The 71,320-nt window shown below is 48.7% G+C and overlaps 1 protein-coding gene and 1 pseudogene across 1 annotated transcript; one reads left to right on the top strand and one right to left on the bottom strand.

Moving 5' to 3' along the window:
- Positions 1 to 43,165: 43,165 nt before the first annotated feature.
- LOC141421792 (small nucleolar RNA SNORA51) lies at positions 43,166 to 43,277 on the top strand (annotated as a pseudogene).
- Positions 43,278 to 53,419: 10,142 nt separating this feature from the next.
- Positions 53,420 to 55,435, bottom strand: Gsc (goosecoid homeobox). Its single transcript, XM_020185373.2, has 3 exons — positions 54,887 to 55,435; positions 54,170 to 54,429; positions 53,420 to 53,830 (listed from the first exon to the last, which is right to left on the bottom strand). Exons 1-3 carry the CDS (start codon positions 55,239 to 55,241, stop codon positions 53,675 to 53,677), a joined length of 771 nt encoding a protein of 256 aa, XP_020040962.1. The 5' UTR covers positions 55,242 to 55,435; the 3' UTR covers positions 53,420 to 53,674.
- Positions 55,436 to 71,320: the final 15,885 nt, after the last annotated feature.

The raw sequence follows: 71,320 nt of genomic DNA, 5'->3' as shown, positions 1-71,320 counted from the left end.
AGACCAAGCCACAGAGTGTTTCAGATCTCCGTGGCTCCCCTGACCCTCCCGCCCCAGAGCACAGCTCAGCCCGTTTCTATCCCCACAGGGGACCTGAGGTTCTAGAAGTTCGTGTGACATCATCTTTGCCTTGCTTCTTTCACTCACCATAACAGCTGTGAGACCGTGTCACACTGTCGCCTGGGTTTCTGCTTCTTCATAGCTTTCAGGATTTTACCAGAGGGATATACACCAGTGTTCATCCATTCTACTGCTGATCGGCATTTGAGATTTTTTTTTTTTTTGGTAAGACTAGAGTTTGAACTCAGGACCTCACACTTGCAAAGCAGGCGCTTTACCACCTGAACCACACCTTCAGTCCATTTTGCTCTGGTTATTTTGGAGATGGGGGTCTTGTGAACTATTTGCCCAGGTTGGCCTCAAACCATGATCCTCCCAATCTCAGCCTCCCAAGTAGCTTGAATTACAGGTATGAGCCACTGGTGCCTGACAACATTTGGGATTTTATAGATCAGAGCCACTATGAATGAAGCTGATATGAAATTGTTGTCTGTTGGTGGATTTCCTACAATTAACACATTTTAATCATATGCTGTGGACTGTATACTTTATATTGTATATTTTATAATTAGTAAATATGTTAAGCTATATTGATAAAATATATCACTAAAAGCTAATACAATTAGCTTCTCTGGACTCTTCCCTGGACTCTTTTCTCTCATTCAAGAGCTTCAGTGTGAGAAGAAAGTAGCACAAAAAGGAAGTGACAATAAGGCAGCCAACACAAAGGAGGGCACTTCTGATGCCACAGTAGAAGAGGGAGTTTGGGGAAGATGAAGAGCGTTTGCCTGATTGGCTTCCAAAAACCCAAAGCAGAAAGGACGCAGGGGGCACCACTAGGTGGCGCCAGAGCAGCGCCCACGCATGGCCAGAAGGGCTGGAGCAGCAGAAGACCTGGAGACAAACCAGGCCTCTGCGCAAGATTTGTGCAAAGACCAGGTAGGAGCAGCTCTGGCAGGGGATTAGAAGCTTTCAGAAGACACACTCCACTCTGCCTCTGCTCCCAAACATCCTAAGTTACCTAAGCTCCCTGGGGGTCCCTGACCTCATTTGCCGGCCAGGAAGAAGGATGGGTGAGAGGGTGGACCATGCTGAAGCCCCAGCTCAGGAAAGGGGCGCTTCCTCCCTGCTTCACAGACACTCCACATTTTGGGGCAGCTGATGAATTTTCCAGCTGCTGCACATGGAGCCCGGGCCTTCAGCTTTACAGTGAGTTTAGAAAGGCCAGGGATCCAGCCTGAGGTCACACGGCCATCCCAGGCCTGCTGTCTTTGCCCAGCACCTTTGGGTCTTCCTGGCTCCAGGGGGCCAGGCAGAGAGGTAGCCAGATCCCAGGTCCCGCACTTGTGCCTGCCTGCCCACCCCTCTGACCAGGAACACTTCAGAGTCACTAGAGTCCCCTGGGAAATGAACCACACAGCTTGCTCTTCTAGACACATTCATGCCTTGCTCACAAGACCCTGAAAGAGCGAAAGGGAACGCTGGGGCCACCTGGTCATGCAAATCAGTCCACCCACTGGAGACCAGCCCAATCGCAAGGGCCACATGGCAAATGTGACACTACCTCCAACTGCCTGAAACCCTCACCTTGGGGGGCCTCACAGCCGGCTCTGGACTCTGGGGGTGACAGAAATGTTCTTAGCCACCACCCTTCATGGGCAGGAAGTCCACAGGACAAGATGGTGGCCAGTGGAAGGAGGGCAGCAATGAAGAAAGAGTCTCACCCCCATGCCAGGGAGGCCACGCTGTGGAAGGTGGGCCCCTTCTCACGTGGGGACCTTGAACTGGCAGCCACACAAACGCACATGTGTGTGGAACACTGATGACACAATAATAATATCACTCAGTATGAACTCTCTTAGCACCCGACTCCTGTTGGATGTTGGACACTTGTCACTTCTGGTGTCACAGTACTTCTGCAGAAGTGCATAGTGTCAGCACCTCCATGCTGTGGACGAGGGAGCAGGTGGGGAGACAGTGGCTTGCACGGGCCAGCACAGCTAAAAGCAGAGGGGCCACTTCACCCCCTGCAGCCCTGGGTTTCCTCCTGCTCTATTCTGCCACAGGCCCCGAGTAAGGGACAGTCTGGGAAATGCAGCCGTTGCCTCAAGGAAGCTTCAGGTGAGGTGGGTGAGGGCAGCTGCGCACACACATGCGGCATGAGCACACATGCAGTGCAAGCTATGGTGAAATACCACTTGTCTGAATTCTGGTCTCAGTGTCCACTCAGCCTCGCTGAAGTGTGAGGACACCTTAGTTGAAGAAGAGGAGAACCTGCCTCTGCTTGGGGACCGGTTCCTCTCCCACTCCCTGTGTGGGTTCTGCGTGTGCCGTCTATGCTTGAGCAGATGCACCTTGAATGACCGGAAATCTTCCCCTTGCCTATCCTAGTGTGTCAAGGCATGGGGACATAGCCTCTGGGCTGGCCTCCTTTCTGTGGTATGACTGTGACCCGCTGCCTTATCCATCTCCTGATGTCTGTCCTGTGTTTATCCCAGGCTCAGCACAAGCCAGCTCTGGGAACTCCAGCTCAGGGGACCCGTATTTCCATTGCTATTGGCAGGAAGAGTCAGCCTTGGATGGTAGCCTTCTTGGGTTTTTCTCAGACTCTTAGTGCCACCAATTGCTCAACATGGAGCCTGGGGGTTCTTAATTGAGGGGACTGAATCACAGCCAACTCAGCCGGTGCCTATTCTTTCTAGAAACGGCCAGGAGATGGTCTCAGATTCACCGTGCTTACTCTTAGCATGTGCATGCATGTGTGATCCTGCAGATGAGTGTGCAGGTACACAAAGAGCCTCTGAATGAATACACACGGAGCATGACATCCTAGATGCCCGCCCAATACACTTTTCTTCCTGATGACGTTATACTTCTTCATCTGCAGGCCTCTTCATAAGACTAGTTTGCGTTTGTTTGCTTATTCACTGCTTGTAACCCTGATTCACAAAACCCCCTGAGGACATGGATGCAGTGATTGATGGAGTATTTAATAGATGGCATGAAAGAACTTGATAGCCACCAAGGAAAAAACTAAGGGGGTAACTCCACCTCATCCTATACATCAAAATAAATTCCAAATGGATCAAATGTCTATACACTAAAAAAAAAAAAAAAAAAGAAAGAAAAAGAAAAAATCCTCCAGGTTGGATGGGATGTCTCACGCCTGTAATCCCAGCTGCTCAAGAGGCAGAGATCAGGAAGATCACAGTTAGAGGTGAAAAGTTAGCAAGATCCCATCTCAAGCAATAATAGGCATAGTGGTCACACCCAGCTACACACAAGGCTGTCAGGCTGTTAGGTGAGAGGATGGTGGTCTGAGGCCAGCCCAGCACAAAAACACAAGACACTACTTGAAAAATAATTAAAACAACAAAAAACAGGGTAGGGGGAAGCTGGAGGTGTGGCTCAAGTGGTAGAGTGCTTGCCTAGCAATCAGGAGGCCTTGAGTTCAAACCCTAGTACTACCAAAACAAAGAAAACTATGAAACTTTTTAAAAAAGTGTTTGTATATAATCTCAGAATAGGGAATTCCTTTTGCTAAGTATTAAACAAAACTCAAGCAACATAAAAGATTATTAAATTTTCCTGAATAATTTTTAAAACTACATGGGGAAAAAAATAAAGCCAAAAGTCAAGCAAGAAATGGGATATATTAACAACTCCTATTAGCAATAAAGAGACATTTCCTTAATATTGAAGACCTCCTACAAATCGTAGGACCAAAAACCCAGTGAAAAAAAACGGACTCAGGACATAAACTGGCTGGGTTCAAATCCTAGTTCTCCCAGTTACTACCTGTGTGTCCTTAACCAAGTTACTTGACCACTCAGGACCTAGGTTTATTAAGAGGGTCCTGGCCTCCCTGGAGTAGTAAAGATGAAATACATACCACTGACCCAGAGTGGACACCGCTGGTTTCCCTGCCACCCTCCCCAAGTACAGCGAGGTCCTTGGGCACAAGAGCAGTTCCAGTGAGGACCCTCCTCCAGGTGGGCAGCTGAGATTGGTGGAGTCCAACGTGGATCAGAAATGGTCAGGTAGGCCAGGGTGAAGGATCCAGTTCCAGCTCTAAGGCCTCACGTGAGTCGCTGGTGATCCCTGCAGAGTCCCCCCTCTGCCTGCAGGTGAGAAGGAAACAGAAAAAACACCAAGGACCTCATATGGCAAATGCAGGCCTAAGCTGGCCCTGGGTGAAAGTTAAAATTCATAGACTGTTAATTAGCATGTGGTCCAGGAGGTTTCTAAATAGCTTCGCAGCGAGGCAATGGCAGGCCAACGGCCAGCACTTAAAAGCCTGGTTTAAAAGAGAGGGAGCCGAAAGGGAAACAAAACAGCCAAGATGTTTCTGGTTCTTTTTACATCACAGCAGCCTGTGCGCTCACTTCTGCTGGAGCCTGGGTGGAAATCAAGCCATCTGCCCTCCCTTCGTGGTGGGCTTCAGGAGAGAACGTAGGAGGGTAGAGAGAGAGGGTGGCCACCTTAACAGGCCATGAGTGCTTTGCCCCACCAGTTTGTAAGGCCGTGCTTCTTCTTGGTTGGTAGGTACGTGGTGTACAATAAGGGGATGACCTTGGCCTTGATTTTGTATGCCTTTGGTCTTTGGCATGAAATTAACACTTCTGCAGACCTTTAAGACCTCCTGTGCTCCCTGGGATTCAGTCCCCTCATCCTTCCATAGAGGGAGACCAGGCTCCACGACCAACCAAGGCCCTATTGCTTCCCAACCCTGACCTCCAAATATCCCACCATCCAAGGCAGGGAGAGGTCCAAGGGGCTCTCTCTGAGGAATGTGCCAGCTGCTGCTCCCCAGGTGCTCCAGTCACAGTCACAGCCTGCTTGTGCATAAACAGGCCATCCCACTGCCCAGTGCCTGCCTCAAGGACCGTCCGTGATGGGGATAGGCAACAAAGCTCACCCTGCTTGGAGACCCAGCCAGGCATCTCAGTGCCAAGTGCGTTCGGAGTGTCCTGTGTTCCAGTCCCATTGGTTCACCTGAGCATTTGCTGTTGAATGAGAAATCTCTTAATTTTCATGCCAGCAGCTTTTTGAGAGAAAAGTTACCGTGTCAAGGGTCAAGTAAAAACTACACGTGGGTAGATGAGAAGCCTGCCTGCATTGTCAGTTGTACATGGTGGAGGGAGGACCCTGTCACTCTTGTTCACTGCTCTGTTCCCAGAGCCCCGAACTATTTAGTGAAGGAAAGAATGAATGGGTCAGGCATGTTTCAGAAGGGAGATGACAAAAACTAACATGACTGAGTGCCAGCTATGTCACAGGGATCGTGCTAGGGACTTAATGAGCCTTGTCACAGGTATAGATAATGCCTCATGATGGAGGTATTATCTCTGCTTTACCCTGTTACACAGGTAGAGAAACAGGGCTCAGAGGGGTTGGCATCATTGCCCAGGATCACACAGCAGGTAAGTGGCAGAACCTGGGCTAATTTCTAAGACTTTTAGACTTCAGGGACTAAATCCCCTACTCCATCCTGCCTTGGAATGGATGGATGTATGGACGGGTAGATGAAAAGACAATGAATGCGTCATGGGAGGTTGGATGGATGGATGAATAAGTAGGTGAATACATGGTATGGATGCATCATAGGGAGTGGGTGGGTGGGAGGAAGGGTGGATGGATGGACAGATGGCGGGTGGGTGAATGGATGATATATATGAATGGATGGATGGTTGAATGATGGATGGGTGAATGGATGATGGATGGATGGATGAGCGGATGGTGGATGCATGATGGCTATTTGGATGGATGGATGAAATATGAATAGATTTGAAGAGTCCTTCCAGAGTAAACTTTCTTCCCTTTCCCCTGCCATTGCTGCAGAAGCCCCAGCAATTTCCATAAGCATCTGAGAGCCCCCAAGAGGGCTACTTTAACAGCACAAAACCAGTTTAACTGGTGGATTCCTTGTGTGTCTCCTTCACACCTTGGCCAGGTGTAAACAATCTAATTAGGTTCCTCATTGCACCCTCCTCAATCCAACTGTAGAATCCACATTCCCTACACCCCAGGGAGGATCAGGAAGAGCTGCCTCCTCCCTCCTCCCTCACTTTCTCAGGACAATGGGAGTCTTGGGGGGAAGGGAGCTCACTCATGTGAGTCCCTCTCCTCCCTGACATCCTAGGCCAAGGAGTGATGCTAACTGAGCCTGTGTCCCCAGGTGTACAAAGGGCTGTCTACTTTACTGACCACAGAAAGAAACAGTTGTGCAGGTAGCGTGCCTCCTATGCCCAGGGTGGACACTGGCTCGGCTGTAGTGTCCTTCTGCCCCACACATAGCCCTGGCACAGAGCACTATCCAGGTATCAGCTGATAGAGGTTCCTTTCAGACCCTGGCATTCATGTACATCTTGTGCCCAGAGTTGGTAAGCTCCCTTCTGGCCTCAGGGTGTGCACAATAGAGGGTGAGATTAGCCCTTAGGGCTGGGCCCAGCAGTGCCTCGCCACAAGCCTCTTTCTCAGATGCTTAGGTCAATATTCATTCCCCGCTCAGTGCCTGAGCCAAGATCAGGGCTGGTGTCCCAGTGAAAGGGGCATATTGTTTGCCCAGCTCCTCCATGCCCTTTGTGGGTCCCACGGTCTTCTCCACTTAATATGGCAATTATAGCTTCCAAGTCAGTGGAAAGACCAAGGCTTGTGAAGGAAATTATGAGGCCTGGGTCAGTGTTGGAGTGCATCACACTCCAACACTGGAAGCAGTATGGCATCACAGAGAGACATGGGAGTGAGGACGCTGAGGGTTTCTGCTCTGCTCCTGCCTGTGGTGTGACCTGGAAGAGGAACCCTGGCTCTCTGACCTCAGCTTTGTATTGGGATTCCCACCACCTCATGGATCCCAGCAAAGCCAGTGAGGCATCTGTGTTGGTGCCTGATGTTGGACACGCATTCGTTAGTAGTCTGCTGAGTGCTGAGGGGCCAGAATAATTGATCCCACTCTATCCCTTCACAAGGATCATCTCCAGATGAAGAAGTGAGGCCTAGAGAGAGAGGCTTCAATTCACAGGCACCACGCAGCCAGCAGGACACAGAATCAGGATCAGGTCCAGGACTCTGAGTCCAGACCTGACCTGCCAGCCGCTGAGTTGAAGAAGGTCCTTCCGGCCTGTAGGCACCTTGGCTGTGTCAGGCAGGACAATTAAGGCTCCGAGAGACCCTGACTGCCCAGGGCTGTAACCGCAGTCACAGGTGATGTCTGGTATCTTGTGAGAAAGAGAACCGCCCAAAGTACACAGCTACCTGTCTGTCTGGAGCTGTTTTACCTAAAGGAAGGAATGTGCCACTCCCCTGGGGACCTTGAAGGTCAGAGTCCACCCCCTGAGGAAAAGAACAGACAGTCCACCCCTGGGGGATTTATTGTCTTCAATAATTGCCTTGCTGATGCTTGTAAGAAGCTTGGAGCTGATGCTTTTAACACCTGGTCTTTTGGTCATCCCTGTTTACAACTGAGAGAAAGCACCTCAGGTGACATCCTCCCAAAGACAGGGGACCAGGGAGCACAGCTAGAATAACGTGCCTTGGTTTCCTTCCATCCTATGTTTTTTTTAAGATTTTCTTTCTGTTTGTATCAAGAGGTAGGTTTTCTGTTTTATATGTATATACACACATATATGGCTGCTTCTTTAAGGAAACATATTAAAGTGAAAAGAGGATAGAACTAGCTGGATGCTGGTGGCTCATACTGAACTCCTAGCTATTTGGGAGGCAGAGATCAGGAGGACTGAGATTCAAGGCCAGCCCTGGCAAATAGTATAAGAGACCCTATCTTGAAAATGCCCAACACAAAAAAGGGCTGGCAGAGTGGCTCAGGTGGTAGAATGCCTGACTAGTAAGCATGAGGGCCCTGAGTTCAAATCCCAGTACCACCAAAAAAAAAGTGATGAAGGTCAGCCACCTAGGGAGAAAAGAACCCAGGTTTGATGTTTGTCCACCTGGTGGACACTGAGGTTGGAGAAGTCCAGCCTAGCCCTTGAGTGGTCAGACGGCCGATGTTCCCATGCCAGAACCGAGGGTGGGGGCTGGTATGAGTGACTCCTCCTCTGTTAATGCTAACAGGGCAAATGAATGAGAGAATAACATGAGCTAATGTGTGGACAGACCTGGCACAGTGCTCTGCTCTGTGACCAAGACTCGCTCTTCTTCCCTCCCTGCCCTCTCTCAACTCCTGAGCTCCTCCACCCTCAGCTCATCTGCTCACCAGAAGAACCCTGGAAGAAACCAGAATAATCAGAAACAGCACTGGGAAGGAGTCAAGCTCCTAACCTGTTGCCCTGGCTCCCCCACTACCTGCTGTGTGATCTTGGTCTAATCCTTTCCCTCTCTGGACCTCAGTCTCTTCATCTGTAGACGTTATCCCATGTGAGGGATCAGAAAACTATAGCCCAGAGGCCAACTCAAAGCACTCCTAGGTTTTGTAATAAACTATTAGAGCAGAATCCCATTCATTGCCTCCAAATGCACCTTGGCAGTTTTAGCACTAAACAACAGAGAGCCATACTGGCGACAGAGACCTACAGAGTTTGCTAGCTGGCACTGTACTCAGAGTCTGGAACAGCACCTGGCTCCAGAGGCTTTCTGTGCATCTTTGTGGGATGAATGAATGAATGGACCTGCAAGGGCCCAACTAGTTTTGATCATGCAACACTGTGATGGTGGCATGTGGATGGACGTGACATCAAAGGCCCGCCACCTCTGTTTCTTCAGCGGTCACCACCTGATTGCTCAAGGTCTATGGTCATCATGCTCCTTGGATCTCTCTTCCAGGCAGAACCCACTATCCTGCTGCACAGAGAGCAGCTGGCTGGCACCCTGCAGCTGTTGGACCCTTCTGGATTCACCTCATCTTTGCAGCCACGTGTTTCTACTGGTTGCAGCTGTGCAGTGCAACTCCCCACAAGCAGCCTTGATTCCAGAGCTCTGATGGGCTGGTGGGTGCCTGTGGTCATCCCAACCTCTTCCCCCCATCCTGCTTCTCTCACTTTGTCTTTCATGGGAGCTTTGGGTCTCCCATCCTCCATGTAACTACTGCTTGTGTGCAGGACCTGGACCCCCAGGGACTAACTTCTCTGCATGTGTTTATCAGGCGCCTACTGGTTATGGGACATTGGGCTGGAGGCTGGGGCGGAGGCCCATTTGTCTGAAGAACAGAAGTAGTAGGAAGGCAAGACAGTCAGCCCACCCTCCTACACCCCGAGAGCCATGCCCAACGGCTCCCAGTATTCAGAGATGTGCAGAACTTTTCAGCTGAGTTTGCCCGACATTTGAGAGCAACCAGGACATCTGTAGAGGAACAGACTAGTCTCAGACCGGGGACATGCTGGGGACTGAGGAGCCAGCGCCCACTGGCTTCCTGAGGTTGGAAACAGCAAGAGCTAGGCACAGGGCAAGTGCAATTGCAGGTCACATAGTCAGTTTTGTTGGACAACCGATTGACAGCTCGACTTAGACCTAAGGCCAAGTGAGAATCCCTGAGACTTCTTGTTTGGAGTCCAAATCAACCAACCACACTGGCGCAGGACTCCTTACCACCCCAAAAAAGGAGGGCTGAGTTGCACCCCTCAGTCCCCACCCCGAAGCCACCATAGCAGAGTTACTCCACCTCCCAGAAAACAGTCAGAGCCTGGCCAGGCTGCCTACCTCTCACTTCTTAATCCTGATCATGGAGGGCAAAAGCCCCCTTTGAGAACCTCTCAGGACTCAGTTCCCTCGGATCACATGCATATGTAGGCTGTTGGTGGCAGAGTTGGAACTGAGGCTAGGAGAAACACTCAGAGGTGCCCGACCTCTGAGCTCCTGTGGGAGCTCCTGTTTGCTGAAGTCTCAGAGCAGGAGAGTCTGGGAGATGAAGTCCACAGGGGCAGCTTCCGAGGCATGAAGTCCAGGAATGGCTCTGAACCTGCAGAGAAGGAGAGGGAGGGGCCACAGAAGAGAGAAGATGAAAGCTGACCGCACCATATGCTTTTCTGTACAGGTTCCATGTGCTGGAAGCTTAGTCCCCAGGGCAACAGTCGTGAGGACTTGGCCTTCAATGATGGATTGTTAGTTATCCTGGGAGTGGGATTCTGATAAAAGCATGTGTTCTCACCCCTTCCTTCTTTCATGCGGGTTCCTTTGCTCTCTGCCTTTTGCCATGGGATGTCGCAGCAAGAACACCCTTGCCAGAATCAAGTCGCTCCACCTCGGACTCTCCAGCTTCCGGGACAGTGAGAAACAAATCTCAGTTCTTCCTAAATTACCCAGTCTCAGGTATCTTGTTACAGCAGCACAAAACCAACCAGTCTTTCATTTACCCTCCCAGGCAGCTGTGACACGTCCATCCCCTCTGCAAATGAGGGAGCTGAGGCTCTGAGGGGAATCTCTGTGACCCAAGGATCACAGTGAAGGATCACAGGGGCCAATACTGCAACCTCCATCTTCAAGTCTCTCCTTTCAGCCTCACCCCGCAGCCAACCACAAAGAAGTGTGTATGTGGCGGGGGTGGGGGTGGGGGGGTGTCACCAGACTTCTCAGGGCTCTGGCTGGGTCACCTCCGGGCAGGGGAAGGCTTGCTTTTCCTGACTAAAGTTTTATAGACATGTCCTGCATTCACTCCAAGTGTCATTCCATTTGCCAAATTCTGTAGTGCAGTGTAAGTCTCTGCTAATCGAGCCCCAGTGGCTGTGGACTGCAAACTTTCATCTTCATCACCCAAGTGCACCTTCATTTCTCCAGACTTCAAAAGCACTTGTTCAGTCCTGGTTGGGGGTGGATCAGCAGACAGCAGAGAAGAGCAGGGGGTCGGTGGAGTCAGGAATTCCCCGCCCCCCATGCTGAGTGGTCTGGGCAACTGACTTAACCTCTCTGAACCTCAGTTTCCCAATATGCAGCACACAAGAATAATATTGGTCTCATACCTATGTAGGTACTGGGAAATAGAGGAGAGGTTCCTCTATGAGTAGCTGAGTAGCTAAATGCAGTGGAGTCCAGTAAGGTGAGGAAGGAGTGGGAGATGCTGCCTTCAGGCTTCCAACAGAAGTGCAGTAGGGGTAACTGTTGAGTGAATAAGCACTGCCTGGTGCCAGGAGATGCACTGATCCAGGGATGGCACCTGGCACAGCACAGCAGAGGGGCTAAGGCCACCCTGGCTCTGGGCTTCGCTGCTCACAGCTGTGTGACCAGGGCCAAGCACTGGTGGCCTGCTCAGTCTTTTTGTCCATACCAACGTGGTAAACAAAAACCCCACTCACAGAACTACCTACTCTTAAGAATACGTATTTGTAAGAATCTATAGGGCTGGCAGAGTGGCTCAAGTTGTAGAGCGCCTGAGAGGAGCCCTGAGTTCAAACCCCCGTGCTGCCATAAAAAAGGGGGGATATATAAAAAGGGAACAGTGCTTGTATACCATGCATGGGGCCCTGCGTTAGATTCACAGCACTGAAAGAAAAAAAGCAACAAATGATATCCAAGGCTATGTTAATTAGCTATGTGACCCTGGGCAGGTTATTTAACCTCTCTGTGCCTCAGTTTCCTTACCTGTAAATGAGAATAAAACAGGGCCATCTTCTGTGTTCTGTAGATGACATAAGGTGACCTGTGTGGAGTGCTTAGCACAAGCTGCCTGGCAAACAGTAGGAATTCCCTGCACGCTAGTGCTGGTATTATTCACCATCTCCATCTTCAATGCACTGATCTTTCTTCTCCTGCTCAACTTCTGGTTATCCTGCCTGGGTCACCACCTCCAGAAAGTCCTCTGTGACCTTGCTGAGAGACATTAAAACACCCACACACTCCCTCTATTTTGTACTGCACTGTAACTCCCCACCTCCTAGGCTGGTCTCCTACACCTGCCTCTCCTTCTCTGGATCCACACTCTGGAACCTCTCCTCTATGTCCCAGTACCTACATAGGTATGAGACCAATATTATTCTTGTGTGCTGCATATTGGGAAACTGAGGTTCAGAGAGGTTAAGTCAGTTGCCCAGACCACTCAGCATAGAAGGGGCAGCCTAATCCAGAACTGCTGCTGGCACACTGTCTGCCCCGAGCCTTGGAGTTTCACCGTACCTCTTCTCTCCTTTCACCCTGCAGCTCAGACCTGAGCAGCCCCAGGGTTTCCTGCTCCTTAGAGGAGGCAGACAGAGGCCTCTCTTAGGAGCCCATGCTAAGGCCTGGCCCCCTTCCCCCAGACTTGACTCTAGACATCCTGTACTACACCAGGAGCATGTGAGCCCTCAGACCCTCACACTCACGCTAGGGGGGCCCTTCCCAACCCTGAGGTGCACCTGTTCCCTGGGACCTTGCTAAAGGCTGAAGTCTTAAGACTATGGGTGGGGTGGGGCCCAAGTGCTTGTGATTTCTACAAACCAAGCCCTGGATGAGCCGGCACTGCTAGGCCACAGACCCCACCAAGTGGGGGTGTGGAGAGCACTCTGCAGTGCTCTTTTCCCTCGTGACTCCTTCTACCTGGACTCCCTGTGAAGCCTAGCCAGACCCTCAGCTCCCAGTTGCTCCTGTGTGGGAGGGGGAGGGGGAGGCAGAGCTGACCAGAGTCTCCCTCAAGCACCCACATGGGAAGTGAGAGGAAAGACAGCCCAAGCCCCACAGCTGCTGTCCCCAGCCCCTTTGCATCTCCAGCCCCACTGCTGCTCCCACTCTGCACAGCAGCTACTGTTTAGGGCTCTGGGCCAGGCAGCAGAGGCGGAACCTGGATTCCCTGTGCTCCTGTGTGACCTTGGCCAAGTTTCCCATCCTCAGTGTCCTTACCTGCAAGGTGTGCAGAGCAGTAGGGGACCTGCTCCCCAGTGCTGTGACTGTAATGGGGGCCTGGCCCAAGTGGTTGAGCACCTGCCTAGCATGTGCAAAGCCCTGAGTACAAACTCCAGTACCACCAAAAAAAAAGGTACAGTATGTGCTCTGAAGAGTACATCACTGACTAACTACATCGCCCCCATACTGGACAAACCCACAGCCCATTCATGGTCACTGCGCTCAGCAACAGGGAGTCCCCATCCCCTGTCTTGGCAGTTTTTCACAACTACTCTGATGACTGGTATTATTGTACACTAGTCATCTCAGAGAGACTCAGCAGGCTGTGCCACTGGTGCTAAATAAACTGGCTAAAATAAATGAGGGCATGGATCACTTTACACCCAATCTTGACACTGAGCAGTGTGCTTGATGGATGAATGAAGGAAGGAAAGAATTATTCAGAGTACACTGCCCATTCATGGTGGTGCTAGGACCCATAGTCTGATTGCAAAGGAGGAATCAGACCTAGCTTCCAAGGTTAAAGGGCCACCAAGCAGTAGATGCTGGGTAGCTAAAAATTAAAGTGCTGTGTATCCCTGTGCTTTTAAATAACACATGGTTTAGAACAGTCACCAGTAACTGGAAGGGAGGGAGGGGGAAAGGGAAGAAGGGAAAGGAAAGGAGAGCAGGAGGGAGGGAAAGAGGGAAGGAAGGAAAGTAGGAAGGAAGGGAAGGAGGGAGGAAGGAAGGAAGGAAGGAAGGAAGGGGAAAGAAAAGGAGGGAGGGAGGAAGGGAAGAAAGGAAAGGAAGGAGGAAAAATAATTCCACTCAGTTCTGTTTCATTCATTCAACCAAGTATCTGTCAAGCATAGCAGGTGCTCAGCCCTGCTCTTGGTCCCGCAGGGACTCCTGATCTTTTGAGCTCAAGCCCTCGGGGAAGGAAGAGAAACAAGGCTTGAAAGGTACCTTATACCGCTACTTGCAGGACCTCAGGAGGACCAGCAGCTACACGGTCTCGCCCCACCTAGGGGTCTGTCCTCCACCTCCACCAGCCCCTCCCCCAAGTTCCTGATGTTGGAGACCACCATGCTCAGCCCTCCTGCCTCGCCTTCCCCTCAGGACGTGCCTGCTTCCTGAGCTGACCTCTAGGTAGACTCAAGGCTCCCTGTGTTCTTCCACCTCCTGGTCATCCTGGCCTTACTCCTCCCTGGAACATTTGAGGTGACCTGTGAGCCTCCATACCCGCGGATACAGAACTTACTGGAAGTCTCAGGAGAAAGACCCACAAGGACTGGCCTGGGTCCTTGTCTATTTTGTTTGTTTGTTTGTTTTGCAGTACTGTGGTTTTGAACTCAGGGCTTTGCACTTGCAAAGCAGGCGCTCTACCACTTGAGCCACACTTCTGGTCCATTTTGCTCTGGTTATTTTGGATGTGGGGGTCTGTTCCCTCATCAGAAATGGGTGTTGGTGGGGTTGAAATGTCACTGGGCTATGACCAGGCCACTCTTAAGGAAATCACATTAAACTTGAGGATTCTAGAAGTTGGCATTGGCTCACATCAGCACATGCTCCTGTAGTTGGTGGCTTTTCCCCAAGACCCTCTGCTGCCCATCTTCCACATCTAACACACCCTTACAGGGTCCTCTTCTCCCCACCTCCAGCCCCAAGCCCAGGTGCCTGACAAAAAGCTGTGTGACCTTGAGCAAAGCATTTACCTCTCTGAGCCTCTGGTTCCACATCTGTAAATGAGAATGGGAGTGCTAAATGAAGTAATGTTTGGAAGAGGGGTACACAGTAGGTGTGAATAAGTGGGGGTCTACTGTCCTGGAATGGCTCCATTCCAGACCTGGGAGTCCATACAAACCCTGTAGAAAATCTTGCTGGTGAAGGATAGGAGACAGTGGGCAGTACCCACTGGGCACCTGCGGGTGAGTGAGAGGGATATCCCTGCAGGCGGTGGCCGCCCTACATCCAGAGCAAAGTGGACATGGGCCCAAGCGCCTCACCTTGGCCAAGGAACCTGCACAACCTGGTGCTGTAGCCCTGCCTTTCACCTGTGTCCTCCCCTCTTGGACTTGATTTCCCCATCTGTCAGATAGGTAGAAAGGGTATAAAGATGAAAGACAGGACGTCCTGTTGCTTCTTGGGCCTGTCTTGAGTGTGAATCCCACTAATGACACAGAAGTAGTTATTTCTGTCTTTTTTCTCCACAGATGGGGATGCTACAGGCTAGAGTTCATGGGAGACCTCATCACGTCCATTCAGCATTCATTCAATAAAATGTGCACCTTATGCTGGGTGGGAAGGGGAAGCCCATGAGGACCCTTGCCACCCTCCAGGCCAGAGTTAACAGGACTATAGTCTCTGGCTCCAAAGGGCTCGGGTCTGAGCCCCGGCTCAGTAGTAAAGGCACTGAAAGAGGGTCCTCCGTAGGAGGGGGAGCCCCAGAGGCAGAGACTTTCTCCAGGACTTGAAAGTGAAGGAGGAGTTTTCAGAACCTGTGAGAGCATTCTACAGAGCAGGCATGACATTGTAGAGGCAGGAAGAATTCAGGTATGTGCCCAAGTGTGACTTAGTATGGCTGGGAACAGGATGGGGGGCCACCAAGCATGACCCTGAATGCATGCGAATGTTTGAGTGGGGGTGGGGGGAACGTTAGAGTTGGGGAGGGAGCGGTGGAGTCAGGGTGACACACGGTTACTGTCAGACCCTGAAGGGCTGTGGATGCCGGGCTGAGATCCATCACTGTATCAGTGAGGTGCCTCCCTCTGCAGATCTTTGGACGACTGCTCAGGAATCTGGGAGCCAATTATCAAGTGCTATGTTGAAAAAAAAAAATCCACATTAATGACAAGCTTTGTGCTCATCGGAGTACTAATTTCCACTGGTTTTTGGTTTTCAGCTCTATAAACCCTAAATGTGCCTTTCATTTCATTTTTCCACTCGCAGAGGACATCTGTTTGACATTTGCCTTGTGGAACTGGGGAGGGGTCGGTGCTGGGTGAGTTTGTTTTTAACATCTTTGAAGGAAGAGTCCACAGATGTACCTGAGAGCAGCTGGCCGGAGGCAGCCTGCTCTCTCCCCAGGCTCCCCAGGGCCACTGTCACCTTCCCATCCTCACCTGCTTTACAAAGATGACTTTGTTCCAAGTCTGTGTGTTAGGAACGGGGTCTCTAGGCCCATCCAGGGCAACTTCACATGTTTCTAATTTACTGTTTCTAGCCCAGCATGCTGGAATATGGATTTTACATGCATGTATGGTCAATTTTTTTTTTGGTCTGTTGATAGGACTTCCTTGGCCTATATGACTGCACTGACCTGTGGGGTTTCAGGAGATCAATGCCTATATCAGTCTCAGAGTTGCCAGCCCGTAGGGATGGCCACAGAGCCCTGGGAACAGAACTCCATTTGCTGAGCACCTACTGTGTGTTGCTGTGTTCGTCGCCATGCTGGCCCTATGCTCTCTCACTTTATGTTTCTTTTTTTCTTCCTTTTCTCCAACTGGAATACCCTTTGTCCTGATTATAAAGTTAAGGACAGCTACTTTTTAACAAAATGCAATAAAATGAATTCAGCAGATTGCAAATTTTCCCCATCTGCTTATTCTACAGGGATAAACACTGTGAACAACCTACATTGCCTCCAGATTTGCTATGCATATAAAGAAAATGCATAAATAAGTGTACTATAAAGATTGTATAAAAATTGTTAGGCACCGGCCTCACGCCTATAATCCTAGCTACTTGGGAGGCTGAGATCAGAAGGATCACAGTTCAAGGACAGCCCTGTCAAACAGTTCACGAGACTCCCCCACCCCCCCAAAAAAAAATAAGCAGAGCAAAATGGACCAGAGGTATGGCTGAAGCAGTAGAGGGCCTACTTTGCAAGTGTGAAGTCCTGAGTTCAAACCTCAGTTCCACCAAAAAAAAAAAAAGACTATAGAAATTTATACAAATTGAATATTTCCACAGTGTTCTAACATCTGACACAGGTGTGTGCTTGCTTTTTTTTTTTCAAATTTAGATTTCTCTTCGAGTTATAGAATGTAGTATAGATCTTCACCATGGGTGTAGCATATTTTACTGGGTGTCAGAGAGGGGACCTTTGGTGAACTTCCTTTGTATCAACAGTAAGGTATTGGACTACACAGGATAGTCTGAACTCCCCACGCTCCTCACCCCATTTCATACACCTTTGCCTCTTAACTCACATTACTCCCTAGGATCTATTCCACTGGGCAGGGCTGCTGGGTACAAGACCCTTGTTGATTAGAATCATCAAATCAGTAAGGTGGAACCAATTTCCACCCCACTAGCTGTCTAGGCAAGACCCCTTCCTCAGCCCCTGCCTTACCTTCTTTAAGTTTTTACACAGCCCTGCAGAAGGGTGTATACTTTCCCCAATGCCTGAGGACACAGGTGGCAATAGGCTTGATCCATCCAATCATGGATTCCCCCACTTCTGGCCCCCACCTGGGAAGTGTGACTGCAGGAAATAGTACCCATGTCCTGGAGTCCTCCGTTCCAGACCTGGGAGTCCATACAAACCCTGTAGAAAATCTTGCTGGTGAAGGATAGGAGACAGTGGGCAGTACCCACTGGGCACCTGCGGGTGAGTGAGAGGGATATCCCTGCAGGCAGTGGCCACCCAACATCCAGAGCAAAGTGGACATGGGCCCAAGCGCCTCACCTTGGCCAGGGAACCTGCACAACCTGGTGCTGTAGCCCTGCCTTTCACCTGTGTCCTCCCTTCTTGGACTTGATTTCCCCATCTGTCAGATAGGTAGAAAAGGTATAAAAATGAAAGACGGGACGTCCTGTTGCTTCTTGGGCCTGTCTTGAGTGTGAATCCCACTAATGACACAGAAGTAGTTATTTCTGTCTTTTTTCTCCACAGATGGGGATGCTACAGGCTAGAGTTCCTGAGACCCTCACCTCCAAAATAACCAGAGCAAAATGGACCAGAGGTGTGGCTCAAGTGGTAGAGCGCCTGCTTTGCAAGTGCAAAGCCCTGAGTTCAAAACTTCAGTACTGCAAAAACAAACAAACAAACAAAATAGAACAAGAATGCTGAGTCTACAAGAAGACTGAACATTTCCTCTAATCTGTCCCTCGGCCTGCCGACTCCCACTTTCTCCTCTCTCTTATTAAAGCCCTGGAGTTCTTTTATTGAGTTATAAAACCAAGATTGCTTTTGGATGGGATTGGTTAAAGAAAAAAAAAAAGGCCTGGAAATTTGGTAATCTGAACTTCTCAGGTTTGTAGACAGATCGTGTTGCTTGGAGAGATAATGAAGGCTGCGTTTGCAAGTATTAAATTATTTTCACTTTTCAGATCACACTGGGGGGGCAGCCAGGCTCTAAGCTGGGCTCTGCACAGGGCTGGCTGCATGGGGCTGGTGATGCATCCAGAGAGAGGGAACCCGGGAAGGCTGGGACAGGGCCCTTAGGAGTGACAGTACTTTGTCCCACCCCCAGGAGGGACTACCAAGTGCATCTATCCACCACACCTTATTAAAAGGGGTGGGGACAATGGTATGACTCAAAGAGGCTCCCTTCTCTCTCAAGGCCTCCTAGGACAGGGCCAGGTGACCCACTGCTCCCAATTCTGCCACCATTCACTGTGTGACTGTGGGTAGGTCACATGCCTGCTTGGACTCACCCTACTTCCTTGAGGCTGGGTTCCTGTCATGGCAGAATGGCTGTCACTCATTGCCCAGGCTAGATGCCTCTAGCCATGTCCTCCTCCGCCTGCATGGACACCTCTGTGAACCAGCTGAGTGCCCAGCTCTGCACTCATGGGCACTCAGTCACAATAGCACCACAACAGCTACTGCGAGCACCTGCTCTGTGCTCTGTATCCTCCCAAGGTCACTGCGATGGCCACAAGAGTAAAGATGTGGAAAGCACACGGAACCCTTCCTGGTTCCACCACCACCCTGCAGACTCCAGCCATGTTCCCAAGGCCACAGACTTGAGTGACAGAAATTCAGTTAGACCGGGGGCATGGCTCGGGTGGTAGAGAGCTTGTCTAGCAATCTCAAGGCCCTGAGTTTAAACCCCAGTACTGCCAAGAAATGGGGTTGGAGCCCAAACAGTCCTGCCTCTCTCATCCACCCATCCGTTAACAATGAGGAACTCAAAGGAGTGAAGAAAGTTGTGCCAAATCCCCTAGAAATAGTGAGGAGGGGCCAGGACTCTGCTCCCAAATCCGGGTCCCTTGACTGCTTGGCACTGTTTGTGGAATGATGGGGCTTGGGGTTCCAGTTACCCCAGCTGCCCCCAGTTGCTGTCGGGCCTGTCTTTGAGGGCACACCAAGAAGAGCCGTCAGCCTCCCTCTGAGGCAAAGTGCAAACTGTGGCCTGATTTTAAGTCTTTGCAAGCGCCTATCCCTCCTGGCCCCCAAAGGCCAGTTCAAGAAGACATACCCCCATGCCAAGACCCAGCTCTGCAGCGGGCAGATGCCCTTGGCCTTGGAAATGCTGATGCCGGCCCAGGACTGCATTCTATTTCACATCTCGGGCATGATGGGCCCAGAAACTAAACAGCATCCACAGGGCAGGGCTGACTCGAGACAGCAGCCCTGTTATGAAATAGGGCGCCTCGCTCAGAGCCGGGCTCTGGATCCCGTCAAAACGACGGGTGTCTTTCCTTTCCTTCCTCAAGACGGTGAAATATAAGCCTAAAATAACACTGTATCCCTGTTCTCCCCTGGACAAAAGTCAAAACTCAAATCTGATAGATCTGAAATCAACGCTCATTTCTAACTGGGCTTCACGGGGCTGGACGTGGTGCCAGGTCTGGTGGCATTTCACATCGTATGTTATTGTTGGTGCCGACAGAAGAAATGGATCTTTCAGGAGATTCAGGAGTATTTCCATGAGGCCGAGGAACTGGATACCCACCTATTTTACTTATTACAAAGGGGGCCTCTGTCCTGCCCTCAAAACTGTGACGGCCACAAAGGCGTATCCTGAGGGACCCTCCAAAGAGCGTGCTTGTAGATCAAGGACCTTCTCCTACTTCTCATCCTGAAAAACTCCTACCCACCCGCAAGACCCAGTTCAGAAGTGCCCACCTCTGAGAGTCCCACCCAGCTCCCTAAATCAATTACCTAGAAGTCTTGGTCTTCTAGGTGACCAAGGTCTGGTGTGTCTCAGACATTCCTAGCACCTCACTTTGACCTTACCTGGTGCCTTGCCACTTCCCCAAACAACACGAGAGCAGGAAAAATAACACCCTATTACTCCCCTCTTTTTACAAGAACAAGCATACAGGGGTTTTGTTTTTTTGGGTGTTTTGCGATACTGAGGCTTGAACTCAGGGCCTACACCTTGAACCACTCCACCAACCCTCTTTTCTGATGGACTTTTTTGAGATAGGGTCTTGCAAACTGTTTCCCTGGGCTGGCCTCAAACCTTGATCCTCTTGATCTCTGCTCCCTGAGCAGCTAGGGTTACAGGTGTGAGCCCTGGTGCCCAGCTAAGCATACAGGTTTAAGAAGCATGGCACCCAGCTCCCAGAAGGTGTTCCTCAAATATTTGTTGACTGAATAGCGCTCACTTTCCTCATTAATGTGAAATAGTGATTCTCAGCTGATAGATCTTATACCCCTTCTAAGGAACACCTTACCACATCTAAAGACATTTTTTATTGTCACAGTTGGGGAAGACACCATTCATGGGTCTAGAATGTAGAGGAAGGACATCGATATGCCTTTCATAAGTCCTATACACTTTTTGTCTCTGTGAGCTCCTTCTTCCACAAAAAAGAAGTAAATAAAAATTATCTTTTAAAATTGAGTTCAGGTGAAGATGACTGTCAGTCTAACTAAATCATTATTAGACATTCTTTATAATTATGTTTACTTTTTTCTTCCGATTTTAAAATTAAATGATAACATTTCAGTCAGGCACCAGTGGCTCACGTCTATAATCCTAGCTACTCAGGAGGCAGAGATCAGGAGGATCACAGTTCAAAGCCAGCCCAGGCAAATAGGTCACGAAACCCTATCTCAAAAACACCCATCACTAAAAAGGGCTGGTGGAGTGGCTCAAGGTGTAGGCCCTGAGTTCAAACCCCAGTGCCACACAGAAAAAAGTCGTAGGGCCCTAAAAATACCACAAGGCTTAGGCAGTGGCCCTATGTGACCAATGGGTAAGAGGCCTGGGAGGTTGTAACCATCCTACAACGCGTAGGACAGCCCCACCCAAAAGGCCAATAGGACCCAGGATGAGAAATGCGTCATTAAGGCAAGTTCCAGAACATAAAACCCAGAAACAGGGTCTGAGGCGCACAGAACAGCAGTGGGCTGAGCTGCGCTGCTCTGCTGTAACTCTGGATAATTGGTGAGGCTTTGGGGCAGAGAAGCGGTCAATGAACCCGGCACCCGCTTCCCTGAGAGCGTTCATTAAAACTCCAAGTGGCTTTTTCTCCCTCTCTCCAAATGTGGATCGAGCACGGAACACAGATCTGCTCACGTGCAGCTGTGCACACAGCGGGCAACACTTCATCCCCCAGGCAAGCTGGCAAGCCCATAAGGCCGCCTGCCTCCCGGCCAGCTCCTCCTTAGCAGGGAGCCGGAGCCGCGCCTCCCAGAGCCCCACCTGCCCGCTCAGGCTCAAGGCTGATTCTTCTGAGAGGCCTCCGCTAACAGGGTGAGGGACAAGGCGATATTTCCTGAGTCGTGTCCTTCGGTGATTTCTTCGTTGTGTGAACGTGACACTGTGCTGGCACAGGAGACACAGCGAGTTGTGTGAGGCAATGCCTGCTCAAGAGCCCAGCGGATGGGCTTTCTGTACGAGTAGCAGGAGGGACTCTAACGTACGAAAGCAGAAAGTCTGGGTGACAGTCAAGGCAGAAGCCACCACCAGAGTGGTTTGTGACCATCATGGAGCTCTACAACTGTGTGCAGAAGGTTTGAGGAGCCTCCAAGCCCGGGTCACCACAGACGTGTGAGTGACGGGCTACCACGTGACATTCTTAGGTGACAGGAACATCCGAGCCACCGTAATCCCAGAGGGGGCTGCCATCATCTCTGCAGTCCATCATGGACGGAGTGTTGTCGCACACAGCGGGACTGTGTGGTGAGTTTATGCACGTGTGTGAACATACGTACTTATGTGAACGTACGGAAGGAGAGTAATTTTAAGGAGCTGACTATTGTGATCACAAATTTTGGAGAAGCCAGAATCCAATAGGGAAGCTACAGGCTGGAGACCTGGGGAAGAGGTGATGTGGCAGTTCAAGTACACAGGCTGTCAGGTGACAGAATTCCCTCCTACTTAGGAAAGTCAGCCTTTTGTTTTGTTCAGGTCTTCAACTGATTGGACTAGGCCCACCACACTACAGAGAGTAGATCTGCCTTATTCAGATTCCCCTAATTTAAGTGTTAATCCCATCTCGTCCCTCCCAAAAAACACCTTAACAGAAACACCCAGAATTAAGTTTCAAAAGATCCACAAATTCCTTTATATTCTCTCTCTCTAAGACTGATCAATGAGCAACTAGACTGGAAGGGAAGCACACAGATCTCACATCCAAGAAGGCTGTGAGCACCACAGAGCCCCAGCTATGTGCCAGGCACCTTGTCAACACTGTGTCATGCCATCCTCACTTGAGTCTGGGAGGTGACACTGACTTCCCTCACCTGATGCCAGGGACACTGAGGCACATGTTTGTGGGACTTACCTGGGGCCTCACAGTTGGTCACTGGTAGAGCCTGACCCCCAATTCAGTGTCTTGTGAACCCAAAGCCCTGGCCTCTGTCCCCAGCAACAGCCAGGGGGACAGGAGTAGGGTGGGAGGCAGCACCCAGCACAGGGAGCAGCGCCGGGTCCCCAGCAAGGAGTCCCCAGCAGCCCCAGGCAACACCTTTGTTGTTCTGGCTGTAGTGATGCCACCTTGTCACCTGGCACATGCACACTGGGGGCGCCCCCTGCTCTCCTGCACACTCACATGCAAGGGATATTTAGATAAAGCACAGAAGGTCCAAACAGTGTGCATTTTTAGGGCAGTTGGACATGTGGAGGACATCATTACAATAATTGCGGCTGATAATGTTTGGTGAGTGGTCAAAGGTGTGCACACCTGTAATCCCAGCGCTCAGAAGACTGAGGCAGGCAGAACACAAGTTCTAGGCCAGCCTGGGCTACATAGTGAGGCCCTATCTCAGAAGAAGAGGAGCTGGGACCGTAGCTCAATGGTAGAGTGCTCGTCTAGAACACAGAAAGCCCTGGGTTCAATCCCTAGCACCACACACGCGTGCACAAACACACGCACGCACGATAGGCATGGGCAACTTCAGATCAATGGGATGTGGGCGAGCCTGCTATCCGCGTGACACGACAGAGCCCAAACTAAACGATCAATGGCTTCCTTCGTTCAAAGACAAGCTGAATGACCTTGTCAACCTCCTAACAGCCTGGTGAAGTGCACAGAGCAGGTGCTCTCTGCCCTCTTGACAAGTGAGAAGTCAGTGGATCAGAGGGACTGAGCGCCTTGCCTGAGGACACAGCAGTCAGCTTCCCACAGCTGGAAGATGGTGCTATCTCTGAGGCAGTCATCACTCCCAGGAAAGAGAGGTAGTCCCGCCTTTAAGCTGTGGAGCAATCTGCCTTCTGGGTGTGTGTGGGTGCGTTGTAAGAATGAGCAAGGACCCCAGTGAAGGTCCCAGTCAGCACAGAGCTGCTGACCACTGATAGCAGTGGCTCTTTACTGTCACCATGGCTCTTGCTCCCCAGCTTAGCAGTTGGAAGATCTTGCGGCACAAGAAGTCCAGAGGCCCTGGAGGGAGGCAGGGCTAAGGGTAAGTCAGCACAAGGACGTCCCCAGGCCCTGGTTCCAGCCCATTGTTTCTAAGGCCTCTGGGCCACAGATTTCCATGGTGACCACACAGGACTCCCTGGTTTTTGCCCTAACTGTTCTGTTTACTGTTTGCAACTGTTGGCTGGGATTCGAGGTGAGAGCTGCTTCTCTTTTTCACCCTCACTCATCCTGAGGTCCCAGGGCCGGTTGATCCTCCCTCGGTGTGCTGATGCTGGCTGGACTCTGCAGGACGTGCAAGGCCAGTGACAGGAGCTGCTGATGAAGACTCAGGATCAGAGCTGAGTCTGATTAAAGGACCACGTGCTGCAGGACCTGACCGTGCTTGTGCTCCGTTCATATGATGCCAGAGGGCTTCACTGCACTTTCCTCCCTCCCCTCCTCCCTTCCTTCTTCTTTCCCTCCTTCTTTTCCTCCCTCCCTGCATTCCTTCTTTCCTTCCTTCCTTCCTCCCTCCCTCCCTTTCTGCCTCCCTCCCTCCCCTCCTCCCTTCCTTCCTCCCTCCCTCCCTTCCTTCTTTCTCCCTTTCTCCTTCCTCCTTCCCTTCTCTTTTCATTCATTCATTCATGCCTTTTCTTTTTTTAAACACAAGATCTCACTATGCAACCGAGGCTGGCCTCCCAAATGCTGGGATTATAGGATGCACCAACATGCAAGATTTCATTTTCTTTAAAACACTTGTTTTTTTAGCTTTAGGGGAAGTATTGGCTGAGTTGATCACACCCTCATTTCATGGTTCCCTCTCAACATTAGTCGGTTCAAGTCATCTCTCTTAGTTTGCTTACCTTTTTCTTTCCTTTTAGTCTCAGTCCCCACCCCACCCTCTTTCCTTATCCTGGGCAGTGTCCCAGTCCCTTGGATGCACACGCTTGTGTGCGATCTGGCACTGTGCGTGAGTAGGACTGGGCTATGTGACTTGTTTCCTCCTTTCCTCCTTTTTTCACTTGGCACCATGTTTCCAAACACCTGTGTGTGCTGCTGACCACTACCCAGCATCCCGCAGTGTTTGTCCCCCACATTTGATGCATCTGCTCCCTCAGGACAAACCCCTTGATTGCCTCCAAATGCTCCACCACCCAGGATGAGTATCCTGTGTGCTACCCTGTGGGCTGTGGAAGAGTGTCTCTCAGGAATAAAATCCAGGGTGGGCCATGGGGTGTACAGGTACTGTGTTACAGTAAAGCAGCCCCGTGGACCTGCACCAGCAGGGCACAGGTGCCCCATGGCCCCACCTTCCTGCCAACACTTTGCATCTTCCAGTGTTGCATTTCTTGTGCAATTTTGCCTGACCAGTAGGGGCCAAGCAGCATCCCCTTGATTGAACTCGGGCGTCTCTATGTACTGTCCCTTGGTGTGGCATTCTTTGGGGTGACCCTTATATGCTGCCTGTTCTTATCCTCCCCTGATTTTCCCTTGCAGCCACTCTCCTCTTCTTCTTGAGTTTTAAGAAATTGCTCAAGTGTTCTTGGTTCTAGTCCTTTGTTCCATTTCTGCCATTGCAAACACCTTTTCCCACTTTGTTATCTGTCTGTAACTCGCTCCGCAGTGCCCTGCACTGAACAGAAACCTTCATTGTACTGAAAGCAGACCCATCCACCCTTCCTCCCTCCCTTCCCTTTCTTCCTTCTTCCCCTCCCTCCCTCTTCCCTCCCTCCCTCCTTCTTCCCTCCTTCCTTCCTCCCTACCCTCCCTTCCCTTCCCTTCATTTTTGTCTTATGGCCTGTGCTTTTGTGACACAGTGCACAAGCAGCAGATTTCCACAGAAACAAAACAAGCAAACAAAAGCCCTCTGCCTTACTTGTCTTCCACTGACATCAGTCTCACCTTTGAAAGTGAGGTCTTGCTGTCTGGGGGTGTTGTTCAGTGGTAGAGCTCAGCATGTGCCAGGCTGGGGTTCAATTCCCAGTGCCTCCCTCAAAAAAGCTTTTCTCCATCCGGAATTTTGCCTTTGTAAGTAGCTTTAGGTGAGGAATCCAGAGGTTCTTCTTTTTTGCCTCCAATGGATGAGTAATGGGTAGGTAGGTTTTCCCAACTTTGGGCCCTTAGTTGTCCATTGTCCCCACTCATTTGTGGGGTACCTTTCTCTTGATCAAATGTATGTCACGCATACATGTTCTTGTCCCGGTGAAATGTCCTTCCACATAGTTCTCATCACTAGGTCCTCTAATACACAAGTCGTCATTCGGCTTTGCTGGGGTTTTTTTGTTTTTTGTTTTTTTTTAAACTTACTCATTTTTGCGGTACTGGAGTTTGAACTCAGGGCCTTATGCTTGCTAGGCAGGTGCTGTACCACTTGAGCTACTCCACCAGCCCCATTCTGCTTTTCTTTTTAAAGGTGATTCCACCCTGTGTGGGCCTTTATTCTTGGAAAGTAATTGTAGAATAAGTTTGTGAGCCTCTCAAAAACTCTAGCTGCAATTTTAACTGAGCCTACCTTGAATCAACAGCTTAATATGGGGGCTGGGGAGTGGCTCAAGTGGTAGAGTGCCTGCTTAGTAAGCACCAGGCCCTGAGTTCAAACCTCGGTACTGCCAAAACAAATAATAATAGCTTAGTTTGGAACAATTGATGTCTTGCATGTCTTTCCACCTTCCACATCTTTTTACTTTACTCTACAAGGTCAGGTGTTTAAACTTCACCCATGGACATTTTATGTATTCTCTTTTTAATTTCTAGTTGTGAATAGCATCTTGGGTTTTTGTTCTATCTTTATTTATTAGTAAATGTCACATTTACATATTGGATACACATTGTTATATTTTCTAGCTGGTTATTAATGGTGTGGAGAAATGCTGTCGACTGTCTGAGGTGAAATCTTATCTGGACGCCATGCTCTTTTTTGTTTTAACTAGACTCTATTGCTTTTCTATAAAAGTGATCATTTCTTCTGGGGGAAAAAACCCTGTATTATTTCTTTCTATGCATCTTACTTTCTTTCCCTCTCCTTCTTCTGAAGTTTTTGTTCATTTGCTTTTCTTATAACATTAGCCAGAGCTCCTGTGGCAGAGAGGAGCAATGAGAATGGCATTTCTGTGTTCTACCCAATCATAAGGAAAACACCTAAACTTGCTCTGGTAGAAAGAAAAGGTCTCGGGCCGGGGGTGTGGCTCAGGTAGGGTGCTTGCCTAGCGTGCCCATGACCTTGGTTCGATCCCCAGCAGTGCAAAGTAAATAAGTAAATAATGAAAGTTGCTGTAGCCCTCAGACATACGTGACTTTTACTAATTTAAGAAGCTTCCATTGTATTGCCAGCTAGTTCAATCATAGCAAGTATGAAACTCGAGATGTTTTTCTGCATTCATTTGAGTTTTTTTGAGTGAGTTTGAGCTTTTTCAAATAGACGTGTTGATATTAAATCATCCTTGCAGTCTTGGGATAAGTTCTACTTTATCATGATGTACAATTATCTCTTGGCATCCAAGGGGATTAGTTCCAGAGGACCCCCTCCCTCAGCCTCCCCAGGCACCGGACTCCCAAGTCCCTTATGTGGAATGGCATAGTATTTGCATAGAACGTATGCACAGCTGTCGTATACTTTCAGTTCTCTCCAGTCTTCTCTGGATTTCTTACAATACTTAATGCAAGCTGAGTGTGGTGGCAAATACCTGTAATCTCAGTACTCAGGAGGCTGAGGCAGGCAGGTCACAAGTTCTAAGGCAGTTTGGGATAGATATGCAGGAAAATCTTGCCTCAAAGACATCCCCCATCTAATGTAAATGCCACGTAAATAGTTGTTATACTATGTTGTTTAGGGGACAATGACAAGAGAAAGGTCTGTACATCTTCAATTCAGACACTGTTTGTTTCTGAATATTTTCAGTCTGTGGTTGATTGAATTGTGGATGTGAATCCCATGGCTATAGACTAAGTCAATTGTTCAGTTTATTTGGCTTTTGGATTTAATTAGTTAACAATTTACTTAGGATGTTTTGTATCTACATTTATTAAGCAAAAGGTCATATGATTTTTTTTTTTTTTTTGGTGGGACTGGGGTTTGAACTCAGGGCTGTACACTTGCAAAGCAGGCGTTCTACTGCTTGAGCCACACCTCCAGTCCATTTTGCCCTGTTTCTTTTGGAGATGAGATCTTGTGAACTATTTGTCTGGGCTGGCCCTGAACCCCTGATCTCAGCCTCCCAAGCGGCTAGGATTACAGGCGTGAGCCACTGACACCCACTCTTATACATTTTTTTAATCTGTTTTTGGAGCCGTTGTTTTCCTGGCATATATTGAGCCTGGCAGTTTGCATTTTGCAGATGACAGAACGGAAGCTTGGGCAGGGGGGATGACTTGCAATGTGCCCCTGCATTGGAGGTTCTTACAACTGCTCGGATGTAAACTCACCAATCAAATCCCAGGAAAAACTTATTGAAAACAGATCTCCAGTGCAAACAAGGGGGTAGTCTAAGCCCAATAACACATGGCGCGGCCTAGACACAGTGAGACAGGTCTGCGACGGGTCCATGGGCCCAGGTTAGGAGCCACACAAACTGTTGAACTGAAAGCAATTTAGCAGTTGTTTGGACAGTCAATTAAAATGCTCATTAATTTCTTTCTTTGGGACGCTCTTCAGGGACTTTTTCTACCGGCCCAGTCTTGTAGGAAAAGAAGAAAAAAGAAAGAAAGGCAATAATCTAGGTGAATTCACCATGTAAATCGGAAAATGCTTTGCAAATGTTTTCTAGAATTGCATAGAGGGGTGTGTTGAACACAAGGCCCCCACGGACCTGGAGGCTGCTGGTTTTGCTGGAGCTTTAGGTACAACTGGGTCTCACTGAAAAGAACTCCAGGACTGAGCGCTGGGGACACATTGGGAAAGGAGGGTGCCTTCTCTCTTTAAAGGGAATTGTTCTATTACAATGTTAAGTGAACTGAGCAAAATGTAAAAATGCAGAGGCCGTGATGGAATGCAATGGGGATGGAGTCAGATGGCTGCAAAGTTTAAGTTCTTTCCTGCATCCGCTTTGCAGAGAAATGTTATTTTGGAGATGAGATCTTGTGAACTATTTGCCTGGGCTGGCCCTGAACCCCAGTCTCCTGATCTCAGCCTCCCAAGTGGCTAGGATTATAGGCGTGAGCCACTGACACCCGGCTCTTAGACATTTTTTATCAGTTTAAACTTGGGCTGGGCTCTCTGTCTAGCCAGTGACTCCCTGATCTCTGTAATGGACGTGACTCACTGAGCACCTGTTCCTTGCCAGCTCAGCCCTGTGCAAAGCTAAAGGGGACCTTCAGTCCTGCCACCAGGTCTCAAAGGCAAGGGTTAGTGTCACAACTGAAAAGTTGAAAAGTTCAGGGCAGATCTAATCAAAAAAACTTTAGAACAGAGGCAAATACGAGATGAAAGTGCCAACGTGAAAGAGCTGCCAATGGTGAAAGCTGAGACTGTGTGAACAAGAGAACAAGTGACACAGTGTTAAAATTTAGCCCCAAATAGAAAATATATCGCATGGCTCCTTATTTACATAAATAAATGATTAAATTTAAAAAAGCAAATAAGGACAAGAAACAAGGTTTTTTTTTTTAACAAAAGAATTTCAAATATACTCCCTTTCTACTTGGTGGAGTGTGATTCTCACTTCCTTTCCCTTACTCTGAGGTTGAGCTAGGTTAGTAATTTGCTTCCAAAACACAGAAACTGGAAAGGGAAGCTGGGTGCAATGGCTCACGCCTGTAATCCTAGCTACTCAGGAGGCACGATCAAGAGGATCACAGTTCAAAGCCAGCCCAGGCAAATAGTTCCTGAGACCAGATCTTGAAAAAAAATCATCACAAAAAGGGCTGGTGGAGTGGCTCAAGGTGTAGCCCCTGAGTTCAAATCCCAGTGCTGCAAAAAAAAAAAAAAGAAAGAAAGAAAGAGACTGAAAAGGAGATGGGGAGTGATATCCCCTTGGAGGACCTGGCAGATGCTCCCTTAACCAAGTGGTGAAGATCAACGTCACCAGGGATGAGCTCTGTTGACACCACCAACCCCCTGATAGGAAGGACAAGAAAGACACTTCACATCCACGGTGAGTTTCCAACAATCCTAAGCCCCAGCCTCATCTTTAGACGATCCCAAGATGGGGATACTGTACCTGGCCAGTACTTCTCAAGACTGTCAAAGTCATGAAAAATAAGGACGGACTGAGAGACCATCACAGACCAGAGGAGACTAGGGACAGATGGCCAAACAAGCAAGGTGACCCTGGGACAGAAGGCACACATGAACGGAAGACCTGGTGACTTCCAAATGAAGCCTGCACTGCAACAGTGCTGTGCCTACATGGCTTCTTCCTTGTGACCAATGCTCAATGGTAAGGAGTGATATCAGGTGTCAGCAATGACGACAACTGGGTGAAGGGGATGCAGGACTTTGTGCTATTATCTTAGCCTGCTCAGGCGGCTATATATAACAGAATATCAAAGAGCAGGTGGCAATTTAATCCTTACAGCTCTAGAGAGAGTGTGAGGTCAGGGATGCAACATGGTCAATTCCAACGGACAGCTTCTTGATTTGTGTCCTCACGTGGCTGACAGCAGAGAGAGATCCGTGTCTCCTCCTCTTTCATAAGGGAACTAATCCCATTCTCAAGGGCTCTGCTCTTATGACATAACCACCTCCCAAACACCCACCTATGCCATCACGTCTGTGTGGGGGGCGGTTAGGCTGCAGCACATAAATTTCAAGGGACAAAAGAAAGTAAGTAATAAGCTTGTTGGTCTAAACCCAATTGTATCAATAATCACACTAAATATTAATGGCCTAAATAGTCCAATTAAAAGGGAGATGATCAGGTTGGATAAAAGAGACCTACTTATACATTATCTAATTATATTTTAATTATACTTTTAATTATAAAGAGAACAAATTGAAAGTAAATGGAGTGTGAGTATTCATATAGGTATAGAAAGTACATACATGCATGAATATATACATGTACAAAATGCTTTTGTCATGTTTTAGGAAACAATGGGTTCACAACATAAATACTTTGCTTTAGCTTGTTTTTCTTTCTTTCTTTCTCTTTGTGGTACTGGGCTTGAATTCAGGGCCTTCACCTTGAGCCACTTGGCCAGCCCTATTTTTGTGAAGAGTCTTTCGAGATAGGGTCTCATGGAACTATTTGCCTGTGCTGGCTTTGAACTGCTATCCTCCTGATCTCTGCCTCCTGAGTAGCTAGAATTGCAGGCATAAGCCACTGGCACCCAGCTCTAGCTTGTTTTTCTATTGTTCTCTTTCAAGACTTCAGGCAGACCTCACCAGATCCCCAGACATAGTATTAATTCATTGCTTTTATTATTAAGAATTATCCATTATTATAATTGCTAATGGATTATTACAAATGATAAAGAATTAGCCATAGTTGATCCAACAGTGAACACCTATCCTGACATGATTTGCATAATAAGATTCCCAGGTGTGGACTTCTGGGTCAAAGGACATTTGCAGTTGTAATACATTTTCCAGGGTACTTCCCCAAAAGGCTATAGCAACCAGCACATCCAGCCCCATGCTCCTAAACCTTCTTTCCCGTCCAGGACTGAGACACACCTGCTCACCCTGCATCTCTTCCTCTCCACCTGTGGCTGGGCATGGCGGGTGATGTTAGCACTGCCCATAGGGTAGTTATCTGCTGGCTCACTTGTTGGAGGAGAGAGTGTCCAGACTCTCAGCTCCTCCAGCTCAAGCCCGATCTCTTCCCGTGCAGTCCCAAGTCAAGCTGATGTGTAGGGCCTGTTCCCATTCGCCTGTGTCAGCTTCTTCTGTGGGGAGCACCCAGGCCTTTGCAACTTACCCACAGCATCAGGTCCAGCTAAGGAGGAGGGCAGACCAATACAGAAGCTGATGAGATGGAGCATGGTGGGGTCCAACTGGACCTCACTCCCCACCACTTCCCATTTGTCTTCTCTTCCTACTGCCAGCAGGGTTGGCCTCAACCCCACGCCAGACTCAGAGACCACTCACTGCCATAGGCTGCTCCACTGACTCCCATACTACTGTAAAGCTGTGATAAATCCCGTGCTCTATCTCTGATTGGACCCTGACTACACACCACGATCATTGCCTGAACTGCTTCATGGTCAAGCACAAACTGACTTTTAATAGTACATATTAATAGCGGCCACTACCACGGCTATTTTAAGAAGCCTGTGCAACTGTTCTGCTAAGTATAAATTGTTGCAGTTTGTAGTAAATTAATCAAAAAACATGTATTGAGCACCCACTGTTTTCTATGAGATCTGCCTTCCCAATAGTAACAATCTTCTTTTACAATGACAAAGAAAAGGGAAATTTTTTAAATGAAATTTTTATTTTGAAAGTAGTTTATGCCAGGTGTAGTGTTACATGCCTATAACCCCAGCACTCAAGAGGCTGAGGCAGGAGGTCAATGGCAACCTGGGCTATATAGGAGACCCTGCCTCAAAAGATAAGTTTATGCTTGTAGTTCTGGCTGTTCCAGTAGACTATACTTCCACTGTGTGTGCACGTGTGCGCGTGTGCGTGCGTGTGCATGTGTGTGCATGCAGTGAGGTTTGAACCTAGGGCCTCCTGCATGCTAAGCATGTGTGCCACCACTGAGCTATCCAGCCCTATCTTCAAACATTTTTAATGAAAAGAGACTTTCATTAGGTGTTAAGTGACCCCCATAAGACAACAGCTGCCACATACAACATTTTTGTACTGATTTCCCACGAGGCTGAGATTTAACTCATTTTCTAATGTCCTTTTCTTTTTTTTGAGAAGGTCTCACTATGTAACCCAGACTGGCCTTGAACTTTCACTCCTCCTGCCTCAGTCTCCTGAGTGCTGGGATTACATATGTGCACCACCATGCCCAGCTCCATCGGTCTTTCTTTTTTGAATAAAGAAGATACTAACATGGACTGACAATTCACAATAGCTGAATTAAGTTATACCTACTGTTTGGTATACACCTTCTGGAGAGCCATTCTTGTTACCTTTTCTCTGTTTTTTGCAGGACTAAGAATGGAACCCAGGGCCTTGCCCTCACCAGGCAATGCTCTATCCCTGAGTTTCATCCCAAGCTCCACCTTTTTTTTTTAAATAAAAAGTCAGTTAGACCAAGTATCCATTTCCTTTTGTTCCACGGAGTTTCAGCTACTTGCCTGCAAATTCTTTAATACTTCTCATCAGAAAGTGACTGTAATTGCCCTCCCCTGGAATGAGGGCTGGCTTGGAGATGTTTACAAGAGACTCTCCTCGATGTTCAAGAGAGACTCAGCCATTAGGCATTGGTGGGAATTCTACCTGTTTGTCCCTTTTTGGGGACATGTCCTTTGAGAGCCCTGAGCCACCAGGAGGACTGAGCCACCCATGCTAGAGCGCCCTGCAGGGTCCACATGAGGTAGTCATACCCGAGGACCTCTACTGGCCAGCCAGACATTTGAGCCTTCTCAGCCTCAGTCCAGACACGGGTGGAGTGGGCGATCAGAGGATGGTTCCAGCCCTGGCCACCATGTGGACAAGAGTGAAAACCACCACCTGGCTGAGCTTAGTACCATAAGAGATGAGAACGAGGTACTTTAAACTTCGTAGCTCTGAAGTAGATCATTATGCAGCAGTGAAAAACTGGAACATCCTGGACAGAGAAATAAGTAGCAGTCGCCCTGCCGTCAGAACTCGCAGGCTACAGGGAGACGGACTCACAGTTTTAACCCAGCCTGCCACCTATGGAAGGCACCCAAGTTTCCAGGAAGACACAGCAGACAAAGTCTGACCCCCAGACCTGACACAGGGAGTTTGCACCCTGGCTTTGTTTTTAAAACCCTTTTATTGAATAACAAACAGCTCTAATCTGCAGAAAGTAAGGGGACCCAACTACTCTTGAAGCTACTGTGCCCAGCTGGCCCAAGTGTTGCCTTTGAACATCAACCAGCACAAATCAGTGATGGCTGTCGGTGTAGGAACAGCCTTGCAGACTGACAGCTCTGCCCACTCCATTTCCATGCCGTGGTATGTTCCGAACACCTAGCACGAGTTCACTTGTCACAGAGTCTCTTCCAGAGACTGCAAACTCAGAGGCTTTGGAGACAATATTTCCTACTTGCCAATCTGATCTGAAGGAAGGAGAAAGACCCAGCACTGTCAACAACCTGTTCTATCAAGCAACTGACACCATCTCACTCCATCACCTCTGTAGTCACCATACAGAGGTGGGAATAGATGTCAGGGAGAAGGTACAGTCCATCTTCATCAAAAGATGAGGTGGTGTGTGTCTGCCCCAGGCCTCCTGTTTATGGACTGAATAGTGACCCCCCAAAAGATATCCTGAAGTCCTAATCCCCAGAACCTTAGAATGTGACCATATGGAAACAGAGTCATGGTATCTGACGCCACTTTAGATGGTATCACAGTACAGCAGGATGGGCCTTAAATCCAACCGGACTGGTATCCTTACGAGGAGAGGACAAGAACCACTAAGGCAGACACAACCAGGGAAAAAGATGAGGCAGGGATGGAGTGACGCGGTCACAGCCGCGCCTGGAGATGCCTTGGTTCTAGACTTTAGCCTTCAGAGCTGTCAGCACTGCTGTTTTGAGTGTCTGTCCCAGGACACTGTCAGCAAGGAACAATCAGCCTGTATTTGCTGTCTCACATCTACTGATCCAACTAACCACAGATCAAAAATATTTGCCAAAAAACATGTTCAGAGGTTTTTTGCCATATTTTCTTAAACAATATAACTATTTACGGAGCATTTCCAGTATGTTAGGTGTTACAAGAAATTCAGACATGATTTAAAGTGTACAGGAGGCCGGACACCAGTGGCTCACGCCTGTAATCCTAGCTACTTAGGGAGCAGAGATCAGGAGGATTGCAGTTCAAAGCCAGCCCAGGCAAATAGTTCATGAGACCCTATCTCGAAAAAAACCCCACCACAAAAAAGGGATTGTGGAGTAGTTGAGGGTGTAGGCCCTGAGTTCAAGCCCCAGTACTGAAAAAGAGAGAGAGAGAGAGAGAGAAGAAAGGCAGGCAGGAAGGAAGAGTACAGGAGGATGTGTGTGTACTTTTCATGTAAATGCTACACCCTTTTGTACTAGAGACTTGAGCACCCCTGGATTTGGACATTCACGGGGGTCTGGAACTAGTCCCCTGAGGATACAGAAGGACCGCTGTACTTTGTCACCGCAGCACTAGCAAACTCGTTCACAGCACAGTTCCCTGGAGTTCTGCTCTCCAAAGCGGCTCGCAGAGGCCTTTCTCGTTATCTGTCCTGACCCTGACACGCTGAGGTAGAGCAGGTGCGCAGTGGAACTGAAGGCTCCGCTGTGTTGTGTTTGCTCTAAGATGAGACATGGCGATGCCACCTGGCTGCAGTGGAAATGGTCTGAGGTGGCCCAAGTGTAGGTGTGCCAGGACACTGCTCTTCAAGAGGCCGGGATTGCTCTTGTTGCTCAAGCCTGTGCAGTGTCCAGCGTGTGCAGTGCGTGTGGTGTCCAGTGTGTGTGGTGTCCAGCGTGTGCAATGTCCAGGAGCTCTTGCTTATCAGACGATGCTCCCTGTAAGCAGAGATGGCTGCAAATTGACTTAGTTCACTGGGTGCAAGCACTGAGCCAACAGAAGAGCAAATCTGCCCCAGAGGTCTGGCCCTGGAACCACCAGGACTCTGTTCAGACACTGTTGTGGTGGTGGTGACAGAACTGCTGGGATCAAAGTCGATGGAAAGCTGGAGATGTGGATATCTCAGAGTATAACCTCCCAAAGGGGCAGCTAAACAGGAAGGCCACTCAGAGAAGGAAGCTTAAAATCTGAGCTCCAAACCCAGTATGTAAGGTTTCCACCTCCTGGCCCCCCACCGCCATAACACACACGGGGCACAGTCACAGACAGACATGCAGAAACACATGCACACACTCATGAATGCATACACACACATATGCCACATAATACATACTGCACACTGCACACACAGACACACACTACACACATGGGCACACCCAAAAACAGACAGGTATACACAGACAGAGACATGCAGACGCACATACAGATGTAGCGTTCACACATACATGCACACTTACACAGACACACCCAACAAAGACAGGTCCACACACAATACACACCACACGGATACACACCGACACAGACACCCCCACAGACAGGTACACACGTGCACACACACACATCCTTGGACACAGAGCTGACACAAGTTTGACACTGTTTTAGACAAATTCATCTTGTGTATTCTACACCAGGCCCTGTGTAAAGTGTTCTCTGCTGCATTCCTGTCTCACCTTCTTCGACCCCACCCTTCGCCACACTTGTTACTATTCCCACTTCACAGAAAGGAATACTGAGCCCCAAACACATTAAGTGATGGTTCAAATCCCACAGCCAGCTTGCTGCCTGGTGGGAAAGCTCACCCCTCTCCTGAGCCTGCACGGGCTCTTAAGCTTGCTGATGGATAAGAATAGGTTGTGTGTGCAAGGGTGTTCTTTGAGCATTGCCTGTGACACTTAAAAATCAGATATGGCTTCCTAACCGGCAATAAGGAAATGGTTACATAAGCTGGGGGACATCTGGACCAAAGAATCCTATGCACCCACTAAGAGCAGAAGGCTGATGGGTGTGCACCGACAGGGAGGTGTTCATACACTGCTCATGATGGACTATTTCCTGAACACACACATGCACACACACACACACACACACACACACACACACACAGGGGGAGAGAGGGAGAGGGGGAGAGGGGGAGAGAGGGAGAAAGGGAGAATGCCCAGGGCTCCAGACTCTGAACAGGACAGTGGCCACCCCAGGAAAGGTACTGACACAGAAGGGAGAGGCATTGTCACCCCTCAATCTACACTCGAGTGTGGCTTGAATATTTTACACATGTGTGCATAACTTACATCATCCTGAAAGAAACAAAGTAAAGAAACGTGGAACTGAGTAAATACTTGTGTTTCAGGTATGGGATAGATTTAGATGGATTTAGATTTAGATTTAAATGTAGAAATAGTTTAACTCCCTCACCTTACCACTTTCTGTTTTAAAAGTCAGTCTTTCAAACTCAGGGGTCCTCCCCAGTGAATCTTGAGGTTGTGCCTGCCCAGCCTGGGAAGGAGCTATGCCACAAATGGAGACGTCTTCAATTTAAGTTAAATTTACCTTATTACTCTGACCCAGTGACATCACTGTCTCAAGGAAGACTCTGGGAACCAGTGTCATTTGGAGGGGAAGAAGAGCCAGGAATCTGACCCCAAGAACACTCATTGTCCCACTAACGCCCTACTCATCCAGCCCTCAGGCCCCCTTATCCACACCATAGCTTCTCACCCACCCTCCTGACCCCAGCCTCTTTAAACACAGCCTGGACACCCTTCCTGTGCTCCTTGGAAAAGGCTCAAGCCAGGACTCTTTTTTTTTTTTTTTTTCTTTTTTGGTGAGAATTCAGGGATTTGCACTTGCAAAGCAAGTAGTCTACCTCTTGAGCCACACCTCCAGTCCATTCTGTTCTGGTTATTTTGGAGATGGGGGTCTCATGAACTATTTGCCCTACTTGACCTCAAATCTTGATCCTCCCGACCTCAGCCTCCCAAGTAGCTAGGATTACAGGTGTGAACCACTAGCACCTGGCTAGTCCAGGACTCTTTAAAACTTCATTAACACTGAAGTCAGTCCTGACCTGTGTCCATCTCTTTCCCAGGTAGAATAACCATGACCATGACAGAGCTGCCAGCTCAACTGGCCAGGTGCCCTGCTGGAGCTGGGTTCTGTCTACATGAGGCATCCCCTTTTACGGTGGGGCGCCCCATGGAGTAGCTGGTCTCAGCAGGCCCATTGCACAGATGTGAAAACAGAGGCTGGCCAGGGGCTGACTACAGGGAGGCTCCATGCCTTCCCTGGTCCTCCACAGTGCCTTGCATTAGCTTCTCCCCTTGGTTCTTGTCACTGTCTCAGAATTCACGTTTCTGAGTCTGTCTGCTTCCTGGCTGGGGCCCTTGAGGACAGAAGCTATGCCCTGCTCCTGTCGACATCCTCAGCACTCAGCAAAGAGTGAAGGTGTTGGAGGATGACAGGGCGAGGCAGGAGAAAAGAAAAAGGCAACAGAGATAGGAAGAGGGAGGGAATACGGCAAAGGTCGAGAAGAAGGTTCTCAAGAGTGATCTGGAACTGAGGAAGGGAGGGGAAGCCCTTTGGCAGGGATACAAACAAGGAAGGGTCAAGCAAGAAGTGGTCACATCTCATAATGGACCTTTGTCCCAGAATTGGCTAAAAGTAGCCCTGGTCCCACAGGACCTCTGCTCACACAGCCCCAGCAGAGAATCACATGTGGACTGGGGATTCAGATGCCAGTTCAGGCGCCACACTTTGCTTCCCAAGTCCCTGCGGGGGTCCAGAATCTTCTACCCTACAGGCGGCACAGCCTTCAGAGCTGGCAGGCCCCTGGGAGTCAGAGCAGATTCATGATCCCCTCACTGTGCTGTACTAACAGAGCCATCCTTCACCACTCATCCTGATGCATCCACGCCCAATTTCCAAGGCTATTCCCATCAGCTTGGCCCAGTACTGAAGTCCTCCCCGTCCCGCCCTGGACTCAGTCTCTAGATGAGCCTCGCCATGTCACCTTCCCTATCTCCCAGTGTTCTGGCACCCTGGGAGCCCTTGCCTATCTGTGCTGAGCTGAACCAGCCGCACAGACGTGGCCAGTCACCCTGAGAAGCTGCACCGGGCACCCTCTTCTTCCTCCCTAAGCCTCCATGCCTCTTCTGGAATATTCCTGTTCTACTTATTTCACCCACCATCACCCACATTGAAAGGGGAAATGCATCCTGCATGCTGAGCAGTCCAGAGGTTTTTTTTTTTTTTTTTTAAGAATACAGACCATTTTCATATAGCTAGCCTTTGGCCTCCCAGATGTTCTATCATGGGTCTATAAAAAGAATCCACGATGCAACATTCCACAGGCAAAAATATAGACTGTTATCAACATCATATTTACCACATCACATCCAATTCATTTGAGGACTCCCCTCATTCCTCCCTCTCTAAGGGAAAAGTTGCTTTCAAGCATCCAAGATCTTTGTAATTTGCCCTAGAGAGAACAAAGGGGCATGAGTTATTAGTTCTGTTTTATACTCGAAGCAACTATGGCTCATAGAGATTAAACGGCTTGCCTGTGTCACCAGGCTGGGAAGGCCACGAGAAGCAGAGCCAAGCCGCCCGCTTTGTCTCCAGACACAAGCTCTTCCCACCACTCCGTCCTGCCTGCAAAAGCACTTTTACTGCCGTCTGTCGACAGCCACATAATTTGGACCAAATGCAGAGTAACCCCTCAGGACGGTAAAAATAGAGACAGCCTCTACGATTTAACTGAATGGGGTCAAAATGATTGAAAATCGCTCATTTCCAATGAGGATCCAAACAAAAACAAAAGCCAGCCAGAGAGCACTCTATCATTCTGCAACAGATGCTCTGGGAAAAGCTTGTGCAAGGGGCTGTGGCTGGCCAAACCCCTTTACTCTGAAAACTGGCACCCTTTCCAAAAGATGAGCCCTGTGATCTTCTGGGAACAGTGATGAGACTGCCCCAGGTGCTGGGAAGAATGCCCCATGCATGTGACCACGCAGCATTTGCTGCAAAGAGACACACCCACCCTCCACGGCTGGCCAACTGCCAGCCATCTCCATCCCTGGACGATGCTGGTCAATTTCCAAATGACCCCTCTACTTGGAAGCCCTCAGCCTTCTGGGCCTAGAAATTGCTGCTGGTGTGGGAAGGATTGTTCCCTAAGCACTGAACAAAACGGCAGGCAGGGGGAAGCCTGTGCATGCCAGAGACATCCCCAAGGAGCTGGCTTTTGGGTTTCTGAAAAGAAGAGCAGTTTATTAGGCCAGGCCTGTGACCTTCTGAAGAGAGATCATAAGAAGCAGGGAAAGGGTGGCAGGGCCCAAGCTAAGTGTCCAAGGTCTCCTTTCCACCAAGAGGGTAAGAAATGCTGGTGGGAACAAAACATGACTCTGGGGTCAGATGGAGGTGACTTTGAGGTGCCTCCCTGATACTTCAGTGGGGACACTTCTGCTCTGTGCCTTGAGTGCTGCGCCAATCAAATAGAACAAACCCTTGTCCCCACTTACAGGTGAGGATGCAATGAGGCCCAGACACATTCCAGGTAAAGTGTCTGGCCTTGGGACAGCAGTGTGCCTGGTACTCAGTATGGTGGCAGACTCTAGTAGCATTACTCAGAAGAGGCCCGCGGAGATCCTGGTGAGTTGCCTGTCATTGGCAGAAGCTCTTGGGGACAGTGTTGATTAATTTAACTAGAAAAGTCAGGTGTAACAGGAAATCGAACATCTGTAAAAAAATGTTGGCTCCATTGGTAAAGCTAATCAAAGAAGGTGTGGAGGACTGAATTGTGCCTCACCACAAGTCCTTATAAAAGCCTTAATTCCCCTGTGACTGTGCTTGGACCGTTAAGGAAGTGATTAAGACTTCTTTTCGTGGTGCTGGGCATTGCACATGCCAGGCAAGATCTCCACCTCTGAGCTACGTCCCCAGCCCTTAGTGGTATGAGACAGGATCTTGCTATATAACCCAAGCTGGCCTTGAATTCAAGATCCTCCTCCCTCAGCTTCCTTGAGTGCTGGGGTTAAATTGCCCCACTTCAACAGCTAGGACTGAGGTCCTTATAGGAAGAGACACAGAAAGTGTCACACACAGAGGGGAGGTATGTGAGGACCTAGAGAGAAAGTAGCTACCCACAAACCAAGAAACCAAGCCCACTGGCACCTTGAATTTGAACTTCTGGCCTCCAGAACTGTAAGCAAATACATTCCTGTTATTTAAGGCAGCCAGGCTGTGGTATTGACCCTGACTAAAGCAGGGAGTCCAGTTACTTCTGCTTCCAGCCTGTCATCTCCCTGGCCCTTGAGGCCTGCCTCCTGAGTCCTAAGGGACAGTGCTAGGGCTTTGGGGGAGGATAGGGAAAGGCAGGTCATCCCTAGCATCAGTGGGGGGTGAATGTCAAGGGGTTTCCTCCGGTCTTTTTAGAATAATGAGCAGGTGAGAGAAGTAATTTTCTGCCCAGAATTGGGTTCACAAAAATTCTCCTTCCCTTACTTCCTGGGGTGAACTGAAATGGTGATTCTCCAAAGAGTCATGTGCACATCCCATTCCAGAACCTGTGCGTGTGACCTTTGACAAAAAGGTCTTAACAAGCATAACTAAATTAAGGATCTCAAGATGAGATCTTGGATTTTTGATTGGTCTTGAGTCCAATGAATGGCACATGTCCCTGGAAGGAGTGACAGAGGGAGATGTGAGACACAGGGCAGGAGGCCATGAAAAATGGAGGCAGAGGTGAAGTGACACAGCCACCAGCCAAGGAACACCAGGGGCTACTAGAAGCCGGAAGGACAAGGAACAGAACCTCCCCCAGAGCCTTGGGGTGTGGGGGAACCTAAATAACAACTCGATTTCAGACCTCAACCATCAAGTTCGTACTAATTTCTACAGCAGCCAGCGGAAGCTGATATACCTCCAAATCCCCTCGTGGCTTGCCTGATCTTACATTAATGGACAGAATAAAGACCCTGAGAACTTTGTGGTAGGAGTACTGTATCAACGAAAATAACACTCAGAAAGGTTTGGCTCAAGGTCACAAAACTTAGAACAGGTGGTGGAAGAACGAGAACCAAGTCTTTCTGACACCAAGGCCACTGGGATGCTTGCTTACTCAGATCTCCAGGTCCAGCACCAAACACTGTGTAGACCTAACCCAGGACATGAGGACGGTAAGCAGGAGCCAAAGCAACCAAATCCCAGCAGCCGGGAAATGAGGCAGCTCTTTGGGGTTTGTAATGATGAGACTTTATCTCAATAGACATTCAAGAGTCTTAGCAGGTCCCCAGGTGACCAAAGAAGGGACAAGCAACACATGCTGTGATCCTAGTCATTCCTCAAAATCCCAAATTCTGAGCTGGGTGTTGTAGCTACACCTGTAATCCTAGTGCTTAGGAAGCTGAGGCAGGAGGATCCATGGCTGGAGGCCAGCCTGGGCTACCCAGCAAGACTGTCTCAAAAAAAAAAAAAATTCTATGCCATTCCCAGTCCCTCCCAGGGAGTTTTCTACTCACTCTGCAATGGGTGCTGCCTCTAGAGCAGTCAGAAGGAATGGGGCAGACATGAGAGACCCACACAGAAAGTTCCAGCACATGGAGGGCTGGGGGACCAGGACACAGCAGAGGTGAGCACCATGTACCTGTGGCACTCATGCCTTCTGCAAGTCTGTGTCTTACGTTAGGAGTGGTAACTCTGGAACTCATCTGCGTGCTCCCATTCATTCCCCACCATCTAATATGCAGCTTGACACACAGGAGGTACTGAATAAATTCCTCCTGAATTGCATCAAACTTATGCAAGGCCCAGAGAGGGGAGGACACTCACCCAAGCCCACCCAGCACCAGAATACCAAATCTCTGAACCCAAGGGTGGTGTTTCTTTTACTTCCCACCATGCTGCCTCCTGAGGAATCCCTGGAAGACATGAAGGATTTCAAAAACAGAGGTGCAGGGAAGAGACAGCCTCAACAGAGAGAAAAGCATGGCTGGATGCTCAGAGACAGAAAATCATGGTGCATTGGGAGCACAGGACCAACCCACTATTCCTGGACACTGGCCTTTCTTCTTCCCTAGTAAGCTGCATACTCAACTCTCTGAGCTGCAAAGGGAGTAGATGTTTTTCCTCTAAATGCCATATAATGTTTCAAGAAGGAAAATGATGAAAATTTCCTGTCTTCTAAAGAGTGACCAGGTCAGGTGCTGGTGGCTCACACCTGTAATCCTAGCAACTTGGGAGGCTGAGATTGGGAGGATCTCAGTTCAAGGCCAGTCCAGGCAGATAGTTCAAGAGACCCCATCTTCAAAATAACCAGAGCAAAATGGACTGGAGGTGTGGCTCAAGTGACAGATCACCTGCTTTGCAAATGCAAAGCCCTGAGTTGAAACCCTTGTCCCACCAAACAAACAAACAAACAAAAAGAATACTAGAGCTGGTCCAGGCGTGGTGCAGACCTGTAAATTCCAGTGCTCGGGAAGCTGAGGCAGGAGGGTGGCACGTTCAGGCCAGCCTGGACTAGATAGTGAAACCCTGTCTCAAAATAGATAGATGACAGATTATTATAGATAGACAGACAGACAGATAGATGATTGATAGATAGGCAGACAGATAAAAACAAAACAGAACTGAAGAAGATGTTGTCTAGCTCCTCAGGCCTCTGGGGACACTGACAGTGATCCCTGGGATAAGACCAGTCACCCAGTGTGTTCACGTCCATCAAGTCATGACCCTGACAAGGCAGGACTGATGATTCTCCTTAACAGAGAGGGAAACTGAGGCCCAGAGACAATGAAGCCAATTTTCCCCAAGCCTGATGGAGCCCAGCACCCTGTGCAGCCACAGCACACACTCCGCCGCGAGAGCCCAGAGCCCTAACTTCTGGGAGCTAATCTAGTGCTTTTCCTCCCCCACTTCTTCCTACCCAAAGCCTGGTCCCAATCAAAGCCCAAGTGTACAGAACTCAGAAATGGAGGTGGGAGCCTCCTGGTGCTGTGTTCTTACACTGACTGTATGAAGAGGAGGAAAAGTAAACCTACCCCATTTATGCTTCAACCCGGGCCCTGTGCCTGGTCTGTATGGGAAGACATGGGGTAGGAGAAAAAACAAAAAAGAAATAGGGGACCAGGGCTGACGTGAATCTGAAGTTGGGCTCCTGGCCTCCCTCGATCTGTTCCTTGGGCCTGAGCGCTGTCTCAAAGCCCCCTGTGTCCTCCCTGAGATGAGGCAATTTAAGACCAAACCTACACTGGGGAGGGACTGTGACCTCTCCTAGGTTTGCCTTTCCCCCAGGGTTTTGAATGGAATATCCCTCTTGGCATAGAAGAGACAAGATTCAGTAGGAATGTCCCCAGAGTGCCCACAGAGGTCAGGAAGAGCGGTGGCAACAGGTACTTGAAACAGACCTGCTCCCTTGTGGCACCAGAATCACGCAGTCACCAGCAAAAACAACTTGATGTCTTTTGGGAAGGGGATTTTGCAGCAGCGTGATCCTGTTTGAGGATTTTTAACAAACTGTTAGAGAAACCAAGAAATCAGGCCAGTGTCTCTGAGACCTGAGAAAGGCTGAAGTATCCCTGGAAGGCTTCCTCGAGGAAGTGGCATTCAAAGGACTTGGTCACCAGGTAAGGTTTATGTTTGAGCCATCATCTGATTCTGCACCCAATGTACCGCCACGTCTGCAATAAGCAGGTGCACCCTTGAGTGTAGAAAGAGTGAATATAAATGGAAAATAACAGAGCTTAAACAACTTCTGCTCTTCCACTTTTCCCTTAGTGGCTGTGTGATCTTAGGAGAACAGCTTGACCTCTCTGATCCTTAAGATGGAAAGAACAAGCCTGTAACCCTAGCTACTTACAAGGCAGAGATCTGGAGGATTATGGTTCAAAGCCAGCCCAGACTGTGGGTCCCCCAGTTCCTGACCAGCTCCTTCCAGGCTCTGCATGGCCGCCCTGCCTGGTCTATCTTTTCACCCCCAAGTCCCTGCTTAAACAAGTCCCACGCACCCTGTTCATCACCTCGGGTCCCAAACCATCCAGCACAGTGACCCCTTGCCTGTGTTGATCCTTCGTCTGCTGGACCACAGCATCTCATGGGGATCTCCCCTCCCCTCCCTTGACACAAGTCACATAATATTTGAATCAGCCAAATTCACAAACCTAAGGACCAACCTATTCATGTTTGGGACCTGGCTTAGCTCTCACTAGAGGCCTGGCAGGCATTGGCAGGGGGGAGGGACAGGGCTCACATCAGATATGTGTGGCTGTGACAGCCAGGCAGGATCCTGGGGGCTGCTTCCCTTTCAGGGTCCTGGTTAATATCACACAACTTAGGACTTTTTTTTTTTTTTGGTGGCACTGGGGTTTGAACTCAGGGCCTCATGCTTGCTAGGCAGGTGCTCTTACCGCTTGAGCCACTCCTCCAGCCCCTTAGCACTTCTTGATATCCTGCATCATATGTTCTGAAATCATTTCTTGTACATATGTGCAGACTATGTCACCAACACAGCAGCTCCTAGGATCAGGTAACATATCACATCAGTCCATACCTAATCTTTTTTTTTCTCCTCTTTTGGCAGTACTGGGGTTTGAACCCAGGGCCTCACTCTTGCTAGACAGGTGCTCTACCACTTGAGTCACTCTCCCAGCCCTTTTTGTGTTGGGTATTTTTGAGATAGGGTCTTTTGAACTATTTTCCCGGGACTGGCTCTGAACCATGATCCTCCTGATCTCTGCCTCCTGAATGGCTAGGGTTACAGGTGTGAGCCACCAGTACCTGGCTTCCATATCTAATCTTATGTCCATACTCCACCCCTAGAGCTTCCAGACTCCATCACCAGGGCCACAGAGCAAATGGAGAAAAAGGAGATCTTGGCTCCATCATCTGTCTGCAATGGCCTCCTCCACTGGTTCAGACTAAACTTTAGATCAGGAGTTGGCAACATCTGTGAAAGAACAGATAGCAAATAATTTGTTTGTGGGCCACAGGTTCTCTGTTGCAACTACTCTGCCATTGGAGTGGGAAAGCAACCACTGACATCTGTAAATGAATGGACATGGCTGTGTTCCAATAAAACTTTATTGTCAAGACAGGAAATGGAACAGATTGGCCCTTGGGTTGTACTTTGCCACTTTCTACCTTAGAGGATCACTTGTGATTAACTTGTAGTCCCCTTAGGCCACATTGCAATGTATTCCAACCCTGCCCCAGCCCCTTGGACCCCCATTTCCTTCCCAGACTTGAGTTTCATTTTATCACTTACCACTTACTAAAATTACAGTCTGTCTACTTGTTTAGTGACTGTCTCCCCAATAGCATGGAAAACTCCAGAAGGGCTGTGCCTCCAGAGACTAGAACAGATTCTGGCACACACTAGACACCTTTCAAGTATTTGTGGACTGAATGGAGACTGTTATTATTATCACTGTCATTGTAAGGGGTTCAATAAATTTTTTGTGTGATTATGGCTGATGACTGTTTTAATGTGCTGATATATTTTCTGTGATTAACCATTTGTGCTTGCAAAACCCCAAGTAATTTTCTTGTATTGCCAGAAATTATAACGTTAGACTTTAACCACCCCGTTTTAACCACAAACCAGCTATATAATTCTCCCATTTCGGAAGGGAAGGGGCTGAAGCTCAAAGGTCACATTGCTTGCTTGTGACCAGACAGGGATTCCAACTCAGACCTCCAGGCTGGTCCTCATTAAGGAAGGCAATGTGGCAGTATAAAAAGAGCACTGGACTTGGAGTTCAACCTTATGTGATTGGAGAAGTAAGTCTGCCTTCTGCAAAATGGCAACAGTCCTGTCACTCTCAGAGCTGGAGTAGAGCACCTCTCAGCATGCACAATGCCCTAGGCACAATCTCCAGACCCTTAGATTAATAATAATAGTAATAGTAATAGTAATAGCAGTAACAATGTCGCTCAAAGATGCAAGGACACACTGAATGAAATGTAGATGACAAAGCACTTTCCCCACAGCTGGATACAACAGAAGTTATCACAGTAGCTATTATTATACAAGAAGGTGATAGCTGCACCCACCTTGTAGACTGTAGAGGGGATTAGGACATGCCCAGGAAAATTATTCTGAAACTGTCAGTCCTCAAACGAATGTAAGATATATTTCTTACAACACACTGCAGCCACTGGAGAAAACATTTTCTATCTTTTGTTTTGTTTTGAATCTATACATGTAGGCTGGACGTGGTGCAACTGTCTGTAATCCTAGCACTCAGAAGGTGGAGGCAGAAGGATCATCCATGCCAGCCTGGACTACATGGCAAGTCTCTGTCTCAAAAGCAAAACAAGCCAGGCGCTGGTGGCTCATGTCCATAACCCCAGCCACTCAGAAGGCAGAAATCAGGAGGATCAAGGTTTAAGGCCAGCTGGGGCAAAAATACCTGACACAAAAGGGGGTAAATTCAACTATGATATATTGTAAGAACTTTTGTAAATGTCACAATGTACCTCAGTACAACAAAAATGTAATTTAAAAAAATACCTAACACAAAAAAGAGCTGGTGGAGTGGTTCAAGTGGTAGAGTGCCTACCTAGCAAGTTCAAACCCCAGTATTGCCAAAAAACAAGTATACTAGTTGGGAGCCTGTGGCTCAGGCCTATAATCCTAGCTATTCAGGAGGCAGAGATCAGGAGGATCACGGTTCGAAGACAGCTCAGGGCAAATAGTTCAAGACCCTATCTCGAAAAAACAATCACAGAAAAGGGTTGGTAGAGTGGGGAAAGTGTAGGCACTAACTTCAAGCCCCACTACTGCAAAAATAAATTAATTAATTAAATTGAATAAACCATGAAGACCTAAGATCTTTCCCAAACTTCAATTGCCATCCAGAAAGAATTAAGTTTTCAGGCACTCACATGTGTATCCATAGCCAGTCACCCCATGGGCAAGAACTGAGGCAAATACAAGGGAATATCTCAAGCCAGGGGAGAGACAGGGTCTCCATTTTGGCCACTCAAGCCAAGAGTCTTGTGGTAAAGGCAAACTGGAGAGGTGTAGCTCAGAGGTGCAGCTCTTGCCTAGCAGTCACAAGTCCCTGGTTTCCATCCTCAGCACCGAAAAACAAAAAGGCAGACTAGCAACCCAAAAGTTGGCCTAAAATAGACATGGCACTACCACATTTCTGGCGCCCTGTACCCATGGAGGGGGCAAGGTCTTTGAAGGCTCCGAGCAGGACAGGAACCGTGCAGGCTGGGGTTATGTTTAGAATGGGGTGGGGAAAACCAACACTCACACACAACTTCCCAACCCTGCCCACTTCTCTAGAAAGCAATTCACTTGGTTTCAGATTTAAATATTTATTCCTAAAATACAAAACAATGTCAGACATGCAGATCCCCTAAAGTTGTCACAGCCATCTGGCCTTAGGGACATCTTCAGATGAAAGCAGCAGCTGGGATTCCAACTTCATGGGGTGCTGGGTCTTCCTTGCAGAGGGGGGCGTGCCCAGTGCATGGGACCTCCCTGCTTCTTGGAAAAGGACGCTTTTCTTTTTCTGGTCCCATAGTTAGCACTTTGAGGATTTTCAAAGGAGGATCCGCCATACCCCATCTGGAAGGAAGCAGCTCTCTTTTGGCCTTATGGGATGATGTCAATGATTTGTTTGGGACAGGATTAAAGGGAGCCTGTCACTGTGAGGCTGATCTAGCCCTGCCTGTGAGATTCAGACCCTCACTGACCTCCAGGCTGTCTGCAGTAAGCCTCCCCTTGACACCATTGGCCTCTGAAACCACAAGGCTCCCAAGCCCAAGAGAGAAGAATGTCCTAGCAGTGTGTCCATTGCCCTGTGGCTGCTATACTGTCACAGCTATGTCTCTCCTGCTGGATAACATGGTTCTTTTCTCTGAAAATTTCTTAGTTTTAAAATATTTCTGCCACCCCACCAAAAAAAAAAAAAAGGAAAAATAATTAAAACAAGTTCCCATGTGCTAGTTCAGAGAGATGGGGAGAAAGAAACAGTGGAGGGAAACCCTGTCCAAGAAGGAGTTCTCAGACTGCCTGCTTCAACTGGAGCCTTTGCCTCTTAAGGGCCTTGGCTGGGGTCAGCCTGGCAGATAGCATTGCAACACAAAGCACCTTTAGGCCCTATATTGAACAACTGGGGAATCAGTGAGGAAGTGACAAGGGCACTTTTACATTCTGTGCATCATGGCTAAAATTAAAATTATCTCACTAATCACTGCTTCTATAAATCAGCCTCGAGTTGGGGGGTGGGAGGTTTGCAGTAATTTAACTGCCTCTGGAGGACCTCAAATTAGGAAACCAGAAAGCTTGGGTGGAAGGGACTCCTAGAGAAAGGGGAGGGTGGGAAAGGGACTTAGGATGGCCCCTCACTGATGCTTACCAGGGCTGGACACTTGGGAACAAATGGAAGCTTCAGGAATCCAGAAATTATGGAACCACTTAGAGACACTGCACTATGCCATAACTCACCCTGCGCGTTCCACAGGTAATTCAGACTGCAAAGAAATAGCTTTTTATTTTCCCCAAATCTACAACCAAGTCATGATAAGAAGAGGTCTCTCCCATGCCTCTGGGACACCCCATGTCCTAAAACAAGTAAATGGTCCCCACAATCCAAAGGCCCAGCCAGATCTATTTCTTCCAGAATTTTCAAGGGGCTGTTCAGCAGCTGCTGGGATTTATTTTGGTTTTATTTTTGAAAAACTTCAGAGTCATTTCCCCAAACTGGGAAATCAAATGCAAACCCACTCCAAATATCCTCCTTCAGTCTAAATTCTACTGTCCTGGAGCTCTGGGGAGGGGCAGAGCTATCCAGCCCTAAAATAATTTCACTTCCGTCCCCACCAGCATCTCATTTCACTATGAACCCTGTCCTGTGATCCCACAGAAGCTCCTAAACCAACAACAATTAAAAACAAGGGGCATTCCAACCTACTTATGCAGAGCATCAACCAGCTGATGGGGTGTTTTCAAAGCCCAGAGGAATAAACGTGTCAGACACTCTGCTGGGTTTCTCACAGTATCTCTAATCCTCCCCCTCCCCCATGCATTTCGCAGGTGAGGAAGGAACCTGACAGACACGGTGCTTAACCCACCCCATCTGGATAGAAGCTTGGACTGATAGGTTTAAAAGACCAGCCACACAGCTGTCCACTGTGGCCCCTGCCTTGCGCTTGGCTGGAATTCCATCCTTGGAAATCTGGGGCTCAAATTTGTCCATCTTCATGCAATAAACAAAGCCAAGTGAATGGGAGGGGGGGCTGGCGAGGGAGGAGGGGCGGGGGGACACCAGTGTTGGGAACTCAGGGTCACAGAAGGCTAGTCCAGGAAGGGTTCTTTGGGTAGGTGGGTGGGGTCTTCATACCTGAACTATTTTACTTCAGTGACTATAAACCTCCTATAATTCAGAAAAAGAGGTCCCTGTCACCCCTACTCCTGGCCTCCACCTGGCCCATGTACAATGAAAAGGAAGAATAATCCACCTATTTCCATCTTGTGCATTAAAACATCCTGCACGGGCTGGGATGTAGCTCAGTGGTACAGCGCTTGCCTAGCAAGCGTGAGGCCCTGTGTTCGATCCCAGCACCAAAAAAGAAAAGACAAAAAAAAAAAAAAAAAAAAACCCTCTCCCCTAAAACATCCTGCACATAAGAGTTAAAATTCTTGGTTCCCCAGGACATGCTCTGTAATCCTAGCACTCAAGAGGCTGAGGCAGGAGGATCAAACACGTTCAAGGCCAGCCTGAGCTAAACCGGGAGCCCCTGTCTCAAAAGCAACCCTGTTGGGTAGGCTGGAGGCATGGCTCAAGGGTAAAGCACCTGAGTTCAAACCCCAGTACCACCAAAACAAAAACAGAAACCCTCTTGATTTGTCAACAGAATTCAACTTGATCAAAGAACTATAATTGAAACATTCTCCCTGGATGCTATTTGGACAATTATTGTCAAGTCCTTCCCCCCACCAGTGTCCAGCCAGCTGCTAAGGTCTGCTAGACACCTTCCATCGAAGAAGATATTAAGAACCTAAGAACCCCAGTTCTCTTCCCTCCCCCCAACTATACTTTCCTCTTACTCCTTAGCTTCTTCCAGCTAGGGCCCTCCTTGGCCCAGGTGACCCAGGACACCTGGAAGCTATTACCCCATACCTCACCACCATCCCAAGAGGTGTGTGGGAAGCGGGCCGAGATATGGGGGGTCCAGGACCTGCTATGCCACTTATTATTTATCCTCCCCAAGCCTCCAATTCCCACCTGCACAATGGGCTGTAGCAAGGGCAGGTGGTAGGAAGTGCTAGACTAGCGTTAGGCTAGGCGTTATAATTATCAGTATGGTTCCTTGCCTTTCACAGCAGATTAATCCCCATTACCCCTTCCCCCACCTCAGGGCAGCTACCCCATTCTTATTCTTATTGTCATTTGCAGCTGGTGAACTTTAGCACAGGTTGTATCACCACCCAGAACAATGTGGATTTTTTGACGAATCCTGATTTATGGAAATTGCAAGGGGCAGGTGCCTTTTAGATCACCGTTGCTGTGTTCGTTCTGTGCCTCAGTTTGCTCTACTGTGAAATGGGCAGAACATTTTCAGTGGACAGGATGGAGTGGAAGTAGATGAACTGGAAACCACTTAGGCAAAGTCACCTGTTCTACACCTTGCCCACGTGTACACACGACTTTCCAACAGCACAGTCCAAATCCCACTGAAGAAAATTACCAGGCCTTCTGCTCTGTGACCCCATCTGGCCCTGCCTGACCCTGACAGCAGCTAAGGCCGAGGTTTGAGCCCCACAGCTGCCTGGGGCATGCAGGAGGGCCGACTATAATTAGACAGACGGCACTGATGTTTCCTTCTTCTCTCCAGGCATTTATTATACTTATTTACTGCGAGCTGAGCCAATCCTGAAGCCTATTGCAGGGAACTCCCTGCATGGAGACTGGGCAGTGTGGGAGACTTCCCTTGCCACTGTGGGCTGCCCAGAGCCACATCATGACTTCCACCAGGTGCCCACTGGGGACAGGTACCTACCCCTTCTGACTTCCCCTCTTTTCAGATCAGAGAAGTGCTGATTTTCTTTAAAATGGAAGATTCCCTTTTATAGTGAGCCTGAGGGCAAATCACATGCAAGGAGACACCAGAGTTTATAAATAGTCCCACAGCGGTCATCGGTGGACTTTCAGGGTGGAATGACACTGCTCACTTGGATCCTAAGTTAGAATGTTCCAGATGCCCCTGCAGGCTCATTCCTCTCCAATGTTACAGAGGGCCCCAACCAGCAACATTAGCTATAACCGAGGGGAGGGGGGATGTGCATAGCAGGCAATGTTTTCTTACCCTGGAAGTCTGGGGCCTGAGGAGGAGGACTATTAAAAGCCATTTCAAGAATCATTTGCAATTAATATGACAAAAAAAAACAGCTTCTTTGACTATTTCTCATGGAACTATTATTGGAAGTATTTCCAATTATGGTGCAAGACGCACTTGAGCGAAGACCATATGCCCTTTATTTCCTTGCAGAACCTTAACGTCCTCATCTGTAAAATGGTAACACAACCCATCTTAGTTCTCAAAAGATAAAACAAAATAATGTAAAGTGAATCTTGAAGCATTAAATCTGACACAACAGAAAAATCATGCTCACTTTTTAAAATTAAGTAGCCCTGTTAAAAGGTTTTCTTATGCCAGGTGACACTCTAAGTAAATTGGTGCTTTTAATTCCTGCAACCCCCTTGGAAAGCTGGTTCTATTACCTTTGCCCAAAGTCACAAATTGATGGAGTCAGGTCAATCTTGCCACTTGAGACAGACCTCTGGTGGTTAAAGAGGAGGTATATTAAAAGCCATTTCAAGATTCATTGAAACTACTGCCCTTTCCTCTTCACTAGGGATAACTGCTTATTACAAAGAAGATAGTCCTGGGAGCACAGTGTAGTGGTACATGTCTGTAATCCCAGAGGCTGATGCAGGAGGACTGGCAGGATGAAGACTTGGAGGCCAGCCTGGGCTGCATACACAGCTGAGACCCTGTCTCAAAAAATGAAAGTAAAATAATAAAAAGCAGTACTGGGGTCACGCCACCCTTTGTGTCATCTCACTAGCTCCAAGAGTCACCTTTACCTTGCAAACCATGAAAACACACGATTCTTTAAAACTATACTTTCTTTCTTTTCCTGCGCTGTTCCCAGCCAGCAAATGCAGCCTTCCCTCTTTCCCTGGAGAAACCTTCCTAACCCACACCCAAAGCAGCTCCAGGACAAGAACAAGTCCCCAGCTCCCCCAGCAAGCAGGGCTCAGCCTGAAAGCTCTCTAAACCCCAGCTCCCTCCCTCATCCATTCCCGACTTAGAACAGAAGGAAATCAAGTTTAACATATTAAAAGCCATTCCTGATGGCCTCCACTCCACTGCTGACCTAAGAAGTTATGCCCTCTTTATCCCAGCTCCAGGAGTAACTTGGTCACTTGCAGACCAGCCCAGTAGTGGACTTCCAGGGGCTCCCTCCTCTGCCCTCCTGATACCGAGGAGAGCTGGCTCTGACAAGAAAAGGGGGGACCCACCTTAAAGGAACCCCTCTAAGCAATGCGCTCTGGAGAAAGGCTGCCTAAGAGCATAATGCTTATTTGACCCTGGCCACCCGGAAGCCCAGGGAGAAGAGCAGCAGGCACAAGGCAGTCCGTCAACCCCAGGGGGCTGTGGGCTCTCCTGCGCCAGGCCAGCGTGGTGTCAGTCCCGGCTGTGTGACGTTAAGTCTTGACCAGGGAGGAAGGGGAAGCATTTTGGGGGGAAGTGGGCAGCAAGAGTAGCAGTGGAAAATTAAAGTAAGCATTAACACTCCCCGCCCCGCGCGCTAATTCCATGTGGACTTGAGTGAGGCCTTAGGGTTTGGAGTTTCGCAAGAGTATGACAAGGTGAGTGACTTGGAGAGACCCTGGAAAAACTCCAGGGCTCCCCCAGGTTAGGGCTTCCATAGGCAGAGAAGAAAGGAGAGTGCTGGGAGACAGGAGGCAAGAACTCCAATCTTGGCCCTCTCTTCCTTACTGCCACTCTAGGACACCCATCCTGTAACTAACTGTACCCAGAGTTTTACTGTTCTTTTCCTTCCTTCCTTCCTTTTCTCTCTCTTTCTTTTTTGTTTTTTGACAGATCAGAGTTGCTCAATTGTGTATTCCGCAGTACAGACTAAATAGATCTCTTTCTTGGGCCTCGGAATGATGGTGGTGGTAGGGTACGAAATACAGAATGTGGCCCAGCTACATCGCCATCACTTTATTGTACTGTCACCGTTAACTTAACTATAAATACTACGGTGGGGAGCAGGACGCAGGCAGCCTCGGACAGCGGGGCTGAGCGCCTGTCCCTGGACGCCGACCCTCCCGGCTCTGTACATTATTTACAGCTCCTCCATCCTTTCTCGACTCCCTCCCGCAAGGCAGCGCGTGTGCAAGTAGCATCGTCTGTCTGTGCAAGTCCTTGAGTCAGGCAAGCGCCACGGCCGGCCCGCGGCCGTCAGCTGTCCGAATCCAAATCGCTTTTACCTTCTTCTTCCCTCTTCTGGGGCGATGTTTTCGAAGACGTCTTGTTCCACTTCTCGGCGTTTTCCGACTCCTCGGAGGAGGACCGCTTCTGCCGTCTCCATTTGGCACGGCGGTTCTTAAACCAAACCTGTTGCGCAAGGGAGCACAGACAACAAGGGACGATCAAAGGGCCGCTTCCCCCAACGCCAGGGCACCCGAGGGGCTCCGTGTGGCGGGTCTGCGGCCCTGGGCGTGGAAATGCCAATGGGACGCCGTGCGCCCGCCATCAAAAGCAGGGGAATCAATCGCTCCCGCTTCCGCATTTTCACAACACTTCCTGGGCCTAAAGCGCCCTCCAGCAGCCACCAGGCCGCCACCGGGATGTCTCCAAAGCGCCGGGAGACGCAGGGAGGGCCGGGCAAACCCGGCTGCGGCCCAGCTCGCAGGGAAGGATCGCTAGACGCCCCCGACTGGGCCCTGCGCCTACCTCCACTTTCTCCTCGCGAAGGTGCACCTTCCGTGCCAGCTGCTCGCGCGTGCCCACGTCCGGGTACTTGGTCTCCTGGAAAAGGTTCTCGAGCGCTTCGAGCTGCTCGTCTGTGAAGATGGTGCGGTGCCGCCGCTTCCGCCGGCAGTGCAGCTGGTTGAGGAGCTGCAGCTCGGTGCGCGACAGCGTGCCCACGTTCATGTACGGCAGCATTTGGTGCGGCACCGGGGACACCAGCACCGAGCCGGGGCCTTCGTAGCCTGCGACAAGAGTGGGGCGCACGGTCAGCCACCCTCCCTCGCCACCGCCAGCCCCGCTACCCTCTCCCACTTCAAAACCCGTCTGTCTGCAAGGGGTACTGAGAATTGGGGGGCCACGGGAATCAAGGGGTGAGGAAAATGGAGGGAGCGTCCCGCACACACCCAAAGCCAATTTGGGCTCCTAAAATCCTAGCATCCCCATGCAGGCACTTAATTACGGCACGGGCGTGGAATCGCAACCCGGATGCCGTGCGGCATGGTGTTCGCTAACTCTCACCTAAAAGCTTGGAAGCAGAAGTAGGGGCAAAGCCCTGTGCCCAATCGGCCCAAAGAAGAGGGGACAGAGTTGCAAGGAGGGAGTCTGTGCAAGATGAATAAAGGATGCACCACCATCTATCCATGCCCCGGTGGCTAAGGACTGCGGTGGCAGCGCAGGCCCGCGCGATCGCGACCCTACCTGGGGGCGTCGGGACGCAGGAGCACTGCTGGGCACCCAGCGGCGGCACGGCCCCGCAACAGGCTGGGCCCACGGGCGCCGCCTGCACGTGCAGCTGCCCGTAGAAGTAGTTGTTGTAGCCCAGGCGGGAGCCGCCAACTGCGGCCGGGAGGCCCGCGCCGCCAGGGGCCACGGAGCGCGGGTAGAAGGCGCCATAGTCCGAGGAGGTGCCGCCGCTGGCGCCGTAGAGCGAGTCCCCGTGCAGGGCCGGGAAGACGACCGGAGCCGCGGCGCTGGGCGCCACCGGCAGCACCGAGTCCTTGCAGCGCGGCCGGGCGGCCAGGATGTTGTCGATGCTGAACATGCTGGCGGGCATCCCCGAGCCCCGCGCCGGGACCGGGGGGCTGCGGGGACGCGCCGAGGAAAAAGCCTCAAAATCAGGGAGGAGGGGGTGGGGGGTCCACTCTCCTCCCGCCGCGGACCAAACCGAAAGAGAGCGCCGCGGAGCGCGCAGCCCCGCGCCCCTCCCCGCCCCCTGCGTCCGCGCTCCCTCCTCCCGCCCTCCCCTCGCTGCTGCGTTCGCTGAACTCAACCCGCGGGTAGGACGGAGCTCCGACCAGCTGAACCTCTTGTTGGTTTTATACTGAGTCGACGTCATTCTGGATTTAGTTCCTGGTAATATGCAGATGACAAACAGAACCAGATTTGGCCCTTTCTTTTCCTTTGGGTTGTTGGGGGGGGGTTGGAACGGAGAGGGGAGAAGTGCCAAGGGGAGGGGGGTTACAGGGCTTGAAAAGAGATTGTGGATTGAGAATTAATGAAATTAACCTAATCTTTTCCATTCGGCAGCCCCACCGCGGGCCGGCCGAGCTGGGCGGGCGGCCTAATTGCCCTGGTTAATCGCATTAATTCCATTGTACCGCTGCAGTTAACAACTCCTCCGCCTGACCTCTCCGCCCCTACCCTTTTCCTCAGATTGGGTCCTATTATTGGGTGCGTTTTCCACTGCCTGTAGCTCAAAATCATTGTGGCCCACTTTACTTTGGAGCTACTTTTTGTTTCTCCTTTCGGAATTTGTTTTGTCTTAGAAAATGTAAGGGGCTGCGCCCTCCCTCAAGTTGGATTGAAAATTTCGCTCCTCCTCCCACCCCCCCATGTCTTCACTGCTTAATTTCGCCTACCTCCCCCCCTAAATCATGCGGGTCTCCTCGAACGGTTAACTCCCCCCTCCAAAAAATTTTTGTTTTTGCTAAAGTCAAGTTTTGTAAAGGCAAAAAACGACGGAAGAAGAGATGCATCGGGTTTCTTAATTTTTTATCTTTTTTTTTTTTTCGGTCATTTTGGGTCTGAAAACTACCGTGACAGTCCCTAGATTCTGACACTGCAGTGCAGATCAAATTCAGCCACTATTTGAAATACGCCAAGAGTAGCTCTCTGAAGCGATGCTGCAGCTGCTCCCTGCGCGGGTATCGGTACCCGCCTTTTGTGCCTTTTCTCTTTAACTACTATTTTGGCAATAAGGTGTCTTCTCCCCCAAAACTGTTTTTTGGTTTTCAATACAAATGGAGTCTCCGGGGCTTTCTGTCTCCTTCCCCAACTGAGTCGCATTTTTCCCTGGCGATCTGCTCTTCCCTTGACAGACAGCCCTTAGTTGAGGGCTGCGCTTTCGCCTGGCAGGCCGGGGCTGGGCTCCGCGGGCCACGGGGGCCTGGACGAAAGCCGGTTCTGCTCCCGGCGGGCGACCGCGGCGATTTGCGGGATTCTGCCCGCCCGCTGGAGCCGAGGGAGGCGCAGCTAGCCCACCATCACCACCACCACCGCGCTTAGGCTGCTGAACGCTCTTCGAGAAGGTAGGAGACAGTAGGCGCGGAACGAAAGCTACCCCCCAAGTCGTGCGACCTGGGTGCAAGCCCTGGAGCTTGCAAAATCGTCCTCCCTCCGGCCTTCGCGTGGGCGACTCCAGACGCTCCAGGGGCGGGACAGTACCCGGCTCAGGTGAGACCGCCTGGGGTTGGGGTGGAGAAGACCGCCTGGGGCCAGGGTGGAGGACACCTCGCTTTCCCGCGAAGGAAGGCCGCTTTTGATTTGTGCTCATTTTTCTGGATTTCTTTCGTGACCAGGGATCGGTCGCATAGTTTACGAAAGTCGCCTCAGTACGGCTAAGTGTGCTGCCAGTTCCCTGTTGCTGGGGGAAAAGGAAAAGGCCACTTTTAACTCTCTGGCCACTGTTCCCTGGTCAAAGAGCCACTGGGCGGAGGTTTGGTCCTGCCTAGGCGCAGAAACCCAGAGCACGCTGGAGCCGCCAAGTGAAGCCAGGCGCGTGCTTCTGTTAGGCCTCCCGGTGTAGACCTCTGTATCCTCACGCCCACCGCTCAGTGGTCACCGCTCAGCCTAGGAGACTTGGTTCTTTGCTGCACAAACTAGAAGTGGTTGTAGAGACGGATTTGTAATGAATGGAGGTGGGTCTTAGTTTGAGGAGAGGAGATGACAGGGGTTTTTTGTTTGTTTGCTTATTTTTTTAACAATAAAAACCTCAGAGGAAGGAGTGTGACCTTTTACTTCAGAGAGGTCAGATCTAAGGTAAGAAGTGGGGCGCCTTCCCTCTCCTACTACTCAGAGAGGGAACCCCCCCCCTGCATTGTCAGAAACTTAACAGTCACCAGGTTCCAGGGCATACAGGCTGCCTGTCAACCTTTCTCAGGTTCATTTCTGTGAGGTAACTGATGGGCAAGAACTAGAGGCTGCGAACTTTGTGTTAGTGGCTGCGCGACAGGTCCCTTTTTAAGACCTTTGCTGGAGCCGGGCTGAGGCAAACATGCCACAGGGCGCTGGAGCGAATTCCTCCACCTGAGTTTTCTCCAAACGGTTCGCAGACCAGAACTGCTCTAGTACAGTGACCTAAAAGAGGGCCGCCAAGTTTTCAAGAGTATAGGCAAACCTTCCACCCACCCTTCCTGTGCCTTTCTGCTCCTTACTTGATCAGGTTTAACAAAACCCTACACTGCGTCTCTCTTCCCTCGATTTCCTGAAGCCCTCTCGCTGTACCACCGACCTCTAGAAAGATGAGCACTTTACAGTGAGTCTGAGTATCACCATTGGAAATGAATGTTACCACTTTGCAAACTATCCGTTCTTTGGAGGCCTCAGGGTTTTAATTAATGAAACCAAATCCAACATTCCTTGGGTCTTCTTACCACCCTAACATTTAATGAGGGTAACTGTCGCCCCTTAGCCAAAGAGATTGGGTTGAACATTTTCTTCTTTTCATTGGGACAAAGAAGTACACTGTCCCCACCCCACCCCCTAGCCAAGGGCAGGGTCGCTATATAAGCTGGGTCCAAGATAAGGTTGAGCGAGTCTGCAAGCTCCATCTTCCAGCAGAGAGAACATTCCAGGAAGGGGAATGTTTGGGAGCTCCCAGAGAACTCCCAAAGAGCAGTCCCGCAGTGCTGTCCCCACAATCTGCCTTCCCTCCACTTTGTCGATGGGGAGCCAGACACTCTGAAGGCAGTCAGGGTCCCCAAGCCCGTGCACGCGCACCGTGCCACCTCCGCAGGCGAAAACCCACAAGTGTCCCCAACGCGCTAGACAAACAATCTTGCCCTGCGTGGCTGAGCGCAATTGGAATAACAAATACAACGAACGCAAATTGTCCCCCTCGCGTTGCTAAGCGATTGTTTGGCGGCCCCGCACGCACTGCTCAGCATGGGAGGACCGCAAGCGTCCAGGCAGCCGGCGAGAGCTTGGGTCGGAGATTCAGTAAACACTTCGCTGATTTTCCTTATTATCACCCAAACACGATTTCACACAAAGCAATCACCACGCAGAAGTCTATGAAAATGTGTTTGTGGAGGAGTCACTCGCCCTGGCAATAGCCCTCATTTTTAAGATATTAAAGAATAGATCAGTAGATTCCACATGCACAAGGTATATTGACTGCTTGGCATCCATCAAAGGCGCTTTTGCGCTGCGGTCACCGCTAAATTGATTCAAAGAGCGTAGATTAAATTGCTTCTCTGATTTAAAACAGAATGCCCAAGTTTGGAGTATGTGTCTGGATATCTCCTCCGCCCCAAGATACTTTCATCGAGGAGAAAGCTGTTGAACCACCATCCTTACACCCTACCTCCATGGCTGTTAAAAAAAAAATGCTTGTGCCACCCCAATTTCTTCTGATTCGTTTCTTGTCTAAGAATTAAGCAAAGCAGAGGTTTCTCCTTCTTTTTCTTTTCTTTTCTTTCTTCCTTTTTTTTTTTTTTTGTAAGACAAGGTTTCACTATGTAGTTCAGGGTACCTGGAACTCACGATCCTTCTGTCTCAGTCTCCCGAGTGCTGAGATTACAGGTATGTACCACCACCCCCAGCACAAAGCAGAGTTTATAATCGGATGTGTTTTCATGTCATGCACACACACACAAAAAAAAAGCTGGCTTGCCCTTTTTAGAGATACAAAGGATTCCGTGGGGTCAGAGGAACTAGCAACTATCCACACAGCTCACTGAAGCCAGAGCTCAGTGAAGAGAGACACCATGAGGTTTTCACCAAGAAAATTGGTTTCCTTGTTTGTGTTTGGGTTTTGGATATTTTTTTTAATCCAGTTCTCAAAAACTGGATTCCACCGCTCCCTGGAGGGCCCTTCCCCTAGCCCCCTGGGAATCTTCCTCGGCAAAATGAATCGGTGGTGTTGAGTATGGAACAAAAATGCCACCCCACTGAAGGGCAGTATGCCCAAGTGCCGATGTCTTGCATTCCGGCTGAATGTAGGACACTTACTAATTTTTGTTACAAGTTGTGCAACATTCTCCGTAAAAGTACCCCAACTCCTAAGGACAAAGTAATCAAAGTGTTAGGAAAGCTCAGTGTAACATTGGGGGCTAAGGGGGTGTCGAAAAATTACGTGTTTCCAAGGTCTCAAGAAAAAAAAAAAAAAAACAGCTTCGGCTTTCCCGGGCTGCAGAAATTGGCTTTCAGCAGAGTTATTTACCAAAGTTTGTTTCAAAGTGACTGCACCGTTGCTTTTGCAAATCACAGAATGCAAATGATGATAATTTGTTCTCAGAGGACTTTCTCTTGAAATGATTAGCAAAGTCAGTCATTTGAAAATTAGAGTGAACTAGTGAACACACAGACGTTCCGAAGCCCCTCGCTAACCGATATCAGCTTCTAAAGTTTTCATTCATGTAAACCTCATTAATGAAGATCTTTTATTTAAACGTCAAGGGGATTTGAAATTTAGAGTAAATTATGAAGCTTGTATGTCTAGCCGAGTCATGGGTCAAATGCATTTGTGAAAAACTGCTAAAAGAGCATATGGTTTTGAATTTTTCTACAATGACTAGTGTTTAAATAAATTGCTTGTGCTGCTTAACTTCATGTGTAATTTTGACAGAAATTGGCCTATAGCCTTTTGATATGTAAACATTTCAGGCTTTTATGCGGTATAAAAAAGACACTTGCTTTTTAGGATCAACTCAGGCAGTCACCCTGTAATTCAGAGAGCTGGCACCTACCATTAAATTCTTGCTAGATTTCAACTTTCAAGTGGCGGCATCAGGAGAGAGGGAAAAAAAGAAAGAAAAGAAAAGAAAGAAAGAATATTTCAAAAGCAATGTCCATTTGGGATTAAAAGCTACAAATGAGGTGAGAACGTGCCACTTACTATCTGAAAGAAATGGATAAACCATAGTTATTAAAGAACATTTCTGTCACTTTTCTTTAAGCCAGCCCATCCGAGGGGACACTTAAGCAGGGCTCGGGAATGACTGGCATGTTATTAAATGCTTGTCTTAGAGCCGAGCCAATCAGTCTAACACACAAATAGGTGATAAACACATCTAGGTATCATTTTGAGATGTTACCAGCGAAATGGCTCCATGTCACAGAACCATTAAGATGCAAAAATCGGTCTCCAAAGAGAATCATCAGGTCGTGGGATGGTGGAATTGCTGGACACAAATGGGATCTGAGCCATGCATGCTGGGAGTCTTTCTTGGTTGGAGGCTGTTCCTAGGATCTGGGAAGTCTGGGCAGCTTACAGTTTAGAGCCCTTTCTAGGCTGCACAGGTAGTGTTTTTAAAACACGACTAATCTGCATAAATCCATTTGTTACTAATATGTCTGTCTCCCCTAAATAAGCATCGGAATGTGGATTCGATGACCATCACGGGAGACAGAGCCATCCCAGCTCTGGAGAGTGTGAGACAGGGACCTAAGGGTGACTTTCTTCGGGGCTGTGGCTTGGTGGGTGTTGCTCCTTCCTGTCTGCTCTCTGGGTCTTGCAGCTTTTTATTGTGTGTCAGCCTTGTCATATGTAGACTTTCCGAGTGACACCACCCCTTTGTGAGGTTTTGGGAGAACTGGGTAAGAAGGAAAGCTCGCAAGGCAAGGGAAAGCAGCTTTTTTGTACACACTTGAGCCACTTGAGCAAATTGAGATCCTGTTCTAAAAAAGACCTTGCTGGGACGAATCTAATTAAGAAAACAGACTTGCTGAGAAAGACAGGAGGCGTGTCACATACAGTCCTTTGCATTCCAGTACAACAGATTGTGGTCAGCAACCCAGAAAGCAAAGGCCAAATTTCATGACATAAAAGAAGGCACAAGGCTTTGTTGTTGTTGTTGTTATGCTTTTTTTAATAAGCATTTTACACACAGGTCTAAACTTTCAGCCTATTTTGAAATGAATCAGGGTTTAAAAAAATTCCCCTTTACCTGTAGTTTTTAAGTTCTTAGAAAAACAATTGATCTGCTAATAAAATAATTCCTTAGCTTTTAGTTGCTTAACTTTGAGAAACTTACCCCAAAAATGTGTTTGAAATCCGTTAGCTAGGCCAATATATGAGCTAAGAGGGACACTGAATGCTTAAAAGATACTTTGGGAGGTTGAGAATTTTTTTTTTTTTTGAGGGAAAGAATACTTTAAAATAAAACTGAAACTGGTAGGAAAAGCTACCTTGGGTGACTGTTAAGACGTCTAGAAAAGCTGGTGTCAGTGGAGAAGTGTAGTGTAGATGAGTTAGTTCATCTTTTTAAACAAGACCGGATGATATGGTTCACTGGTTCAGTATCTGAGTCAGAATTTACATCAGAAAGCATTGCTGGTACCTTTCTTTTAGGTGGGACCGGGGTTTGAACTCAGGGTCTCACGATTGCTGTGGTACTTTTTCTACATCAGAAGGAGGAAACTGACAGGAACGTTTGCCATCATGTACCTTGCCCTTGCCTTCATAGTGTTCAGGGAAGGAGATTCCATTCCGCATCACTGTGAGTTTTCAAGTTCCCTCTCCGAGGGCACCTTCTGGGCTCACAAATGCCTGTCTATCTTCTAAAGAAGCAGCTGGGTGCTCAAGTGTAGAAGCCAAGCCTTCAGAAGCAGGAGCCATGCAGAATAATGGAAAGGGAGCACTTTCAGAGGTCACTGGTCCTGTCACCTGCTCCATCCCCCTATGGCAGGATCTGATGCAATGACTCAGCTCTAGCCTGGCCTTGGCCTAGCCAGCCACAGAGTCCGAGTCCAGAGGAGGTTGGGCCCTTTCCGGCCAGTCTTTTCCTTCATAGGATGGGAAAGAGGAGGAAAATTCTCAGAAACAAACTCATCTTTCAATTTGCTTGATTTGTATTGAGGGTACCACATTTGTCTCTTCTTAGCCAGGGCATGGAGGATCTTGGGATGTAGGCCTACCCACACAGACAAACACCTCCTTCCTCAATCCTTCCTGCTTCGTTTTGTACCATTGTACACTTCAGTGTTTTGGGGCCAGGCAGTGTCAACACCAGCTCCCTGGCCACCTCCTTTCCAGAGTGTGTGCTTGTTTTCTTGTTTCAGATATTTACACACAACCAGGGATGAAGACGAATGATGCCTGACCTATACTGTGAATTTGGTTTCACTTAGAGTAAAATTCATCCTGCAGACCAAAAGTTCTTGAGTTTAGAGTCACCAGAGTCCATTCCCATATCACAGGGCTTATGTGTTATGAGGAAAAGAAGTCTGTGCCTAGTAATGACAGCCCAGGGAGTCAACACACTGTAGGAGCCAAACGCAGAACAGTTGAACTGAAAAGCACCCCTCTTGTCTACATGATACCTTGTAGGGTTTTTTTTCATTTTGTTTTATTTTTTTCCTAACAAGTTCCTAAAGAACTTTTTCTTCCCCTCTCCTGAGGTTTGGAGATACAGTTATCTTCAGCTCTGTCTGATAGATCAGTATAATATTTGCAAGTGAAGTGGTGTTGTGGAGCCATGTTCCTGCCCCACTAATGACAATACTTTCTCTGAAACTCTAGAATTCTGGAATTATTTGTATCTTAAAGCATCTCCAGTCAACTCTTGAGATGGAAACATAAGTTTTTGATAATGCTCTCCACGTTCTGATTTAAGCCTTGGCTATTCTTCTCCTTCTGCTTCTCCTCCTCCTCCTCCTCCTTTTTTTTTCCCCAAAGCCCTCAGAAAGTAGTTTTCCAAGTTAAACTAGACTAGAGTGATCAAGTGAATGTTTGACTTGAAATAATTTTTAGAATAACTGCTTCCCAATTCCAGTGCTTCCAGAAAGCAGGGTTGCAGCTGAATGAGTTGCTTTGCAAAGCTCTCTGCTTGGCAGAAGTATTCTGCACGCTTCCCGTGAAAAATGGATATTGAATATGTGTGGCGAATGGGTGCCACTCCATATTTCAGGAAAATTCTTTATTGAATATTTCTCGCTTACAAAGCTGGAGTCTCTGTGAAATCCAGTTCGTCGGCTCTCTGTCGGGGCTGACCTGGACTCCCAGCCTACTAACAAATTGCCTTTTTATTGGTTCTGTTTAAGGTCTGCATTCTGAGGTCTGCAGCAGTAGCAAGCAGCATTCGGGGGAGCCACACTACATGGAAATCAGCACACATGACTAAGTCCACCTTCAGAAAATGGGGCTCATGGACTGCAAATCCTGAAGGGCAGACCAAAGGGAGGAGAAGCAAAGGACTGTGTGTCCACGTGTTTGGTGGATAGTCACACCCCTTCTGGGATGTGGGCTCTATTGCTGTCTCCTGCTATAAAGTGAGGCCATCAAGAAGACCAGACGGGGGGCTGGGCACAGGTGGCTCATGCCTGTAATCCTAGCTACTGGGGAGGTTGAGATTGGGAGGATCATGGTTCAAGGCCAGTCTGGGCAAATAGTTCACGAGACCTCATCTCCAAAATAACCGGTGCAAAATGAACTGGATGTGTGGCTCAAGTGGCTTAGAGTGCCTGCTTTGCAAGAGCAAAGCCCTGAGTTCAAACCCTACTCCCACCAAAAAAAAAAATAAGACCAGATAGGAGTTGTTCCCTGCCTCAGGTTGTTCAACTGAGGACTGGACTTGAGCTCAGCTACCTAAGCTGCTCTCTTGGCATAATACCACATGGATTTCTGTAAAACAGCGAAATACCCCGTACCTCAACATAGCAAGCAAGCCCTTTTGTTCCTTGTCACCAGATTGCCTTTTCTGCCTTCCCTCTGACCATCCATCTTCCAGCAGGACTCCTCTGGCTAGTGGAGTTCCTACTTTGTGCTGCTTAGTTACTGGGCCTTATGCTGGCCCTGTGTTCTCCTCCTCCATCACCTCCCTCTGCGAGATGATGGTCCACCCATGGCCTCCCCCTCCAGCCACAGACCTAAAGATAATTGTCAGGACTTTCTGTGATCAGGACAAGCCTGTCTGCAGTCAGGGGCATCTGACCAGGACTGTAACATAGGGAGAGCCTGTTCAGTGCTGGATTGGGTTTCACATCACCCACCAGCTGAGCAGGCCTGGCACAATGAGTGTGCTAAGTAACTCTTTGTTTGAGGGAAGAATACATTGTCACCTCCCTGCCTCCTTGCTTCTAGATCTCCTGGAGTTCCAGGCCAAAAGCCATTAGCAGAAGAGTGTTAATGAAACCCAGTGGGTGCTCTCCTGAAGTAGATAAAAGGAGCAGGGAAGGTCTATCCATCTGTCAACACAGGCAGTCCCCCCCAGGCCAGTTGGGGTTACTGTGCCCACAGTATGAGCAGAGAAGTAGGGGTCTTCCTTTTCCCATCTATGACATGGGGGAGCAATCAGGAAATTGCAAGTCCCCTCCTGGCTTAGACACCTGCCACTCCTGAGCAGTAATTGGAGTGCTGGCTGTGTTTGAGGGAGACCCTTCCCCATCGGAGATAGAGCAGCCTGGGGGTGCTAAAGCCATCAGTGACAAGTCCAACAGGGCTGCCTGGACAGCTGACTGACCAAGATGCTTTCCTTGTGTCATGGGACAGTTGGAAAAGATGGACTCTTAGAGACCTCGATATGATGTGGATTGTGAGTAGGTCCTCCTCCACTTAAATAGGGGACCATGGTGACTAGCCCCGGCCCCATGTGGAGAAAGAAAGTCAAGGAAAGACCATTGCTTGGTCCAGCTAGAACACTGATCCCGGTGGTGGAGCTAGCAGTTTATCTAGTAAGAAATAATGTCAAACTGCAGCAGGGCTCAACTATCCAGAGCTTCTAATTCCTACCATGTTGTAACCTGGGACAGTCACTTGAGCTGTATCCCTAGGGGTGGCATGTGGCCGGCAGTTCAGGTTTGGCTCCCACACTGACTTCCTGTTCTGACACCTCCCATCTATGTGAACTGGAGCAAGTGCCAAAGCTCTCTGAGTCTAGGTTTTTTCCTCTGTGAAATCAGATATATGACTTACTTCTTGGGGCTGAGCAGTTCACCTGTGTCAGACACAGAGCACAGGGTAAGCTCTCACCAAGTGGCTGCAGAAATTTTTTTGTCTTTGTTGCTGTTGTTTCTGGATTTCATTTGTTTGTTTCATTTTGTTTGAGAAAAGACTTTGCTATGTAGCCCAGGCGACCTTCAACTCATGACTCTCCTGCCTCAGCCTCCCCCAGTGTCGAGATTGCAAGGGTGCACCACCACATACAGCTTAAATGGCTGTGGTAGTTTTTACAAACATGAAATACTTGGCCATTGTAGGATTTTACCATGAAAGCCCCCAGCTCTCCCTCAGACAGACGGTTTTCATCTGTCTGGCTCTGCTAGCTGCATAACAAAAGGCTCAAATCCCAAACTGGAGAATGTCCAAGGAAAATGCTGCTTTCCCTTGGATTTGCAATTCTCCAGACTTCATTTGATTCCCAGATTAGAGCAATGGGAGCAACAGGACTGGTGTCAGGACTCAGCTTCACCAAGGAGGAAACTCAGAGCCAGAGAAGTCCAATGACTTGCTCAAGGTCTCCAAGCTGGAAGTCATGGTGCTGACATCCCTTGCCCAGCCTCCTGGCAGCCCAGGGATCAGGTCCAACAGACCCTCTCCTGGCAGCCTAGGGGTCAGATCCACCAGACCCTCCCCTGGCCTGCCCCAGCAGTGGGCCATTGCTCCTTCTGAAAGCAAACCACTCGGACCCTGCTTTGTTAAGGACCAAGGTGGCTTTTGCAGTATCTTGTCTGGAAGCTGAGGAAGCAAGGAGGATGGGGTCCTCCGAAAAAGCTGTGCCCCCTCCCACATTGGAGGTCAGTCCTCAGTTCAATCTCACCTAGATCCTAACTCCACACCCTCCTTCTCCTTCTGCTCCCCTATTGCCCCCAGGACAGACAATTCTACCCAGAACTGCTTGGGTGTGACACACATTATTCCTAGCTTAATTTACTCAGGGTTAAGATTTAAGACCCCCCCTAAGTAATGCTACCCTGGAAATCCCCCCTACTTCTATTCTGGCAGGATATTCATGGTCACATGCTTTGAAATTTTTTTTTAAACATGGATGCCTGGCTAGGTAGCATACATCTGTAATCCCAGCACTCAGAAGGATATAAAGTTCAAGCCTGAGCTACATAGTGAGCCCAAAATAAAAATAAAAAAGTGAGTCCCCAAAATAAAATCCTAAAACAAGGACAAAAAAATAGAAACAACCTAAGTGCGCCTCAGTCAGGTACTAATGAAATAAACCAGAGTACGTTCATGTAACAGATAGCCACGCAGTTTGTACCTTGTATGTACTGAGGAAGGCTCTCCAAGACACAGCAGTAGTGACGAACGTGAGGCATTGGTGTGTCTGTGGGGTGTGTGTATTTAGTCACATACATGTGACCCAAGGGTTCAGAAATACACTTGAGTTGATATTTGGGAGGCAATGAGACAGGGCTTGGCTTATAGCAAGTGCTGTGTAAATTCCAACACAAAAGGACAGGCCAGAAGCAGGGAGTGCTGGACTCACAGAAGTCGTGGCTGGAAGGGCTGAGAGTGGGGCTGCACACTAAAGAGAACTTGAAGCCCCCACCCCCATCTCTAATGTTTTACCTTTGCACAAAAGGTTTCACAGGTTTTACCTGTGAAATTAAAATGAAATATACACCCAAACCTAAAACATATCTTCCAAAGAAGAAATGTCTTTCTCTACACAGGCAGCGAGAGTGGAAAATAGCAGCAGAGTCAAACAAATATCCCGGGATGAGGGGCTCACCTGCCCGGTCCTCATTTCCTCCCTTCACACCTCATCACCGCCTAACAGCACCCTTGGAAATGAGTCCTTGCTATTGACTTGCTCCCCCGGGTTCCTAGCAGCTGGGCCTGCGGGGAGGATGGGTTTCCAAGGGGATACATTATGGGTTTAAAATCTTAAGACTAGATCAAATTCCAAGCCTTGCTTCTGGAATAGGTGACGTGTCTCATGGCTCATCTCTTTGCCTTATCTCCCTCTCAATTCTTGAGACATATGTGGGCATGCATGATCATAATTATAACTGATCACCTGTGTCCTTGGTACAGCCTAACAATGCCCAACACATTGTAGGGACACAGTGGATGATCACGAAAATAATTTATAAGTAGCTAATAATGAAGCTATCACTTTTTTTTTCTGCAGTAGTTGGGATGGAACCCAGGTCCTTCTACATCCTGACAAACTCTCTACCGCTGAGCTATATTCCAGACCACGTTGCATAAAGCATGAAATTAGTATTTTGACCTTTCAAGTTCAGATTCCCAATGACTTCATTCAACAGATATTTGTCATTTTCCTTCTGCATGGCAGGCACTGTGCTGCCTGCTGGGAGTGTGAAAAACTCTCCCTTCGTGGGGGCACTCAAGACACATTTCCAACAATAAAAAGCTATTGTTAAGGAGGAAATAAAATAAGTGATCTTAGCTAGTCGGTGTAATGAACAAGGACAGGAAATTATTGTCCTGGTTCAAACTGATGCAGGGACAGAGCTCAAATGGCCATGTCATCAGCCACAGAATCATCAGTCATAAACTCACACTTCAATGTAGATACTGAGTTTGATAGACATAGTCATACACACATGTGTCCTGCTAGAGCTTGTTCTAATAAGCCTGCTTAATTGACATTTGACATCCTCAGAGTATAACTTCATTGTGAGATTTTAGACCCACAATCATACAGTTCAGATTCTGGTGTTCAGAAAGTCCTTAACACCAGAAGCCAGTGGCTCATGCCTGTAATCTTAGCTACTTGGGAAGTTGAGCTCAGGAAGATCCAGGTTTGAGGCCAGCCCAGGGAAATAGTTCATAAGACCCCCCCCCCATCTCCAAAATAACCACAGCAAAAGAGGCTGGAGGTGTGGCTCAAGAAGTAGAGAATCTGCTTTCCAAGCATAAAGCCCTGATTTCAGAACTCCAGCCCCACTAAAAAACAACAACGAAAAGGAGAGCCCTGAGCTCCAATTCCAGTTTTATCAGTTCGTGACCAGGGTAAGGAACCAGGGTCTCTGAGCCTCTGATCTCATGCTTCTAAGATTGTAGCTTAGGACAGCTCTCAGAGTGTGCACCTGTCTCCTCTCAGAGGCACATGCCCCCCTACCCTCCACCAAAGGGGGATTCAGCCAGCCTTTGTGGTCTGGGCAGAGGTGCAGTAAGATACCTGTCTTCCCACACAGGCTGGCCACTACATGGTGGCCTGGGGGACATGCTGGGTGTTCCATGTCACCATTTTCAGAAGCTCTAAACCCTTCTAAGACCTAAGTCATTATATGAATACTCAATTTAATTCAGAAAATTAACCTAAGTCCCCTTCAAGGGGAAAAGCAGAAAGATAAAAGGGTCTTTCAACTTTACCTTTTTTTTTTGGCAGTACCAGGGTTTGAACTCAGGGCCTCACACTTGCTAGTCAGGTGCTCTACCACTTGAGTCACTCTGCCAGCCCAGGGCTTTTGACTTTAAAGCTCTATTTGATTTGCATTTTTATCGCCATTTGCACAGAAGGAAATGAAGCCCTGGGATGTTAAACCATGACTGAGAGTGTGACAGAGGGGCTGTATATACTCAAACCTTCCGGCCTGTATTTGGTTTTGTTTTTTGTTGTTTGTTTTTCAGTGCTGGGGATGGAATCAAGGGCCTTTAATGAATCAGGCAAGAGCTCCACCATTGAGCTCTTGTCTATTCTTTTCACTTGACACGTAGCCAGACAAGAAGCAGATGCAGAAGAATGGACATTTCCAGCAAAGGCTTTTGAGTCAGCTAGACTCTTATCTTTGTTACCTGGGCAAGTTCCCTAACATCTCCATCCTGTTTTTGCATCTGTAAAATGGGGTTAATCATAATCCCGTCAATGTAGGTTGCTATGAGGAGGTAATTTTAAGCACTTGATGAGGGGCTGCACAGATAATTTATGTGGAAACACAGGGGCCTGCTTCATAAAAGCCGCACTCTGACATTAGAGGAAAACAAATTGCATTGCTTGTTTTTTCTTTTAGATGCACATAGGACATAGCAACTCATCTGTGGCTACGTGAGTCTAAAGGTGACTTTACATACAATTTATGGTTCTACGTGGTGCATGCCTGCGCACACACTCCCATGAACTCTCGGTGTGGTACCCAGTGAATGCTAAAGCCAAGGTCAAGTGACGTGTGTGACAGGTGTGAATGGGTGGCATCTGGCTCCTGGAAAGGTGTGTGTAGCTGTTGTGCTGCATTTTAGACCATTTTAATTTTCAACAGTGTCACAGAGCTGCTTGAGTTGGGCATGGTGGTGACTGCCTGTAGTCCCAGCTACTTGGGAGGCTTAGGCAGGAGGATAACTTGAGCCCAAGAGTTTCTTGAGACCAGCCTGGGGTCTCAAAAAGAAAGAAAGAAACCGCCATTTTGCATTTCCTGCAGCAATTTATATTTGCTCTTACTTGCTTTTAAACCAATAAGTGGGGTCTGTAGCATACGTCATGAAAGACCCAAAAGTTCTTTTTTTTTCCTCCCTAGTATTTATTTTGGATTTATTTTGTGTTGCAGTAATATAACAATTAACACTCCTATTGATGTGCATCTTTTCCTGTCTTTGCTAGGTGGGAACCTTTTCCAATTAGCTTCTGAGTCTTGAATTGACACAATCCCACTGGTCTTTTATTTGAGAGAGACTGGGGTTTGAACTCAGGGCTTTGTGCTTGCAAAGCAGGTGCTCTACTGCTTGAGCCACACCTCTGGTACATTTCTCTCTGGTTATTTTGGAGATGGGGGTCTTGTGAACTAATTGCCAGAGCTGGCCTCGAACCTTGATCCTCCCAATCTCAGCCTCCCAAGTAGCTAGGATGACAGGCATGAGCCACTGGGACCTGGCAAATTTTTTTCCAGTACTGGGGTTTGAACTCAGGGACATTTACTAGACAGACATTGTACCACTTGAGCCACTCCTCCAATCCTCTGCTTCAAGATTATTTTACTTTTATTTATTTATTTATTTGTGTGATACTGAGGATTGAACCCAGGGCCTCGTACACGCTAGGCAAACACTCAACCATTGAGCTACGTTCCCAGCCCCTCAAGGTTTTTTTCTTTTTTTTGCAGTACTGGGGTTTGAACTCAGGGCTTACATCTTAAACCATTCCATCAGCCCTTTTTTGGTGCATGTGTGTGATGGTTTTTTTAAAGATAGGGTCTCACAAACTATGTCCCAGGGCTAGCTTCGAATTGCGATCTTCCTAATCTCTGCCTCCTGGATTACAGGCATGAGCCACCAGCTCCCAGCTCTCTCAAGTATTTTTTAAATATAAAATATATCCTGAGTTTGTGCTGATGCCTCTAATTCTAATTTAGGATACATTTAAGCTCCTCAAACTCAGATTTCGATCTTCTTTTCCTATACTGCAAATCCTGACTCTTAATGACAAGTGGGAGAGATAAGAGAAGCTGATAAATGAAGTACTATCAAAAATAGCCCACCTTTATGCAGTATCATTATGTGCCAGATCCCATCTAATTCTCCTGATAAACCTAGGGCCCTGTCATTATTGTTATCTTCCTGGCGAACCTGAGACAGAGAGTCCAGGGAAGTTGCCCAAGGTCACACAGCTAGGTAAGGGCAAAGCCAGGATTGGAAAGGAGCAGGCTGCTTGGCTTCAGGTTGAGCCAACTATACACTTCCCTCCTCACTGCTCGGCACAGCAGTGAGTGGAAGGCAGCTGGGACCTCCAGGCAGGGCTCCTAGAGCTAAAACTGAGTGACAGAGGAGAGTGGGGTGCC

This window comes from Castor canadensis, chromosome 3 (assembly GCF_047511655.1).
Source record: "Castor canadensis chromosome 3, mCasCan1.hap1v2, whole genome shotgun sequence".
In the NCBI taxonomy this organism is placed as follows: Eukaryota; Metazoa; Chordata; class Mammalia; order Rodentia; family Castoridae; genus Castor; species Castor canadensis.
The sequence above is the reverse complement of the archived record's forward strand: the minus strand, read 5'-3'. Positions and strand labels throughout refer to the sequence as shown.

What these genes read in the sequence shown, in the direction of transcription:
- Gsc (XM_020185373.2), bottom strand. Translation starts at nt 55,241, where the DNA reads ATGCCCGCCAGCATGTTCAGCATCGACAACATCCTGGCCGCCCGGCCG. An exon ending in CTGCGTCCCGACGCCCCCAG is followed by an intron (nt 54,430 to 54,886) that starts GTAGGGTCGCGA and finishes CTCTTGTCGCAG; the next exon opens with GCTACGAAGGCCCCGGCTCG. An exon ending in TTCGCGAGGAGAAAGTGGAG is followed by an intron (nt 53,831 to 54,169) that starts GTAGGCGCAGGG and finishes CTTGCGCAACAG; the next exon opens with GTTTGGTTTAAGAACCGCCG.